At 50.9% G+C, this 60,420-nt stretch overlaps 3 protein-coding genes and 1 long non-coding RNA gene across 8 annotated transcripts; 3 read left to right on the top strand and 1 right to left on the bottom strand.

The window, feature by feature from the left end:
- Positions 1–3,558: 3,558 nt before the first annotated feature.
- On the bottom strand, positions 3,559–17,044 carry LOC122187498 (protein argonaute-4). Of its 2 annotated transcripts, none has more exons than XM_042885043.1 (18): positions 16,962–17,044; positions 12,855–13,020; positions 12,267–12,387; positions 11,904–12,085; positions 11,394–11,530; positions 11,180–11,314; positions 10,922–11,009; positions 10,391–10,538; positions 10,193–10,312; positions 9,847–9,975; positions 9,549–9,682; positions 8,957–9,141; positions 8,216–8,375; positions 7,476–7,791; positions 7,139–7,273; positions 6,259–6,360; positions 5,833–6,032; positions 3,559–5,734 (listed from the first exon to the last, which is right to left on the bottom strand). In XM_042885043.1, exons 3-18 carry the CDS (start codon positions 12,369–12,371, stop codon positions 5,626–5,628), a joined length of 2,385 nt encoding a protein of 794 aa, XP_042740977.1. In that variant the 5' UTR covers positions 12,372–12,387; positions 12,855–13,020; positions 16,962–17,044; the 3' UTR covers positions 3,559–5,625. The 2 variants fall into 2 exon arrangements, with proteins under 2 accessions (XP_042740977.1, XP_042740976.1); XM_042885042.1 differs by lacking the exon at positions 16,962–17,044 and adding an exon at positions 16,005–16,067.
- LOC122187499 lies at positions 16,470–16,988 on the top strand. The gene is made up of 3 exons (XR_006181337.1): positions 16,470–16,498; positions 16,621–16,763; positions 16,874–16,988. It is a non-coding gene; the product is annotated as an uncharacterized LOC122187499 (long non-coding RNA).
- A 316-nt stretch (positions 17,045–17,360) lies between the features above and the next one.
- Positions 17,361–30,512, top strand: CLSPN (claspin). 4 transcript variants are annotated; one of them, XM_042885056.1, is made up of 25 exons: positions 17,361–17,383; positions 17,991–18,132; positions 18,596–19,044; positions 19,415–19,588; positions 19,937–20,026; positions 20,253–20,325; positions 20,546–20,654; positions 21,110–21,645; positions 22,166–22,357; positions 23,075–23,253; positions 23,788–23,990; positions 24,168–24,232; positions 24,651–24,823; positions 25,194–25,354; positions 25,451–25,677; positions 25,906–26,020; positions 26,093–26,171; positions 26,482–26,573; positions 27,047–27,211; positions 27,308–27,429; positions 27,506–27,633; positions 27,816–27,927; positions 28,580–28,662; positions 28,887–29,048; positions 29,256–30,512. In XM_042885056.1, the coding sequence occupies exons 1-25, from the start codon at positions 17,363–17,365 to the stop codon at positions 29,367–29,369; spliced, it is 3,966 nt and encodes a 1,321-aa protein (XP_042740990.1). In that variant the 5' UTR covers positions 17,361–17,362; the 3' UTR covers positions 29,370–30,512. The 4 variants fall into 4 exon arrangements, with proteins under 4 accessions (XP_042740990.1, XP_042740989.1, XP_042740987.1 ...); XM_042885055.1 differs by having other exon boundaries at positions 24,621–24,823; XM_042885053.1 differs by having other exon boundaries at positions 24,618–24,823; positions 25,909–26,020.
- An 8,373-nt stretch (positions 30,513–38,885) lies between these two features.
- On the top strand, positions 38,886–41,287 carry CUNH1orf216 (chromosome unknown C1orf216 homolog). Its single transcript, XM_042885162.1, has 2 exons — positions 38,886–38,967; positions 39,840–41,287. The coding sequence occupies exon 2, from the start codon at positions 39,854–39,856 to the stop codon at positions 40,565–40,567; it is 714 nt and encodes a 237-aa protein (XP_042741096.1). The 5' UTR covers positions 38,886–38,967; positions 39,840–39,853; the 3' UTR covers positions 40,568–41,287.
- Positions 41,288–60,420: the final 19,133 nt, after the last annotated feature.

Genomic DNA, 60,420 nt, shown 5'->3' with positions numbered 1-60,420 from the left:
CGCGCCCAACAAAGGCGGCGCCCCGCAGCCCCGCCGCCGCCGCCATCTTGGATCGGCCGCCGCGCCGTGACAGGCGGGAGGCGCGGAGCAGCCGGTGGCGGTGTGAGGGGCGAAGGGAACCGCGGGCGGAACCGCCGCGGGCCGAACGGCGCCTTGGCTCCGCGCCGTCCCCGCGTGGGGTTGAGGAGCGACGGCGCGGCACGGCTTGAGTAAAGCGGCGACCCCGGGAGCATTGGGTCAAACGCAACGCAAAATCGGGTTTTTAACCTTCGTTGTTACCGTGTGAGGTCGTGGAAGGAGGCCGCAAAAATGGAAGCGTTTGCTTCACGGAACGACACGGCCGAGGCGGCTCACGGCTCTGTGCGCGAGTCAGTGCTGCTGGAGCAGCCGGGGCTGCTGAGCGATGGGCGCAGGAGGCACGGAGTGCAGCGCTGTGCTGTGCAGTGCAATGCAGTGCTGTGCAATGTGGTGCAATGCAATGCAGTGCTGTATGGCCATGCTGCAGCCTGCCCACCTGCCAGGCCCACGCCTGGGTCCCACAGCAGTGTCAGCACCCTGCAGGCTCTGCACCCCTGCAGCAGTCGGCAGCGCTGCACGCGCTGTGGATGCTCAGGCTGCGCCTCACCTGCACTGCCGGCACCCTGCAGAGCGCAGTGAAAGCTGAACTCAAAGCAGAGCTGTTCCTGCTGCAGCTGTCAGACTCTGAGCTCACAAACCCCGCGCTGGGAACACAGTGAGCCTGCAGTGAGGAGCACGAGGTGGGATTTGCACGCTGCTTCACCCCCAAACTTAAAGAATTGCCACCAACGCGTGGCATCATCAAACCGGGAGCTGCAGCGCCTCCCTGAGCAGCAGGGGCAGCTGACGAGGCCAGGCTGGATGTGGCTCTGCTGCTTGGTGACCCTGCCCACAGCAGGGCGTTGAAACCAGATGGTCTTCGAGGTCTGTTTCAACCCAGGCCGTTCTGTGGCTCTATGAAGGAGAATGCGATGAAGGGAGAGGAGGTCTCTGCCCATCTGAACCCTCACTAACCACAGGCTGCAGCCCAGTGCCTCCTCAGCTTCTTCACTGTCCCTCGGCTGTTGGACGTTTCCATTTCCTTCCCAGCTCCACCTTAAAGGCATTCTGTAGCTGCAGCCCCGCTCTTAACCTGCGACTCATCTTGGAAAGGCAGTAGGGATGAAGCTGTCCCCTGTTTCTGAACTGCTTGGGTTTGCCTGAAGGTGAACAATCTCAGTGCTGAAATTCAACCCTGCTGCGAGAAAAGGAAATAAATGGAGGGGGAAGTGCAGATTTGCTGCAGATGAAGGTTATTTTAAGCGCTGACGTGGCCCCGCTTCATTTAGAGCTGTCATTTCATCCTCAGCCAAAAGCCTTCTTTGTCCTCACCGAAACAGTTGTGAGCTTTCTGAAGAAACAACAAACCCTCACCTGAAATAGAAAAGATGAAGAAGCGAGCAGCTCTTTCCTTTGCTCGTCTGGGACTCTGGACGTGGCATAATTCCTCCAGGTACATGGACTCTTCTGACACTGCATTTTCTCCAGACATCATTATAGCATTCCTGCAGCCACTCAAAACTTCATCCACTCTGAACATCTCCTCTCTGATCAGCACAGCCTCAGGAAACAGAATTCAGATCCTCCTTTCGTGCAGCTGCAGGTGTGACCCATGTCTGCTTCTACTGCTTGCCACATCCCAGCACATCACAAGTAAGATTTGTGTGTGCACAACACGCATGAGTTGGAATTCCAAGCTAAATAATGTCAGACATTTGCTTACAGGCACCACTATGGGTTGCTCACTGAACACTGCAGTTATTGAACGTGAAGGAAAAACAACACTTGGCACAGGAATGCCCATTTCTTTTTTCTTTTTATTTTTCATTTTATTATGGGACACATGAACACAAAATATCCCTGCAGGCTAAAAAATAATAATAATAATAATAATAATACATTGCAAATTGTACACAACCAGCATCTCATCGCAACATGGGGCCGCTATCCCACCCAGAACAGCTTCAAAGGAGTACCTCGTATTGCTATAGACAAACACCCAGCCCAAAGTTAATAAAATACCAGTTTGAACATTACGAGTCTAACAATATAGAAACGAAAAGTACATCGTAGGTCAAAAGGAACAAATGCAAACATTTTACACTGAAGTTTCAGCCTCTAGACATAGAAATATGAAAACGCCAATAGCAAGGTATAAGAAAACCTGTAAGTGATATCACAAGATCTTTCCTCAAATGCACAAGGAAAAAACCTTGCAGTTGAAACAGTATTGATACAATGCCCTCCAAAGCCCGCCTTCTTAAAATGAAAGCAGAGCTTACTCCCTTGCTATTGAGCAAGAAAAATCCTACAGCACATCCACAAAGGTAGTTTGGGGGGTAGGTTCTGTTGAACGCCATCTGAACAAATGTGCCTTCACCAAGTGAAGAGCAAAGCTGTTGGTACAGGGCAAACAACTCTGACACTGCGCCTGGACAAGGGAAGCGCTGCAGGAAGCAACGTGCCTGATGTCAGCACCTCTGAATGCCCTCTGGATGCAGCTCACAGCAACGAGAGATAAGCCAGGCTGTTGGAATGGTGCAGACAGGCTAACGAGCGACTGCCAGAGCTTGTTCAGAATTCAGCTGTTCACAAAGCAAGCAGAACTGGTTTGAATATGGGATTTCTGCCTCCCCCCCCCCCCCCCCTTTTTTTTTTTTTTTTTTGTATTAAATATCAACCATCCCCTTCCCCAACTCTTTAAACTTTGCTACATTTAAAATCCTCCACAGCACATAGCTAAACAGTGGCCAACAGGCTTTATTTATAAAAAGAACAAAAACGAAACAAAAACACCTTAAAACTACACCTACAGAATGCACATCTTCCCATTGATTGACACATGCATCACAACTCAGATCACCAAGCCCAACCTCCAGACTCAGCTTTCAGACCTGCATAGGACAGTATTGCCAAAACTTGGATCTCATCACCAAGCAGCAGTCCTGAACTTCAGCGCTCCCTGCTCCAAGTGACAGCACTGCACCCTTAGCAGAATCCTTTTGTCTTTTCCTTTTCTTTGCAGGGGTGTTTTTAACACCAGGCTGAGTTTGGCTTCTCGCTGTGCTTCCCAAGGCCAGCTGAGATCTGACACAGCATCACAGAACGGTTGGGTTGGATGGGGCCTTCGGGCCCCCCAGCCCCCACCCCTGCCACGGGCCGCTGCCCCCAGCTCAGGCTGCCCAGGGCCCCCATCCACAGCACCTCCAGGGATGGGAATCCCCAGCAACCTGCACTGCCTGAGCTCAAACACTCAGTGCAGTCACAGGCAAACAGAAGAGAGGCTCTCGCTTGGCTCCATCCAAACTGGGAGCGCTTGGCACTGGACAACAAACCACCTGGTGATAAAACTCCATACATCTCACGCACCCTGGATGAAACCAGCCCCCTTCCTGCCTAGTGCACAAACCCAAACAGCCGTCTTTGATCCTAGAACTCAAAAAGGGTGCTCAGCTTCTTTCCAAGGTGCCAAAGTTCTCCACGTGTGTTGGGTCAGTCAGAGTTCATTCCAAAAAAGGGGTTTTTTTTTGGTATTCTCCCTGAACGAGTACTGAGAAAGCAGCCATCTAGCTGGAGCAGCGGTCAGTCTCCCACCCACATGTCCTGATTTTATTACACAAGTGAGGTATTCTTTAAAAATAAAAGCAAAAAGCAAACCAAAAAATGCATCTTTTTCCAACCTAAACTCATTGACTACACGTGCCAGGAGCAGAGTTTGCTTCAGTCCCATCTGAACAGAAAAAAAGTTTAAACTTAATTGAATGAGACATCCTATCTGAAAGAAGGTCACAGAACCGTTTGAAGACTACGTTCAGTGTACTGTGGTACAACTGAAGAACAACCAGCATTTAGAAATGTAAACTTCCATTTATTTACAAGCTTAAAGACCGAAGGAAACAGCATTTCCTATTGCTGATCTGAGGGGCCGGTTCCTCAGCTTTGGAACAGCAGACAACTTAGCAGCAAACCCCACGCAAGCATCAGAGACCACAGTGCAACGGCTGGGCTTCTCACACTGCGATCCAAGGAGTGGCGCCAGCTCTACTCAGCTTAGGAGCACGCTGTTAATCTGTGCTAATTAACGCTAATTAACGCTGAAGAGGAACCTATTCTTCACGCTCCACCTTTACGGATCCCAAAGGCAAAACCAAGCCCCTCTTCTTCACGACACACTGCAGCTGAGCAAAGCCAAGCAGATTTTCCAACCCTAATTTCTACAGGCTGGGACGGAAGCGGAATAACGAGACTTAGGGTGATTAATTGTGCTGCTGAACGCAGTTGTGTGTGCAACCTAGAATCCCAGGGGAAGAAGTTTAAAATGCTGGTACAAGTCCTCAGGTTGGCTGTCACACAACACGGCGCACTGCCCAGCTTGGCAAGCCTTTCCTACACGTAACGCCCAGCTCCAAACCTACACAAAAAGCTGCGGACAGGACACCAACAGTGGATATAAAGCAGTTCAAAAGAACTCTTCAAGGAAAACAAAAGCATGGAAGTGCGTCTTTTCTCATCAGTTTTTCAGAATCTGCCAAATTGTGTGCTCAGAAAACGACATGAGAACGTGGGGTCACTCATGCACAACCCTCAGCTAGAAAATTACACCGGTGGGGGGGGGGCCCCCTTAGAAAACAAATATTTATTGCCAAAGTTCAACCTCCTACGAGAAAAAAGTGTTAAAATCACTTTGATTTATCAAACCACACAGCAGCATAAAGTGGGCACTTTTGTAAAAGTCTGCAAAATATCTAAAAGCTAATTTTTTTTTTTTTTTCCTTTTTTTTTTTTTATTCTTTTTTTTTTTTTTTTTTTTTTTTTTTTTAGAGGGGGGAGAAAACGATGGTTCAGTGTTTGTTATGAGACCAGGGCAGTGTTACTGGTAGCCGTTACAATGAAAACCTGCTGACAGGCATCACCACCTGGGCACCACACATTCACAGAGCAGGAACCACCGGTCTGGACTGGCAGAATAGTGCAATTGCTTTGCAGCCCGAGTCTGCAGGTTAAAAAGGTCATTAGTAAAACCGACGAAAACTGCAAGACCTGTGAAAGTTACGTCTGTTAAAAGGCATTTACAGTAGTGAAGTCTAAAATCTCCATTAAAAAAATCTATGGCCCCACACAAGAGAACAATGACATCGAACTGGAGGAGTTTTGCCATACTACGCAGTCACTAAGCAGCGCGTGAGGACGGAGAATCAGTCGTCACCATCAACGCATGGGGTGAGAAGGGAACCTAAAGACCATCGCTAGCAAAATATTCCATAGAAACCTTTCGTGCCAAGTCCTTGAAAAACGTCGGGGTGATCGGCCTTTTGCGCTTTGAGGTAAAAATTCAGTCCAATGCATCAGAAAAGACAGTCTATGAATTTCTATTACGTAAAAGAACGGAACGAATGGCTCAATTGTGTCGGTGCATCAGACATTGTTTGCAGTCCAGATTCAGTGCGACCGTTCAGAGCTGCTGGTAGTGGGCAGTCTGAAAGAAAGGGCCCTAGCTAGAGCAGTAGGCATTGAAAACACGTCAGGACTGAACGAGTTGTTGGCTTTGCCTCATCTTCCCAAACACTCTCAAGCAAAATACATGGTATGTTGAGTATCGTGGTGGATCTGCACTGCCTTTGCCAGAGCCTGAGGATCACGGCCATTGCTCTGTCCTGACACGTGGCTGCCTTCAGCACTGTAAAAATGCAGACACATACAGAGAACCATGAGCAGCTGAGCCTGTGATTCAGGTCCACCGTCTGGCTACCGAGATGGCGAGGTGCAGCCCCTTACCTGTCGTGATCCTTGTCCACAAGATGGTACCTAGCCCTAAATGCCACCAGTCTGGCATAGTATGCAGGTGCTGGAATAGAGACTGATCGCGTACAGCGCACGTACGTGTGACACAGCTGATAGGTCAGCAGCTGTAGCTCATCTGCAGTGAAACAGTTGTCATCCCACAGGACCTGGTAGTGCGAGGGCCGGCTGGTTCCCTGCGGGGAAGAGATGACAGCTCAGCCAGAGAGCATCAGCAAAATCACAGGAGGTATCTGAACGCTGCTCCTTCTAGCAGTACTTAAGTGCAAGCGCCAAGCAGGCACTCACCAAACTGCTGCAACTGTAAATGTGCCAAACTAGAAATGAAAGCAACATCAATTCATCAGGACAGCGGTCAGGATTCAGCCCCACAGCCTGAGCACGGCAGAGCTGCAGCATTACCTGAATTCCCGCGTGGCTGCAGAGGTAAAAGTCAAATTCAGAGGGATGCGTGATGGTGCTGTCCACAGTGGTGCCCGCTGGTACGTTGCCACTCTTACCCACCTAATGTGGAAAGTTTATTATTAGCCCGTGGGTTTTTTGGTTGGTTGTTTTTTTCCTTCCTTTAGAAGTGATCCAAAAATACCTCCTCAGGTAGGCGCTACTCACAGCTGGCTGAGAATTTATAGCTGAAAGACGTGGGGAAATTTAGGTAACTTACATAGGAGGAATGAAAATGTTCTCTGTGGGTTCATTGTTAGGAACTTCGCCAAATCCAGTTGGTGCACGACCAGAGAAAAATGAAATTCTTGCCAGCACCATTAAAATTGCAGAGTGGAATAAAGTATTTTAGAATATGAAAAGATGCAGGCTTTCTGAAACAGGCTTCATGCCCTTGTTTGCAATCACACCCCACAGATGCATCTTCTTCTAGCAAACACAAGATGAAGACATTTCCAAAAAAGGTTCCTTAGTTGGCTCATGGATTTGTGACACAGGCAAACCTTACAGATGCATCTAAAACAGGACAGACAACTGACTGAGCAATGAGCTCGTGTTGGGAATCAAAAGACTACAAAAATCAGGTTACAGCTCCAGAGATACTGAGTGTGCTCACTCCAAAAGGGGCTGGGAACAAACTGTCTGATGTAGAGCAGTAAAAAGCAGGAGGAACCAGCTATTTTGGTCTCACAGAAAAGCCTGCTCCAGCACAGAACTGCTTCTGTTTGCACAAATCAGTTCACTGCCAGTGGGTGAGATGGATTCCACCCCATCAGCCAAACACCTACGTTCCCATTCACATCCCCATCACCTCCTTACTGAAGAACCCAACAATACTTGCCCTTTCAGTTTTGTCAGCACAGAACAGCCTGGTGTGATGCCTTTTCTGCACAACAATGTAGGTTATTCCTGGTCTGTAGTCTTCTTCCAAACTAATACAGGCCTTTCGGATTGCTATAAGTTCTGGCCAAGCTACCTGGACACAGAAGATGTAACAATTAGTACATGCAGTATTTTTCCTTCCAAATATAAATGCCACTTCACAAGGAGCACAATCAGCCAGGATAACTTTACCTTCTGTCTAGGCAGGAAAACAAAACGTAACTGCAAATTGCATCCCACACGTGCAGCATCAAGGCCAACCCCTTCACAGGCACCAAGAAATCATCAGACAGTACCTGCTTCATCTGCCCTTCTGACACTCCTCCTCTGTAGTAAATGATTCTCGTCGGCTTGAAACGCGTGGACTTGTAGAACTGTATCAGCAGCTCCCGCACCATGTTTGTCAGGTCCTGGATCACCTCCTGGCTGTACAGCAGCTCCTGTGAGGTCTCCTGACGGGAGGTCTGCACCCGCACCGTGGCGCAGTACCGGCTGGGATGGCCGTCCATGCTGCCCACCACAGCAGCTATGGAAGGCTTCTTTCCATCCCCAGCAGGAGGGTGAGTGACATCTGCTCCCAGAAAGATCACGGGCTGCTGGAACACTGAGGGCCTGTTTGATACGAGTGAGGTTTATTTAATAATAACGTAAAGAAGGGGGATGAGGAAGGAGAAAAAGACAACCAAGGAAGGCATATCCAAGAACCATTCCAGGCCTTTAAAGATGAAGGTGTCTGCCTCAATCTATTCCAGACAAAACAGAAAGCGAAAGCAAAAAAAGAAGGATCAAAGGCAGACAAACTCACAAGAGTTTACCACACCTCAACGTCTCCTCTTCCAGTTTGGAAGGAAATACAGTATGGCCATGGAAGTGGTGAGAGAAAAAGGCAGACTGAAGGTAGGAAAAGGCAAGAAAATGCCCTCTTCAGTCTGCAGGTATTTCTAATGTACTCATTATTTTGAAAGGCAGCAAAACAGACTGCCAGAATTTTGTTTGATAATTCAGACTTCGAGGAAAGCACTCAATCTCATCTTACCTTTGATGAGGTACGAGCACATTGTTGATTCCTCCGAGCTTTGCATTTATTTTCAGACACAGGTTGGACAGCGTTTGTGGTGAGGTTTTCACCACGTTCTTTACCTGAACGCACTGAGTGGCCATGCCAAGAAGAGTGTCACCAACCCGCTTTACTTCAGCTGTGACAGAAAACAGGACAGTGGATCCAGTTACACAAAGCCATCAGTTCCACCATCTCCCTCTTATTTTTCCCCAGGTGTCACACTGGGTCAAACCCTTAAGGGCTCGCTGACAAAGTCTCAGCCTGCTCTTCAGGAATGCACAAGCACTTTGTACCTTTCCAAAGGGCGTGTGGTGAGAGGACAAGGGAAAACGGTTTCAGATTTAAAGAGGGGAGATTTGGGTTGGATACGAGGAAGGTTCTTCTATGCTGAGTGTGGTGAGGCACTGGAGCACGCTGCCCAGAGGTGTGGTGGACACCCTGCCCCTGGGGACGTTCAGGGCCATGGTCTGAGCAACCTGACTGAACTATGGATGCTGCTGCTCACTGCAGGGGAGCTGGACCTTCAAAGGTCTCTTCCAACTCTAAACTACGATTCTACCCCACTGAGGACTGATAATCCAATCTCCAAAATACAATTAGAGCATTGTATATACAATACAAAAGGCACTGCCTGCTTTGTCTCCCTCCTACCAATGAATGCATGATGAGATGCCCGCTTGCCACGCAACTCCTTGACACTTCACAGCTTCTACATACCATACACGGGTGTCTTGCCAGGTAGAATCACCACGATCAGCTGCAGGCCAACATAAGTCAATTTTAGATGTTTAAACATGGGCTCCACACTGTCTGCACCCTGGGCATATTTACAGAAACAGGGCTGGCCCTGGATTGGCATCCCTGCGTCCTTGGAGATCTTACGCAGCTGGTCTGTAAAACTCCTGTGAATAAAACACAGATGGATGCAGCCTGGTCTTTTCACCACCTTCCACTTTCCTGTTAATTCTACTTATCACATTCTATCAATTATAAGTAGTTCAGATTTCAGAATAAAAGATCACCATCAGTTCTCTGTAAAAACAGCATCAGACAGAATCTGAATGCAGTCTCCACAACCTGAAATGTAACCTCAGTGGTAAGGGAATTGCTGCTCTCCTAGCCAGCCAATTCAGTTATGAACTTTGTTTAAGCCTCCTCCCAAGCAGCACACATTTAAGGCACTGCAGAACTATCATCTCCTCTTTTTACTGTTAGATGCATCATTAACTTACACTGCATATCATCTTTCAAAAATATGAGGAAAATAAACCCTGAAACAGGTATCCTGAATAAAGAGGAAAATACTTACTTTAGTAAGTCTTCCCTGCATTGTTTTTGAGGAGCAAAACAGGCAACAGCCCAAACTTTAATCTCAATGCCAGCATAGAACTGTTTCCCTCTCATGTCCCACACACCTTGGTTTGGTGTGGCCACAGTCTTGTTCTAGGTAAAAACCAAAGGCAAATTAAAAATAAAATGCTGCCTGGTTTTGTCTACAGCCAACCAGAGTTCACACAAAAGCAATCCTTGTGAGAAGATAACATGGAACCTTTAATGAATTTCAGCACCCTCAGAACAAGGTATTTCACAAGACCTGGAAGACTCACCCTGCCTCCATATTGCAGCATTGGCGCTGGCAAAACTCTGCCTGTCAACTCAGTCATTTCATTATGGACAACAATACCAAACTCCTTCAGATATGGATCAGGTCCACCAACCATACTGTTACTTTTCACCTGGTGACAAGAGAAGTATCTGTGTAACTGCACCTAGCGTTTCAGCTGGCTCTGTCTTCTTTGCAACAGCTTTTCTGTTTAAAAGGATTTACTTTACAGAAGTCAGAGTTTTTGATCTTCTGCAATTCTTGGCTCATCTGGTTATCATTACATATGCACCAGTGCTTCTCAAAGTCACGCTCACAGATGCAGGCTGTCAGCTCAAAGCTGCACTTACGAGTCTGCTGATTTCTTCCTGCCGGTCCGGCGCCGATCTCGCAGTCGCTTTTATCATGGTTGATGTCTGATTGTCTGTGAGCTTCTTGATGCACCTCTGGCCTGCCACGATGTTACACACCTGCACAGGGACAGTGAACAGTGGCACCACAGCATTTAACAAAGGACAACACAATGCAAGAGCAAGTCAGGTCCTCACCTCAAGCGGTAGGTACGTGTGTTTCTGCTCCTGTCCTACTTGCAGACAGGGAAGATGAGGATATTTTAGCTGCAGACTGTACTTCTGCTTAAAATACTGAGCTACTGTGCACTCCATAGCCTGCCCGTTTTCCAACTGCAGGGGAAACCTACGAAGGATATTTGCTCTGGTTAGTTTGTTGTTGTTGTTGTTTCAGATCTTGAAAGGGGAAAAGAAGAGCGGGAAATTAATCCAGAGTAGAAATGCTTAAAACAATTATTTACTTAGCTTCTGGATTTCTCCTTAATGATAGCATTTCAATCCATCAGAGCTATTTATAAAGTTATAGCCTTTGATAACTCTTCTGTTTTCTTGTTCTGATGGAAATAAAGCAGGTGCCTAAATCCACATTACTTCTCTGTCCTGTTAAGGCTGAATGCAATTTCATATCCACACAGCTCTTTCCCCTTCAGAATCAACTTTTCTTTTTCAAATAACAAATCAAAACGATCCAAGATCTTAAAACTGATCACAAAGTGCTGGCATACGTACGTCTGATGACTGGCTGGTCGACGAGTAACATTGCAAACTCGGTATTTTCTCTTCATCTGGCCACAGTGAGTAACCTCTACTTTCAGACCTGGAAACCCAAAATAAAAATCACCTACATAGAATCAGACATGGGAATCACCTTTGGGAAAGATGAGAGCAAACAGGAAAGGTCAACTTCCCAAGTGCCTCGTAAATTCTCACTACAACAACAATAAATTGACAGCATTTCAATGCAGTGGCTTTAGAACAAGCCTTTACCTCTGATTTCTTTGGTAAACTTGACACGCTGGGAGTCTGTCAGAGGCTTGGTTTGTTCATTGATGTTCTGAATGTCCAAGACCTCACACATGAACTCAATGATAGGCTGAGCACGATAGAAAGCAGTTGCTGATACTACAATAAAAGAAGAGGATATTTAATTCAGAAGCAGAACAAACTCCATTACATTAATGAGACTCAACTGCCTACATACCATCAATGTTGAGCATCATGTTCCACATGGCAGGTCTGACAGACTGGTGGAAACCAAACCAGACCTCCCTGCCACCCCCCAGAGGGTGGTAATAGCCTTCAGGGGGGGAGAAGAAGGAGCGACCCACAGGAGTATACCTGAAAAAGGAAATAATTCATTTGAGCATCGCTTTCCAACAGACTTTCCTCAAGTTGGGTGCTTGAAACATGCTTCTGTGGCACACCAGAACTTTAGAGCTAACTCGTGGCAAGCATATAAAACCCGAGCAGAGCAGTTGGAAAGCCTATAGCAGATTCCAGTTGGAAACACGACCAGCAGATACAAGTCTTGAGTTCAGATCAAATATCCCTATTCCAGTGCAGATTTGTAATGCAGGCGTTGAATTACACAACAGCTTCCCTCAACCCTTCTGCAATACGAAGGGGCAACAGCAGAGCAGCAGCTGGTAACTAACAGAAATGTAAGACAGAGACAAGACTGACCAGTTCTGCAGACACCTCAAGTACCCACCTCATGGAGGGAAGGTGCCGGGTAATTACATCCAGGGCCTGCACAGAATCCTCAGGAACTTCGTTCAAATGCCCTGCCAGAGCTTCCAACAGCATCTGAAGGCTGACGACTGACACCCACTGAATGGACACTTTAAAAGTCTGGTCCTTCCCCTCTCCTGGAAGCGTCACCTCCATATCCACCTTCCAGATAAAGCCAAGCAGAAGCTTTTGTTAAGGACTGCAGCAGACTTCCATAACATTACGTTACACTGCTAAGCAACGTTATAACAACACCACCACCACCCACTGCCAATAAAAACACTTCCAATGGCACCCTGGCAGTTTCCTGCACAAGGTTTGAGCTGCTCACAGTAACACTCACTCTGTCCCTGCCGATGGGTAACGGGTGTGCAGTGTACATGTTCCTCTTCCCATCGTATCCAGGCTGCCGGTCACCAAATATCTGCATCTTGAAGTGCCTCACCATAGTATCCACCACCTCCCTGCAGAGGGATGTAGCAAGTTAGGTCGGAGAACAGGAAAATCAGCAATGGTCTGATGTGGTTTCAAATGCCTTTTCTACGTTTTCATAACGGATCAAGGTAGGAGAAGTTACAATGCACCAAAACACACTGTTAGTCTCTGCTGCTGACTGTTGTAAGTCACCTCCAGGTTCAGACACTGAAGTGTCAGTATAAATATGCAAGGCACTTGTCCAAACTCTCTGATGTCAGAAGAGATGCACTCAGTACAGGCAGTGCCATCCGAAGAACTGTTCACCTACAGGAGCAAATACAAGCATCTGCCCTGGGGTGAGCTGGGGTGCTCTTCATTGGGGCTCTACTGACAGGCACCAACACCTAAAACACTCCTATCAATGCACAAGCAGAACTCCCTCACCTCAGCTGCTAACAGACATCTTTGTGTAACAGATGACACAACTGTGTCATGACCATGAAGCAGATCCTACCTGTTGACTCTTCGGGGTCGTTTTTCTGGTTTGATATCCACGTCATAGTGATAAACGTCGATCTTAGGGATCTGCACCTGGAAATGGTTGGCCAGGAGGCGGATGGGCTTCCCAACAGTTCCCAGGCCTGGGCGACGGGGGGGCTGGAAAAGGCTTGTTGGGGGCCCTGCAAAGTCAAACAAATACAGAAGAGAACTATCACTCAGTGCAGCATCTTTTCAGGTGTATTCAGCTGGAACGTCCTTCTGGCATGGCAGAAAGGAACCTTAAAGGGCTCCTCACACCTGCACATGGAGCATCCCAAGCAGCCCACGGCCTCCCAGCAGCTCTCAACTTCCAAGTGAAAAACGTGCTCCCTAAAGCACGTGTGTGTAGGTTAATGCCACAATTCACTCTCTGAACTGTAGTGACATTTATCCAAAACTGTGGTTTATGAACTCGACAGAGTCCCCAGATGGAACGTACACATTTATATATTATCTATTCTTATATAAGGAAAGATAACTGTACTACTAACATCATTTCTAGAACCAGCCAAAAGCCACACCTTTTCATTATGGGCTTAAACTTCAGATGAAATACATTCCCAATTTCTACCTGAAAGTTGCTGTAATCTAGAAATGAGTAAGGTAGATCTTTCACTCTAATCCAAACTTAAGACATATCTCCACATTGGATCCAGGCTAAAAAACCAGTCGGGTTGTTTCCCTCACATCATGAACACATTGCTTCTATTAACAATGAAACACTTCTCCCCTGGAGCAGAATTCCACCCGATTGCAAGTTCTAACACAATGAAAGGAATGAGGCATGGCTTAGGCTTTCTTCTGAAGAGCAATGGAGCAAGCATACAGACAGGCACAGACTCCTAACACGTGTGGAGAAGGTAATTTATTTGGGCAAAGGTAATTTGGGCTGCAGAAGGAGTTCAAAGTAATAAATCAGGAGAGGCTTAAAAAGGCACTCCCTGCAAGCTGGTCACTGGGTAAATCTTCAGGTAAATTCCTGGAAGTGCTAAGATCTGAGATACCATATTAACAAGATTAAACACTTTCTGTTGTTGTTCAATCTATCACAACCCACACTGCATTTAAAGCAGAGTTGATCTTTTCATGGCTTTTGTCTGTACCTGCCAGCACGCAGTGTGATCAGTGTTTCTTCCCTCTGTTCTTGAGCAGCAAAGCAGAGTAAAAGAGTAGCAATGAAGTAACAATAAAACTAAGGGCAAGTTCAGTATCAAAAGTGTCAACCTGCCAGTATCCATTTAAATCAAGGGCTCAGAGCTTATACCAGAAGAGAAGAGAAGAGAAGCAGATAAGCTGTAGGAGGATGAAGCTCATATTTGGGTACACCTCAGTGTGCAACAATAAGCTTAACACAATCCTGCACTAAAGCTAAGACCAAATGAAAGGAGCCTTCTGCACTCGGGTTTATAAGCCAAGCGATGGCCATCACACTGAAATTCCACCCGAGGGCACCGACCTCAGAACGGCTGGCAGCAGAATGGCTCAGAGCAGCTGGAGCCCACTGACACATCCGTGCCAAAGCTGCTGCAGCACTGTGGCTGTTTGGGTGCAGACGTCCCACACGATGCATTGCTGGCTCTGCACCTGCATAAGTAATTGCCACCAGGCCAGGAGCACAGTTGAACTGCTCGTAGGGAGCAGTCAGCACCTCAAAAAGCTACAGCTATCTCCACAAGTGTGAATCATCAAGGGCAATCAAAGTTTGCAGTGCTTATTTGGATACGGGAGAGATGATCCATTAATCCTGCGCTAATTAGCCTGAAGTAAGTGCAAGCACTGACCTCCCACAAGAGATTAAATGACAACTATATTTACCCATTTTCCTGCCTCGTATTGACAAGTTCTGTGGGCAGACATGGCTGTCAGGAGGTCAGCACTGACGAAAGGAAGTGCAACCTTCTCCTTTCTAGAGTTACTTCTCAAAGGATTCTGGAGAATAAGCTAAAAGCCTCCTTGCAGACCACCCTGATTTTATTGGGATTTCTGCCCCATCAGCCTGATGAGGTTCATACGCACTATTTCTCTTCATTTCTTCCACTGTGTGACATTTACAGGCTCTGACACCTCAAGATGTTACTTCAGACAGGAAGTACTCTACAGAGCCAAAAGAGGATCCTGCAGAGCAGGCAGCTGGTGTGGACACACTGCATGGTGCAGCTGCAGAGCAGACTGTCAGAAACCTCCGCTATCTTAACAGCAGAGTTCAGAGCGGCAGGGCTCTGCTTTGCAGGGGGTTGGACTCGATGGTCTCTGGAGGTCCTTCCTAACCCCTACAATTATCATAGAATGGCCTGGGTTGCAAAGGAGCACAATGCTCATCCAAATCCAACCCTCTGCTGTGTGCAGGGTCACCAACCAGCAGCCCAGGCTGCCCAGAGTCACATCCAGCCTGGCATTGAATGCCTGCAGGGATGGGGCATCCACAGCCTCCTTGGGCAACCTGTTCCAGTGCCTCACCACCCTCTGGGTGAAAAACTTCCTCCTAATATCCAACCTAAACCTCCTCTGTCTCAGTTTAAAGCCATTCCCCCTTGTCCTATCACCATCCACCCTTACAAACAGCCCTTCCCCTCCCGTTTATCTGCTCCCTTCAAGTACTGGATGGCCACCACGAGGTCTCCCCGGAGCCTTCTCAGCTCTACGCTAAACAAGCCCAGTTCCCTCGGTGTCAATAAACGTTTCATATTTCAACGAAATTAACAATTACCCCAATAACTGCACCAAGATAAGGCACACGTCAGTAAAGAAACACAAGCGGGAAAACACCCCATGCAGAACAGCACCAGCGTTCAGCCAAAGGCTGCGGACCGACACAACACCCGGCACGGCCCACGTCAGCCTCACAGCCGCCCACCCCCAAGGACGCGCCGCGCCCCACTGACAGCTCAGCCCCGCAAACTTCCCGCGGACTTGGCGGCTCGTTCCACGCCGATCCTTTCCGTTCGCAGCGCTCCCTGCGCTCCCCGCGGCCCAGCGGCCTGCAGCGGCTCCCGGGCCCGGCCGCGCCGGCGCAGCCACCGTCCTAGCGGCACCGTGCCGCGGCCTCCGCTTCCTTCTCCTCATCCCCGCGCTCGCACGGCCCCACCGGGCCTCGTCCAACCCCCGCCCCGCCCGCGTCTCTCACCGGGTCCCAGTGCTTCCATGGCGGCGGCGGCAGCGGCCTCGCTGCGGTCTCCCCCGGCCCCGCCGGCCGCCCCGGGCCCCGCCGCCGCCGCCGCCGCCGCGTAACGCTTGATCTCGGGAATATTGGCTCCGGGGCGGGGACCCGACACGGAAACCGGGGGAGCGGCGGCGGTGGGGGGAGCGGCGGCGGCCGGGGGGGGGTTGCGGCGGGGCGCGCTGCCGGAGCTCCGCTTCCCCGAGCGGCGGCGCAAACGATCCCCACGATCCCCCCGCTGCGCCGCCGAGCCCGAGCGCGCCCCCGCCGCCGCCGCCAGCACGCGCCGCCTCCCGCCGTGCGCGCCCCCCGCCGCCGGCCCAGCAGCAGGAGGAGGAGGAGGAAGAAGCGCCCCCTCCACGCCGCTCGGCGCCGCCGGCTCGCGCACGCGCAACGCCCCCTGCCGGCGGGGGCGCGCACGTCGCTACGCACTCTTCGGGCGCCGGCGCGGCCTTCAACAGGTGAGCGCGCGGCCCCGCTCCGCCCCGCCTCTCTCACGGCGCCGCCTCACAGCGCGGCTCCGCTTCCGTTCGCCGCACCTTTTTCTTTTTTTTTTTTAAATTTTCTTAATTCCCCTCCTCAGAACGCCGCCTCCGTTCACGATTAGGGGACGGGGACCCAAGGGCCGGTTCTGTTCGGAGGCAGCCGTGAGGTAACAGAGGCGCCGGGCCGCCCCGCAGCCTCTCTGCAGGTCGCGTTTGCTTTTCTCGCTCCCTCCGTTCTAAGGTGCGTTGGGGATACGGGAACCACCACAAAGATCCGTATCTCCCACAGATCCGTGACCAAACGCCTCTGAAGTTTTGTTTTGTTTTGTTTTTCCTTTCCTTCCCCCTCAGGACAGGCAGCACCTGACTGTTATTTGACTTCAACGAAAAAAAAAAATACAAATCATTTTATGTTCTACAACGTACAGACCCGTCATACCTATTTGTGAGCCGGATCCCACACCGCGCGGGTTCGGGTTACGGTGTGGCTGCGACCTCCGCAGGCCCAGCACCGGGGTTCCCACACGCGCCCCACGGCTGAGGACAGCCGAAGGACCTCACGCAGCTCCGCACACCGGGCGCCTTGCTCCGCCCTGACCGGGAGAGCGCCGCCACGGGGAGAGCGGGAGGGCGCCCGCTGCGCGAGCGGTGATTGGGCGAGCTGGAGAGGGCGGGGCGAGGCGGAAAAAATCTCCCAATCAAATACGGGGGAGGTGGGACTTAAAGGGACGTCCTGAACGAGGATTGGCTGTTCCGGAAGCAGGGCGGGGCTAGGGCAGCGCGCGAAGACTTGAAGAGGTTTCTTACGCGGCAGCGCTGCGACTGCGTCCGATCCGGGCCATGGCGGCTGCTCCCTCTGAGGTGAGTTCGTACCGTTCCGCACGTTCGGCTGGCGGCTACCGGGGGCCTCGCAGCTCCCGTGACCGCGACGCGGTGGAGGGTTGGGATGAGCACCGAGCGAGACGGCGGCGCCTCCTCAGCTGCCTGTGAGCTGACTCAGACCGCCGACTCCCCGCCTCGCTTCAGAACTGCACTTCCCAGCATGCCCAGCGGCGGCGCTCTCTTCCGCCTCGCGATGCACTCTGGGAAGCTCATAGCGGCCTATCTCCGCGCGCGCAGGAGGGAGGGGCGGGGTCTGGCCTGGCAGCGCAGTGCACGAAGGGAGGGCGCGCGGGCGGTGCCGCCGTTCGGATGGCGCCTTGTGCCTTCTTTGAGGCGCGTCCCTCACAGGGGGGATCGGCCTGAGCGCCGTTTGCCTTGTTTTGTCTGTGTGCGAGGTCACCTGAAGCATATTTAGATACCAATAAAGATTGACGGAGTGTATCAATAAGTGTATAAATAAATGAGTGCCAATAACGCGTGTGTGATCCTATGGAAGAGCTCAGCCAAGGCCTCGGGGTGGATTTAGGCCCCAAGAGCCGTTCGTGTATAAACGCGGTGCTCAGGAAAGCTGTCCTTTGCTTTGTAGCTGCAACCAGAAGAGCTGGATGTGGCTGTGCTGAAGGCCCACGGCAGCGACTCAGGCAGTGACTCAGACAGCGGGCAGGGCAGCGCTGAGCCCCTTTCACCGGGCCGGCCGTCCACTGGCACCGTGTGCCCCCAGGATGCAGGTCTGTAATGGGGCTGCCAGACTTCACACAGGGCTGCCTGGGTGGTGGGGATCTGCTGGGCTGCTGTACAAGGCTAAAGTGCTGCTTTTGTTGCTTAGGATGTGGCCAGAGAGCTGCAGAAAAGGGGGTTTCGAGGTATGGAAAGGGAAGTGGTAAACAGGCTCATTTCCTTCCTTTTTATGGTTTGCTTTACCAACTATGGTTTTATTATTTCAAATTACTGATTTATCAGTGAAGGATTTTCAGTTTTGCCTTTTTTTCCAGCCTTTTGAAGAGGCTGGAGAGGTGGATTTTGAATATTTGATTTCATGCTGATACAACCGATGTCAACGGTTACAGTCATTGACATCTATAAAATTTAACATTTGTAGCTTTATACGTAACCAATTGCTTGTTAATTAACCAGTGGAATGTACTTTTCCATAGCACACATCGCTTCTTTTCTTTTAATATAATTTGTCAGATTCAGAAGAAGAGATTTTTGTAAGCAGAAAAGCAAAAGGCAAGAAGGTGCTTCAGGACAGCGAAAGTGAAGATGGAGAGGATGGTGACTGTTCTGTGCAGAATGACACTCTGGGTGGAGACACAGAAAATGGAGAGGAAAAAGAGGTCATTGCCCAGAAAAACAAGAAATCTCGGATTCGCCAGGCTCTGCTGGACAGCGATGACAGTGACACTGGTGACAATTTGCAAATTGAGAATCTTGACACGAGCAGGAAGTCTGTCTTGTCTGAGAATGAGCTGAGAGAGGAGAGACCACTGAAATCTGGGAAAAAATCCAGAAAGCATAAACACAGTCTTGAAGACGAGGCAGCTGAAAAATCTGTAGGAAAACCTAGAAGAAGAAAGGAGAGGGAGAGAAGAGCCGAGTCCATCAAACAGCTTATAAAAGAGAAGAAGCCAAGCTCGGAGGTACATGCTTTGGGCAGAAAATCTCAGATGCTTTCTGCATTAAATTACATGTTTAACAGTATTATTATTTTGTTTCAATGCTTCTGCATCCTTTGTGTCCTCATTACTACAACAGATAGGGTATGGTATCCACAAGGACTATTGAGAGTCCTGTGTATTTTAGGGAACGCTGCTCCATGAATTTAGTTCATCCGTTCTGCAGTGCTCTGAAGTGAACATGCCTGGCTTACAGGGCACGGCAGATTCTTGGCTAAGTTTGGCATACACTTTTTCTAAGTTTCCTTGAGATCTGTTGACAGTAATCTTAAATGCAAGTCAAAGAACTGAAGAGGAAATCCTGGAACAAATAATTCAAATATTTTCTTTTTAGGGCCAGCAGGTGGATGGTGGTGAGAGGTTTCCTTTTAATGACAGTGGGTGTCTTCTTGATGACAAAGAACTTTTCGATAATGGCTTAGAAGAGGAAAACGATTCCTTCCCAGGGGATGAAGAGTCAATAGAGTCAATACGAGCAGCAGTGAAAGAGAAAATAAAGAAATACAAGGTATAGCAACATAACATTGTTGGATACTAGCAGGAAGCATTTTATTTGAGCATACGTGAAACTGTTTGACGATTGTACTTTTTACAGTTGTTTATAACAGGGTAAAATAGTCCTCAGGTTTTTGTTCTTTAAGGTAGAGGAAAGTGGTATTGGAAAGTTATAAGGCTACAGTAGAAGCTTTGGAAATCTGCCATAGTGTTACACAGGATTTGTGCTCGTTGGTGAGAATGTGTGCAGATCCTGTTTTGGTGACAAGTTATGATTCTGTGATCATGTATTTTCACCTGTTTGTCTTCGCTGTGCCTATCTATCTATCAAACAAATGGATCTCTCCTTTATGCACTGCAGAACAAAGAAGGGCTTTCTGAGGACCAAGGCTACAAACATGTCTTTGATGATGATAATGAGGAACGTGCATTAAAAGAACCAAAAAGGAAGGTGAAGTATTCTTCTGTTGTTTGTTGCAGTTACTCAAACCATTGGGAGCTTTTTGTGTCTTATCTTTTCAATGCTATCTGATGTTTTTGTTGGTTTGCTGTTTTGCTATTTCATTTAGTTGTTTTGTGCTGCCTCCTTGTAACTTGAAAGAGGAAAAACAGCTATTCAGAGAATAGAGAATCCCAAATTTTCCATTCTGACTTCAGATTTCTTTTCTTTTCTTAAGGAGCGGAAAGCAGCAAGGTTGAGTAAGGAAGCCATTAAACAGCTACATAGTGAGACCCAGCGGCTTATTAGAGGTACAGCTGAATTTTTTTTTTAGTATGTAGTGGGATTTAAACTAGTAAGAAATTCAGGGGAGAAACAGAAAGGATTTGTCTGAAAGAACAGATCTTTCTTTTACCTGGCATTAGTTATTAAGGGTTGAAGAGTAAAAGACTGTTTTTAATCAAGGACCTTTTTAAAGGTATAAATGCCTGAGATGACTTCGATTTTTCTTGCACCTTGTTTCTCTGGTAGAATCATCTGTGTCTCTCCCATACCATATGCCTGAGGCCAAAAGTGTTCACGAATTCTTCAAGCGTAGATCTCGACCAGTGTATGAAGGAAATGCCATGGCATTGCTGAAGTAAGGACTCAAACCTTCCTCATGTATTTTCATAAACATTTAGGATATCCCAACTTAGCTTCTGGGGGATGAGCAGACTTTCTTGTGGGCTACAGGGCTGTCTCACGTGCACGCCTGCTTTTTGTGCAGTCACTGTTGCTGGTGAGCCTTAAAAAGAAACTACTGCTTTTTTCTTAGAGTCTTCTGATGCAATAAACATCTGGAAATACCTTGTTTTGAATAACATGTAGTAAAATACTCAGGTAGGTGTAAAATCTGTTAGGAATTTGTTTATATAGAACAGTGTAGAGAAATTGTACTATGCTTTTCTCAAAATGAAGTTTTCCAGACTTTTATCCTTCACCTTTTCTTACGCATCAATGAGAGGAAATTATTTTCTTCTCTCAATTTGTTCTCAGCCTTTCCTCTCCTTTCCTGATAGCCATAGATGATGTATTTCTTCCTGCCTTTGTTAGGTCCACTAAATATCAGTTCACCCTAAATGAAGAGGCTGCAGGCATGAAGACCTCAAGCACAGATTGCAAAGATGGGCCAACAGAAGGTGATCAATCAGCAGCTAACGAGCCAGAAGCAAACCTTGGTGGAGACATGGATACTGCTGCCAGAGATCCTCTCCTTGGTGTGGGGGAGAACTTGACAGGAGACTGTGCTGAAAAGTCTGGAAAGAACAATGATGATTCTCATAGTGCTGTAACAACTGCCAGGGAAAGAGAGGAACAAAAATCAGTCCTAAGCACCAACTGCAGTGAACAGAAAGAGAGTGAAATTCCTCTACCAGTTGGAGGCAGTGCTGTTGAGCAAAGAGATGAAACAGCACCAGGCCTGGGAAACAACCAACAGGTGGGGCCTGGGTTGGCAGCACTGCCTGAAAAAGTGAAGAAGTCCAAATTGGAGAAACTCCGTGAGCTGGGAATCGATTTGACCATCAAGCCAAGAATCTGCTCTGGCAATGAATCTTTTATAAACCTCGATGAATCTGAGTTGAATAAAGGTATCACTTTTATTTTTGTAATACTGTCAGATCTTCTGAAGTATGCAGAGCGAAGCTGAATTTAAAAGGAAAACTTCTTGAGAAATGTTCAGGTTCAGAGCAGAGTCAGGCATGTTTTCTTACCAGTATAGATGTGTTTCCTTTAACTGATGCTGGAAAGGGAAATTCTGATTCCTTAATATTCACATGCTTGAAGGAATGCTTACCCCAGCTCTTTGTTGATGAGCCATTAGTCTTAAATATATTTGTTATCAGAAACTTAGAGATTCCTGGTGGCTGGAAGTGTAGAGTTGAGTTCTTGTGAGTACATCATACTCAGTGGGAATGTCATTTAGTACTACTTCTGCAAAAATATTCTGTCATGATTGATTATTAGTCAAATTGTTTTACAATTACCAAAATGTCTGAGGTTTACAGTTTTTAATTAATGCCTTCTGAAAAAATTTCAAGACCTGCTCTCGATACAAATTTAATACTATCAAATTCATTTAATTTGCATGCAATCAACATGTATTTAAAGATTTAGAAGCCTTGAAGGCACGTTTCTTGAAGCACACTCTTCAAACTTCGAAACCCAAAGTAGAAAGGACCATAAACATGAACATTATTCGTAAGGAAACCACAGCTGAAGGAAAGGAGGAACTAAAAGCAGACGTGGTGCCAGCAGTTTTAGCTGCAGAGAGCCTGGATGAAGCAGTGCACACAAAGCCAGGTCAGTTTGGGGGTTGTGATGATTGATTGGAAATCACTCTCTATTTTTTTTTTTCCCATGTTTCCCCTTCTTCTAATGCTGCCCACAAAAAAGAGATGAAGGAATGTTTTTCTAATGTGTGTCCTGTTGGTTTGGTTTGGTTTGGTTTTGAAGAATCTTAATAGGCCTCATAAATAGCACTGGTCAGTGTTGATCAGGTTGTCACAGTCAGATTTTTGTGACTGCTCTGAATTTCTCCCCATCTTTACCAAACTTTTACATAGCCATGTGTGCATGCTGTTCTCCCTTCTAAATGTAACTCTCAGGCTCCTTGTGAGCTATTCTTACTTCATAGATCTCTTGTGCTTCCTTAATTCTGTATTGCAGCTCCTAAATATATATATTTGCAAAGAAAAATATATGTGGAATGTGACTCTCCCAGTATCTATGAAAAGAAAAATAAATTGTTTGGGCAGTCCTATGGGCATGCACTATTTTTAGCTGCTCACAGTTATTTCATGTGCTATCTGCCCATGGAAGGCATTGTCTCTCTACATTGAATTTGTGGAAGCTAACTCTCCATCTCTTCCAGCTGACAAATCAATGAGAACATTTGCAAATGAGTCGGTTTTAAATAGCCTTGATATGTGTGTAGTGGCACTGGATGGGATGCTTGGAAGTGGCCAAGTAAAGGATTCAGTGTAGTGCATCTGATGTATGGATTCATTCATTGTCCAGGTGAAAAGCTGCAAGTGCTGAAAGCAAAACTGCAGGAGGCCATGAAGCTCCGCAGGACTGAGGAGCGCCAGAAACGGCAAGCGTTGTTCAAACTGGATAATGAGGAGCTGCTGGAGGAGGAGGAGGAGGAGGAAGAGATGACAGATGAGTCTGAGGAAGAGGAGGAAGGCGATCATGAGGTCTGTGTGCAACATATCCACGTAACCCACTCTTATTCTCAGTTCTGATTCTCCTCAGTGAAAGTAGGATCTTGTATACTACTACTGTTGGGTGATTGCCACTAAATCTCCTTAGAAAACACCAAAAAAACCCTATGGTTATCTTGTACAGATTTCTTAGTATTTTAAACTGAATTTACTAGTATTTATTTGCCTAAAAAGCATTAAAAGCTAACATGTACAACAATTTTTGGTGTCACTCATATAAATGTCTGGCCTTGTTCCTAGCAGTGGACAATTTCTATGGAATGTATGCATACCTGTCTGACCTGGGGTGGAGTTTGCCACAGATTTTAGTTTTTAGAGAGGGTCAGAATAATGTGCCCATTTTGAGCACTTCTGGACTGTCTCAGAGTCCAATGGGGTATGGAAGAACTGGGTGTCGCTCAGTGTTCTCCTCCATGTGTTAGAACACTGTCTCAAAAAACTTGCAGGAAGGGTGACAGCTCCAAGAATAACCACAGTGTATCTGCTGTATTTGGGGATGTTCTTTAGGCTGTGGAATCTCTGCTTGATGAGGCAGAGGAAGACAATGAAGATTTGGAAGAGAAACAAGTTGAAGACGGTGACAAAGAAACTGACAGAGAGTCAATTGATGGAGAAAAGGTGGAGCAATCTGCAGACTGTGCTTCTGTTCCCAAACTGCCTTCAACTGAGTCTACGTTGATGCTCTTCAAGGACAGCTCCTCCAAAATGGGGTAAGATGACAAAACTTGGAAAATTGTTCTTGAGCAATAGATATTTTAGATGTCATAGATATCATTATGATTATCTAATAGATCTTCTGATACCTCATTCCTTGCAATTAGGTGTGATAGCTAATGGCACTTAATCTCGTGTATGTTAACAAATACCTTTCATGTAATTAATTACAGGTACTCCCTTGCTGATGAGAAACACGAAAGTGAAGAAGCTGCAGACAAAGATCCTGCTAAGTTAGGTAAAGCAGAAGTGCTGTGTTAGCTTCATTTTTACTTTTTTCACGTGGCACATGCAGATATTTCTGTGTGGTGTTTGTTTCTGGCACTGCTCTGCTCTCATCAGCTGCGTGTTCGCATGGCGTCGCCATGGAAGTTAGGAATTAAGACTTAGGAGAGCATGGAAAAACAAAGAGGAAAGTAAAGTTCAAAGTAACGCTGGGGAAAAAAAATGTGAACAATCAAAATTCAGTCAGATTAAATTCAGTTTCCAAAAGTGCAGGAAAAAAATCCAAACTAAGCATAAAATCATGAACTCTTTGCAAGGTGTCAGTGCTGTGAAGTAGTACCTGGGGATTACTGGACCACAGAAGAGAAAATAAGCATTATGTTAAACTTTCTTTTCAGAAGATGATGATTCATTTTCTCTACCAACACCAGCAAAAGAGAATAGCCACAACAGCAGCTTTGAGCTGATTGGCTCCATGATTCCATCCTACCAGCCCTGTAACAAACAGACGTCGCGTGGAGGGAACTTTTTACCTGCAGCAGGAGGTTTCAGGTCACCTTCCCCAGGTTTTTTCAAAACAAGTTTTATCAGCTCTGCTTCCAAGGTGAGGCTCCTCCTCCTGGCTGTGTCTCATATGAACATGATGAATAAATGCATTTTATCCTGCCATGTTTTTGGAAAAAATAACACAAGGAGAAGGCATCTAGCCAAATGCAGTTGTATGAGTAAGATTTCAGGCAAGCAAACATCCCTGGAGTTTAAAATGTCTCTAAAGCCTCAAAGAGAAGATGCTGTAATCTGATTTTTGATCTCTGCTTTAAATATATTTGCACAGCATTTGACTTCAGCGCAACTTGGAAATCCTTAACTTCTTTTTATCCCTAAAAATATTGTAAATGTTTTATCTGGTTCTTGCTTTTGATTTCCAGGATTGCAAAGTAATTAATTTGTTTACTTTACCTTCTTTTGCCTAGAGCTCGGGAAAGATGTCTGAGCCATCTCTTCCCATAGAAGATTCCCAGGACCTGTATAATGCCTCTCCTGAACCAAAGAGTTTGTTTCCAGGGGCTGGAGAATCCCAGTTTCAGTTTTCTCTGGAAGATGACACCCAGAGCCAGCTGCTGGATGCAGATGGGTAGGTTACAGATGTAAAGGATGATATTTGGTGCCCTTTCACAGAGGTAGAACGTACAGGACAGCAAGATTTTGCTAACTGCAGGCTTTCTTTCAGGTTCTTGAATGTTGGACAACACAGAACTAAATACCAGTCCTCAAAGCACAGGCTGACTCTAGCCAGTATGGATGAGAATGCAATGGATGCCAACATGGATGAATTATTGGACTTGTGTTCTGGGCAGTTTAGCAGTCAAGCCGAGCACGTGCCGAGTACCAGCAGCAGCAAGAAACAAAACATGGAAGAACTGCTCCATCTTTGCTCTGGGAAATTTGTGACTCAGAGTATGTCCTGAATTCTGTCCCCAGCTCTGCTGCTGGCTGGGTTTCTGAGCTTTACACTAACACACGTTCCAGTTCTGGGCAATAACGCAGAACGTGGAACTTGAGAGACTTCTCAGAGCTGTGATAATTTGTTGGTGCATGCTGGCTGTCATTTCTAAGATGTTCTCCAACGTTCTAAAAGTTAAAGTGTATCTGTCTAGTAAGTCGTCACCTCACTGTTTTTTGTAGCAGATTCTCCAACGTGGGCATCATCAGTTTCTTCCAAGGCAGAAAAGGACAGCGACTTAGAGGACCCAATGGCAGAAGCACTGGCACTTTGTTCAGGCTCCTTTCCCACAGACAGGTTAGCATTATTCTTCAGGGATTTACAGAAGCTTGTGGTGGCAGTTGTCTCATTTCACTCATTTTCCCCTAGGGAAGAGGAAGATGAGGAGCACGAGGAGCTTGGTGACTTTCAGCTTGTAACAGATGACAATGCTTTTGAGAGTGAAGAGGTATGAAATGATAAAGCGAAGCAGAATGATGTGGCATTCTGACTCAGAACTCAGCTTATCATTTTTTAAATATATTTATCAATGCAAAATACAATGGCATCCAGAACAAGTTAATGGGAAAAAAAGAGAGAGCAATTTAGACCATTTAAAATGTCAACTTAAGATCCAGAATAGCATAATATTAACAAAGTAAATCTTTTTTAAGTTCCCTGCTGTTTTATTCTGTGTTTATGGACTGAAGGACAGAAGAAGCTGTCATTATAAAGCAATCCACTTTTAGATAAAACTTCATTTCCATAAACTCTCACAGGATGAAAAGAGTGGAGATGATGATGGTGAAGAAGCAGAAGTAAGTGACGAAGAAGAACTACTGAGACGTAGAGAGGGCTCGAAGAAAAAGCTGTAAGTGCCAGGGGTTGTTTTTGCACTGATGCTGCCAAACTGCACGGGTTAACAGTGCTGCTGGTTGGCTGGAGAGAATTTCCATTATAATTTCCATTACAGAGGGAAATGGAAAGGTCAGGATGAAAGCAGTGCAGGAATTTCTTCACCAAAATGGGGTCGCAGTGCATCGCTGTCATTTTCTAAGTCTTGAGGTCTTTATTCATTCTAGCAGGCAACACATCTTGGTGACAGTTATCATCTCACATTTGGCGAGCAATTGACAAGCAGTCTAGAGCATGACAATAATCTGGAGGTGTTGTGTGTTGGCAGGCTCGATATGTAAATGTGCAAGAACTTTCAGGTCTTATGAGTCATGATTTCTCTTTGAGAATATGTGCTGATCTTCCATCCAAAGATAGAGCTGACTTTCAGAAGACTTATGTGATAATAATTGATCTACCAAACTAAACTCTTCTACCATTCTTTGACAGCAAACTGGAGGATTTCATGGAAGATGAGGCAGAGCTGTCAGGAAGTGACGTGGGAAGTGAGGATGAGTATGATGGAGAAGACCTGAATGAATATGAAGAAGAGGTTATTGACGAGGACCTCCCTAACGAAGCGGAGTTAGAAAGTCAAGTACAGAAATTACACATGTCAGTGGCCACACTGGTGTTCGTTTGTGTGCGTGGCTGAGGTGATGGCTTAGAAGTGATGTGCACTGAGCCTCTGCCTTTTGTTTGCCCTGATAGGAAGGCAGTGCTTGATGCTGACAAGCGTGAGTTACGCCTGTACCAAGAGAGGTACCTCATTGATGGCGACCTGCACAGCGATGGGCCTGGCAGGATGAGGAGGTTCAGATGGAAAAACATAGGTGCCTTTCTGATCCGTAGATGGGAGATGGGATGGAAGCTTAGAGAGAAGATGTATGGGTTTTTTTCTTTTTCTAGATGATGCTTCCCAGATGGACTTGTTTCAGAGGGATTCTGATAACGAAGATGAAAATGAACAGTTTGATGAAACAGAAGTAAAATGGAGGAAAGAGAGATTTGAACGAGAGCAGTGGCTTCGTGAGCAGGTACCAGCAGGGCACCTCGTTCAGTTCTTTGTAGCATTACCAGATGTGGCATTCTGGAAAAAACCCCAGTCATAGATTGATCTTTACAGTGGAAAGACATGGCCTACTGAAATTACTGAATGAAGTGCTCATTCCTAATAAGAGCTCTTTCAATTTCACAAAATATCTTCTCTCTGCTACAGAAGGAAAAAAATAAAGAGCAGGAGGAGGAGGAGGAGGAGGAGGACATTGGTGAGGACAGTCAGTTCATGAAACTAGCCAAAAAAGTGACTGCAAAGTCCCTACAGAAGAGAGGTGGGCTTATCTTTTTTTTCTTTTTTTTACTGAAGTGACAACCAAAGAAGAGAGCTTAACTTCCAGTCATGGTTAGCTGGTCTCTAGGGAACCAGGCTGGGGATCAGCAAGCCCCAGTACCTTGTTTTCTTACACCAGCCCAAGGTTTTGTCATTTGAGCTTCAAAAAGATGAAGCATCAATCTGCAAGCTTGTTAGTAGTTGTGTGTACTTAAGAAGTACTTTGTTACCTCTGGAAAACAAGTGCTATGGAGTGAAAGTCAATTCCTCTGCATCTTTTAGTCTCATTCTTTGTCATCCTTTAAATCACAGATCTAAGTGACCTGTTTCCTAGCAGCTTCTCCAAATATCTGTGACTTAAGGAAAAACTGTAAGGTCCTGAAAATGCATTCAGGTTTTCCCCGATTGGAGTAAAAGCACGACTCTTTCAAGTGTGCAAAATTGTCTCAAAACCAAATTTTCCCTTCTAAATGTCAATACTGATTGCCAGAGCAATCTTACCAGCTGTGCAGCTCGTAGTGTAGCTCAGTGCAGCTTGTTGGGGTTTTTCTGTCTGCAGTATGTTGTCAATTCTAAATTCCTCCTTTTGATATCAAGTTGTATTCTTGCAAAGTAAGTTCATAAGCTGATGTTCTCCTGTTTGTGTCTGCTAGCAAGCCCTGCAGTAGTGGTACAAGATGCAAAGCTATTGCCCACGAACCCATTTGAAGCATTCAGACCTGCCAGTGACATCCAGGTTGGTATTGGTTCTGGAAGATGGCATTTCCAAACTGCATCTGTAGGACACTGGAGTCAGCTGAGCCTAGATTCCAGCTATGACTGGTTTGTAAGATAGAGAGGAAATAGTGGTAGCAATAACATTTTGGTACACAATATTCTTCTCTATTGAGGGTAATCTGCTGCTAAAAAGAGCTATCTTGTTCATGGGAGTGGTTAATGCAACATTTCTTTGTTCTTCAGATTAAAAATGGGTCTCTCTTGAACAGACCCAAAGATATCCTTCAGAAACTAGCAGCAATGTCAGATCTTAACCCAAATGCACCTCGGAACTCCAGGAACTTTGTGTTTCACACACTTTCCCCAGACAAGAATGAAGAGGCAAAGGAGAAATCAAAGCATCAGGTAAAGATTTGTGTACGATTGTGCTCCAGTTCTGCAGCTTATTTGAACATACAGACACCAAACACTGCCAGGCAGTTGGGAGCACCGCTGTTGGAAATATTCTCTGTGATTTCCTGCAGTGCAGCAATGTGATCTCACACCAAATAATTCTGTTGTAGTTAAGAATTTAATCTTGGAGTGCTTCACGTGTGCTCTCTTCCTCTGCAGGTGACAAAAAGAGGTCCTTCTGCAGCTATAACTTCTCTTGCCAAACGGCCCAGGGTTGACAGCACAGAGCAAACGAGTCGAAGCCGAAGCATATTCCAGTACTTGGAGAGCTGAATGTTTTTGTGTAGGGCCAGAAGTTACATCTTGTCTCTCTGTCAGTTGCAGGCTGATCTGCAAATCTCTGCCAGCAATCATCAGGAAGGTAAACAAACTGCTGTACGTTGTTCTCTCTGCTCCTGCTTTCTTCTTCCCAGTGCTTTCCAAGCAGTGGTCAGGTTTGTTCCCATTTCACTCAGCACTCCATGGCAATTGGGAGCACAAAATCCATGCTTGGTTCGGAATGAATGCAAACTTGGTCTAAGCATTAAGGGAACTTACACAGCTGTGAGGATGCTGTTCGTGTTTCAGTGTTACATTTTCATCTGGAAATGTGTGGTAGGTGTGATGCAGAAATGCTGCAGTTAGCTGGAGGCACAGATGAAGTATTTCTGCAGTGTTAGGTAAGAAGACAGCAGCGTTAATTACATTGGGATGCACAGAGTTGTTTGCACTTAGAGCACTAAGGAGCCATGGCTTCCTTCAGTGTGTTATTTTCTGTTAAGCATTTATTAGCTTCATAAGTTCAGAAGCTCTAATTTACATTTGTAATTTATGTATTTAAAAAAAAGGGCCCAGCCTTTCATGAGGCAGCGTGACAGGAATGTCTTCCACATTTCCTTTTCATATTCATACGCATGCATGTGAGTAACAGATGTGGGAGAGGAAAAGGAGATGTGGAGCTTTACTTCTTCATTTTTGCTTTTTTTGCCCAACTGAAAAGTGGTGGAAATAATCTCAGCCCTGATTTTCACCCACCCTGTGCTCTTCCTCACAAATAATCTGTTTCTGAACAGTGAGAATTGAAGAGCCCTCTCTGCAAGGAGGGGGTTGGAATAAAGATCCATTACTCACAGCCATTCTAAACAGTGTGAAAGAAACTTGAGGTGGAATATACAGCATTTCTGGCCTTTCTGAGGAAATGCTGAGCGTGTTGAAATTAGCTGCCATGTTATGGTAGCACAGTGGCCTGCTCTGTAGAACTAAAGGCAGCCTCACATCCTGAGGTTGCTTGCTGTCAGAGAATTGTGTGCATTTTGTAACTGAAGCATATGCCCAGCGTGTGTCGTGTAAAATATTTTACTGTATATTGTGTTTATAAAGAACTTTGGTACCAATTGCAGTGCAATTTCACAATAAAACAGGTTTTTAATGTACAGGATTTTACTTGGCTGTGTGCATGGGTTTGGTTTGTTTGTTTTTTTTCCCCAAAAAAATGTTAACCTCTGTTTTCTTCTGTGGTTGTTTTGTTTTTCTCCATTGCTTCTCATGTATCTCATGTATCCACAGCTGAGGCCATGGCAAGGAACAGCTGCAGTGCCACTGGAATACAACAGAACAACCCCCTGGTGTTTACTGGGGCATAAATTCTCAGATCCTCAAGTCTTTGACTTAGGTTGTCTTCTTAGGGCTAAGAACTCCATGCAAATACGTTTCTTTTTGCTGCTTCAGTGGTTTTGGTTTTGTTCCTGGATAAAACTAACTTCACCAGAGGCTCGAGGCCTGCCTGCACTGCTCAGACTTTGGCCTAAGTGTGGCATCTCTGTCCAGCCTGTCAGAATAGCTGGGTTTGGTTTTGTTTTCCTCAAATATCCCTTGAGGTTGCATGTAGAGCAAGGCTGGAATTCATTCCAGCTGGGCAGGCTGCTCCTGGCGATGCACATGCAGTCACTTGGCTTCTGTAGAGCTCTGTGTGAGCAGAAGCTGCTTTTCAATGGAAAACAACTCAGTGCTTTGTTTCCAGCTGCAATGGTAGCCTTGTGCCAGCTGAAAGCCCTCATACTGGGGCCAGAAGTGAGAGTGCAAAGGATGAGAGCAGTGCTGCACACAGGGGCCTGAGCTGCTGAGTGCCTCGAAGTCAGGAAATGAGGAACTGAAGGTGAGTTCAGAGGGGCAGCACAAACGTTTTGTGTCAGATGTCCTCTGAAGGACGGCGTGACTGAAAGGTTTCCTAATGTACAGTTAATTCTCTACAACAGTCGTTTGCACTGGTTTCTACGCTGTGCAAATTCAGCAGGTTTGCTGGACAGAAACGTTGAAAGCTGCAAAATTCAGCATCTTCTATTAATGTTGTCAATCTGCCCACCACTAGGGAGCAGCAAGAGAATGCTCTTCCCCGAGCAGAAGAGAAAGGGCTTACAATTAAAGCTCAAACTACACTCTGACTCAAAGGGGAATTGTTGCAGTTTTCCACGCTCTGTGATGTTGCGAAGAATTCAATTAGCCTCTTCCCTAATTAGACTTGTAATTGCTGCATTTTTGCATTAGAGGGATTTAAAAGCCCAGCTGAGGAAGAGCACCTTCAGAGGCTGTGCCACGGGGCTCTCGGTGTCCTGCTCAGCCTGCAGCAGCCGCAGAGCTGTTTGCTTTGCTGGCCCTTCTGGGGAGAGCTGACCTCCAGGAAGATTTTTTGCTTGGGTCAGAGCTGAGCAAAATACTATGAGGCCCAAAGAGCTCCAACATTGGCCCATATTCCATTGGAAGGCTTCTGGTGATGGCTGCTCAGAATAAATATTTCCCCCACCGTGGTGTTTCAGGAGGTTGGGGTTTGTGCAGTCCTGCTGTTCCCTGCTGTGTGATGCTTGAGCAGCTCCTGGTGTGGGAGGAATCCTGCACTGGGTGCAGTGCTGGAGGAGGCAGCAGTGAGGGGCTGCTCTGCATCCATCCTGCACCCAACCCCAGCTGTCTGGCACCACGTTGGCTCCGCTTTGCCTTCTCATTTTCAAGAATCGATTCTGCTCAGCCCTCCTGGCACTGACTGCACTGCTGTTAACAGGGAGAGAAATCTCCCTCTGTTGCTGCAGGGAGCGCCGAGAGCCGTCCAGGCTGGGGGAGGAAGAGCTGGATGCTGGGCCGAGCAGAGAGCAGCAAAAGGGTGGGAATGAAGGGCAGAGGGGTGGGAAGGAGAAGCCCACAGCCATAGGCAGGGCAGCCAGGGGCAGACCATCTCTCAGGAGCACCCTGAGCCTGCAGGAATTGCTCCTGCCGCTCGGTTCCTTGCTTTTCCCATCTGATTGTATCTTGGGCTCGTTCCTAGCAGTCGTGGCTGAGATTTGAGATGTGTTTTTGTCTTTGTGTGAGAGCCAGCTCTTGCTGGCATGCATGGCTTTCATCCTCAATAAGGAGCTGTGTGAGCTGTGCCTTCCAGTGCAACCCCTGCACTGGGTGCTGGGCACAGCACTGCCTGCTGGGGCTGTGAGGAACCTGAACAGAGGGAAAGAAACTAAAACAGAACTTAAGATCAAGGGGAAGGAACACAGCCCTGCACTAAAGGTTAACATTGCAGACACGTTTGTAATCACTGCCTTTGTTGCTGTGCAGCTCCGTGGGGCTCCAGGCACTCACTGCATCATGTCTTCTTTTCCTGTTTTAGCCAAGAGACCAAAAGGAAGAGAGTGAAAAAACTGTTTGTCTTGTCTAATTTAATTTATGTTATTTATCAAACAGACAGGTTATTTGGGAAGCCAGATGGACCCGGGCTAAAATCATCTGTATTTCCAACGTGTGAAAAATGATGTCAGAGTGGACACCTGAAGAGAGGCTGTGTGTGTGGTGGGTGCTGAGCACACAAGCTGAACCTCAGCTGCCCCAGATCCCCCATCAGCTGTCCCAGAGCCAGTGTGAGGATTAAAGGGCAGGAAGAGCAGAAAGAGCCCCAGGCACCACTCACATGTGGACGGGGATGGCTTTGGAGCAGCCCTTGCTGGCTTTTAACCCTTGTTAGGGGCTGCACCCGTTCTCCAGGAGAGATGAATGGAGCACAGCTCTGGGCCCAGGGAAATGCCTTTTGCTTGTGTTTGGTTTTGGAACAGGCAGGTGATGTGTTCTGTGTTCAGCATCCCTCTCTTTTCCTTCAGGTTTTCCCCCTTAGAAAAGGAGGCACGGAAAACAGAGCCGCAGAAATAGGAAGAGGGCAACACTGGCTCTAGTCTGACGTGGAGTCAGGATTGAAGACGTTGGGGAATGCAGTGTGCTGGGGTGAGAGGAAAAACAGGGGCTGAAGGGCAGCAGAACTGGGGGTTGTGGGGCTCCCTGTGAAACACCCCCAAGCCTTGGGGAGCAGGGCTGCCTTTATTGGGTGAGCTGCAGAGCAAAACTTGTCCTCTGCCAACTGTCGGTCATTAGCACTAATGCTAACATGGTGTGTGCTCAGCCTGGACAGATGTTCAGTCCTGGCACTTTGTTATTTGCTCTTGTATCATCCAGAAGCACAGCTTATGGCCACCTCTAGCAATGCTCCTCCATACAGCAGAAATCTGAGCCAGCTGTACTGAAAGAAAACGACGTACAGGATTGCTTTGCGTGGCACAGGGGCGAGAAGCAAACCGTGCAGCTTTGCAAGTGATTAACTTCAGTTTTAAGCTCATATTTTTCCCCTGCTCCTCAAGGCTGTTTTCATGCAACTCTCTGCACTGCTCCCCCTGCAGTGCCCCATTGATTCCCAATAGCTGATGGTGTTTGTGTGGGTGGTGATGGAGGAGCAGCCCCAGGTCCCCTTGCAGGGCGATGTCCTCCTGCCCCAAACCCGCAGTGCCCATGAGGTGCTGGAGCCCTTTGGCTATTCCAGGTGGTAATTAATGGGGAGAAGCCCCTGAGGAAGGTTCCCTGATGCCTGGAGCCTTGCTGTGTCCCTAATTTCCAGCCCCTCAGGTCACTAGAGACAGATTTCCGTGCAGAAAGTGTAATTAATGGCTGATATTAATAGTAGTATTTCTATTTTACATTGAGGCTGAAGGAGGGCTTTGAACACCCCCCCTCCCCTTCACAATGAAATACCAGCTTAGAAAAGCAGTTTTCCTTTCCTTCCTTCGCTCCTGCTGCCCGGCCCCATGCTGTGGGGCGCTGCCCAGCTGCAGGATACTCGGGGGGGGGCACACGGGGTCCCTACACCCCCATTCCCTGGGCAGGCACAGAGCAGGCGCTGCTTTGGCACTCCCCCACATCCCCCCCTTCCCCGAGTCGCTATGAATAAATCATTGTTTTATTAAAGAGAAGCAGCTGCTTTTTTCCTTCCTATTTTTTTTTTCCCCCTTCTCTTGGACCCTCCATCCCCATCCACGCAAACCCCCTTGGCACATGCTCGAACGCCAAAAGCCCCATTGACGGCCCCCGGAGCATAGCAATTGATACACAGAGATCCCCAAATCCTATTCAGGGCCCGCTTTTCTGCACGAGCAGCCTCCAAACAGCTCATTCACTGCTCTTTTTGTCGCCGGGGTTAAGTGGTTAAGTGTGTGGGGATCCCATAAAAGGCCTTTACTCCATGAAAAGCTATATTTACATTGTAATCACCAAAGAACTGTTTAGGCGGTCAATAGCGGGGATAAACGGGGCAGCGGGCGGCGATCCGACCCCCCTCCCCCCCCCCCCCGGGTACCTCTTTGTGTCAGACACCGAGTCGAAACGGTATCACTTTAACGAGATTAATTGAGCACAGCGACGAGCGGCACAAGCTCAATTAATTCACCCAGAGCAGAGAAGGGGCTTCCCTTCCCACCAGGAGCCATTGCCACGTAATCAATTAGACGGTGCTCCGATGGAAATCCCCGCTGGGGAACGCTCTCACTCGTCCCATGCAGGTGTGAATATTCATCGTGAGTGCGTGGTGAGAGCAAATACAGCGCTGTCAGCCCTGTGGGGTTCACTGGCCGGGATCAGCACGAGGTGGAGGGGGTCAGCATCCCTGGAGGGAACGCGGGGATGTGGCCCTGGGGGACGCGTGGGCACGGTGGGGTGGGCTGGGGTTGGACCTGGGGGTCTGAGAGGGCTTTTCTGACCTCAGTGACCCCGTGATGCTGGGCTGCTGGAGCTCTCAGCGGCGCACTGCCACTTCTGGTGCTCCGTGGTACGGGCTGGAAGGTGATGGGTGCTCCTCCAGCCACGTGGGGATGGCAGCCCCAAGCAGGAAAGGTCATCTCCCCATCAGCAAAGCGCTCACACCTGCAGACAGAGCTCTTCTCCAGCACAGCCCCAGCATGGGGCTGAGATGTGAACGTCCCCGTGCCACCCCTGTGCCACACAGCACTCATCTGTCCCTGCCCTGGAACGGCTCGCACCACTGCTTGCACCCCACGGCCGAGGGCTTCCCAGCACCCAGCCCAGCTCTCTGCAGTGCTGCAGGGTTTTATTTCCCCTCTCCCTTTGGCTCCCGCTCGAGTTTTCCAAAGGCTCCCAAGCTGTTTGCCCTTCCTCCCCCGGCCGGCACAGATTGTTCAAATTAGTGTCTCAACGAGAGGATATTGTTGGTTCCTGTACGAGGATGATAACCTCTGGTAGCAGAAGGAGTTTCACCCACGTGGAGCGCTTCCAGCCAGGAGATCCATTTTGCTGTGACCCAAAATGGGAACCGACCCCACTGGGCAGTGGGAGCACTGTGCGGGATGCAGCCCTACAGGGGATCCTGGTGCACTTGTGACTTTCTTCTTCCCATCTGTGTGCCTCTGGTCATTCCTGTGCAGGAAAAGGACAGGGAGAGGAAGGGATGCGAACTGAGCACTTGCAGGTGGAGGAGGAGCTGAGAAAAAAAAACCCTTCTGATTGGGATTTGTTCAAAGCTCTCCGCCAGCCCGGTTTGCGCATCAGAAAGCTCTGATCATGTGCAATCAAACCTTTTAATTTCCACCAACACAACCTGGTGCAGCTCCTGCAGCTTAGAATTGGTTACGGTGATTAATCAAAACGGGGCGGCCGGATCCAAACCCTTTATTGAATGTTGTGACAAAGGGATAAATTAAAGCATTTATGGAATGTATCAGATTGGCTTCCAAGAGCGAAATTTCCAAATCCTGAAGTTTTCTGCATGATGAGGTCCAAATGTGGAACCTTTCTATTTCGGGAAGCAGCCCGGGGGTCACGAAGGACTGTCGGGAACATCCTGGGGATGGATGGTGATCAAAGGGGAAAAGAAGGGCAGGGTGATTGCTGTCCCCACATCGGCATGGATGGATCCAATGCTGCTGGGCAGCCAGCATCGCCCCGGCACAGGCAGCAGGCTGTTTTCTGGGCCTGTGGGATAACAGCTCCTGGGTCGGGGCTGCAGCCATCCCTGTGTGCTGCCCTTTGGGGACCAGGATGTGCCCACAGCACACAGAGGTGACAGCGGAGCTGCAGCGGCCGCCCGTCCCTCCCACTTCCCTTCAATTTCCCAACCAATTTCCTCATCGGAGCTTTCTGTCTGGAACGTATTAGTGATTCACAGACCCAGAGGAAATGGTGACTTTTGGGTCCTGCTCTGATGGGAAGGGTGGAGCCGGGGCCCTCGAGTTCCCCTTCTGTAGCCGAGGAGCGGACAGAGCTGCCACAGAAACCCCGCTGCTGTCCTGGCAGCGTCCCCACAAACCCAACCTGTGTGCCTTATGAAAGCAGAGACAGAGGAGAGCACAGGGACCCCCCCGTCCCCCAGGAGCCACCCCCACCCCCCCCAACCCCCGGTGCCATTGGGGCAGTGCGAGCTGGAGGTCAGCACGCTGTTTACTTTAATTTCTTGGAGAGCTTTGAGGGAGATTTCCCCCCTCTGTTATTAAACTCAGATGAGCCGCTGGGGAGGTTGGGTCGCATGTGGTTCAGGGCCCTTTTTTTTTTTCTTCTTCTGTATTTTCTTTTGTTGTTGTTGCTGTTGTAACAGTTTGCTTTTAACTCTTTCAGGATGGGTTCCCCAGGGCCGTCTCCATCCGGGGGTCCCCGAGGTGGGTGGTGACCCCACAAAGGCCCTGGTTGTCCCCAGCCACGCTCACCTCACCCCTGAGGCACAGCATGTCCTCCCATGGCCATCGCCGCAGGAGATGGGAATCAATGGGAAGAATATGGAGATCTCCCCCAAACCACATTTCATTTCCTTCTGGTGCTGCAGATTCCAGCCCACACCTCCCCCTGCTCCCTGTGCACCACCGCCTGCTGCTCTCCTGGCCCAGGAGATCAGGGGAGAGCATGCAGTGCACACCAGGCACACAGACATGCAGCGATCACACACTGCAGGCGGCAGCCCGGTCCTGCGTGGGGCAATGCATGGAGCCAGGAGCCAGGGGTTGGGTGAAATCTGCTTTAGGGACTTCTGGAGCCACTCTGGGGTTCACCCCGTGCCCTTCTCCCCCTGCACCCTGCCGTGCACAGCCTACATCTCATCCAGGACATCCCATCCCGAAATCCCAGCCCATCAGATCCTGCGCTTGGTCTTTTTCAATAGTTTTTAATTTCCTGAAGGGAGAGCTTTTAATTTATTTCTGGAACAACGTGGGGGAAGAGGAGGGGAAGATGGATCTGAAATCCACCACTAAGCTCCCCCTGCCCCGAGCCCTCGCTTCTCTCCTGCCCCCTCCAGCAGTGTCCCCACTCCCCAGGTCCCTGTGCCAGGAGCTCCAGGTGACACCATGGCCATGGCACGGGGGTCCCACCGCTGCCCCCCAGCACTGCTCAGCACCTCTCCCAGTGGTTTTGCTGCCGGGCCATGGGGTTGGCTGTGGCACACAGTGAGGCTCTGGGAGGTCACCACCGAATGCAGTGCACAGTTGGCTCTGTGCAGCTGGGGTGGAATCCAGGCAGAGGGGAGGGTTGAGCGCTCAGTGCGTGTGTGTTGTTTTCATTGCAAACAGCAAATCTGCTCTGGTCTCAATCAGATGCAGATAATCCGGGGCTGGGGGAGCTGCACTGATGCAAACCCAAACCAAACGAGACAGAAAATGGTGATTTTCCTTTGGGATTCCAGCACCGATCCCAGCTGCATGGGTGCCAGCATTGGGGAAAGGCCCCGAGTGGAGCAGGCACCCACTGACCCCAGAACCCAAATCTGGGATGGAACAGCTTCAGCTCAGCCTCCTTCAACCCCATTGCAGGAGAAGGTCCCTAGGCCAGGCCCAATTTCCTCCTTGAGAATATTCCGCTTTGCTTTGACTTTGATTCCCCTAAATGTCTGCTGACACAAATGTGGCTCACAGCACAGTGCAGCCCACTGCCTGCCCCACTTCTTCCCTTCCAGCCCCACTTCTTCCTTTCCTGCTCATCAGCAGAAGCTCTGGGCCGGTTTCTGCTTTTCCTTTGGGATGGGAATGTCGGGTTTTTCACCTCGTGCTGTGCAGGGAGGAACCCCACAGCCCATCTCAGTCCTTATGTGGTTTCTTTGCGGCCGGAGCAGCGCAGATCTATCGGCCTTCTGGGAGTCAGCAGATCAGATTTAACCCACAGCAGCGCAATTCCCCCACTCCCAACCTTCTCAATACCACGGCAGAACGTCTGCCCGCAGCACCCCAACCCCACAGAGCCTCATTATCCACAGACCGCCCGCGGGGCTCCGTGTGACTCCCCCGTGCTCCCCCGTTTGATGCCGCAGACTGACGGCTCCCTGCAGGGGGTGGGGGAGGACCGCGAAGGTCCCGTTAGGATCCCACGGACGCCTCGACCCGCGTCCCGACGGCCCCAACCCCAACCCCGTCCCTTCCCGGGTGATGCTGCTGCTGCTGCCCGCCGCGCACCGCCGCCCTCGCGGGTCCCTCCCCGCAGCCGCCGCCCTCTCTCTGCCCACGGCGGCGGGGACCGCGGCTTCGCTCGGAAGTGCGGCTCCGTGGCACCTCCCCGCGTGGGAACGCTTCCGCTCCCACCGGCGGCGAAGCTGCGAACGGCCCCGGTGAGTGCGGGCGGCGTTGCTGAGCGGGGCGGGGCTCCATCCCGGAGGAAGGGGAGAAATGAGGGGGGGGCTCAGCGCCGGTTCCCGCAGCCCCGATCCGTGCGCGCATCCTCAACCCCGCGGCGCGCATCCCCGAGCTCGGCCCCGCATATCGCCGGGAATGGGCAGCGGAACGCGCGGCCTTCGGGAGCCCCCGGCTGCGGGTCGGCCCCGCACTGCCCGTCTCCGTGCGTCGGTGCGCGATACGGTGCAGCGCTGAGGCGGTGGGACGGGGTCATCCCGCACCGGCACGGAGCTGCGGGGGCTCGGGGAGCGCTTCCAGACGCGGGGTTGGGAGGTGCCGCGTAGGGCCGGGAATTGGGCTCGGGGTTTCTTTGGGCCCTCCGCAGCTCCGGCTGTTCTGTAATTGCAGCGCTCTGTGCCACAGCGCTGCCTTAAGGGACCCCCGGCCCACCTCCGTGCCGCCCCCCGGGCCGATCCGTGCGCTCACAGCGCGGCGCTCCGCGGGCGATCACGGGGATCCTTCACGTGATTCTTGTGAGTGCTGGGAGCGCTCTCCGTGCTGATGCTCCGGAGAGAAGCACGTTGTTCTCCTTCCCCTCTCTGTCCCATCCGCTCCCGGTGCCGTTGGGCGCCCCTTCGGGCACCAGCAGACAGCAGGGAAGAGCCTTTAGGGCAAGGAGAGCCCTTCTGCCTCCATCTGCCGGGGCAAGTGAGGGAGGAGGATGCTGCAGCCGCTCCCGTGCTGCCCCATGTGCCCACCCCAGGGATACCCATATCTCAGCACCCCAAACCCCCTTGTCCCTGCAAACCCGGCTCCCCCCTTTGATGCAGTGCCGCAGTGTGCGCTCAGCCCCACGTCTCCCTTGCAGGCAGCACCGCCGAGATGTTCGCCCTCTGCCCCCCCGACGCCCCGTTCCCGGGGGGCCCCGCATTGGGCACAGCTTTTTCGGGGTCCCTGCAGCGCAACCCCGACTCCAACTGCAACTTCGCGGGGGACGATGTGTGCGACAGCAACCAGAACTGGAGCCGGGCTGGCGGGGGGAGTGAAAACCCTGCAAATCCCTCCGATAATCTGCTGCTGTTAGCACAGAGACAGATGGCTCAAGGCGGGATGGGGGACGTCGCTTCGAGCGCGGCGTGCGACCCCCAGCAGGGCGAGCGCAGCCCCCCTGAGGGAGCGGAGGTCGGCGAGGGGGAGGCGGGCAGATCCCCGGCGGAGGATATCGGCTACACCAGCAGCTCGCTCAGCATCGACAGCCCCGACAGCGCCTGCGGCGGCGCCTGGGATCCCCCCGGGGACCCGCCGGAGGTGCCCGAGCCCCCGCCGGAGCCCCTGTTCCCGGCGCTGGCGGAGGCGGTGCAGCAGCTGCAGGAGAAGGAGCGCTTCAAGGAGCGGGAGAAGGAGAAGCACCACGTGCAGCTGGTGATGTACCGCCGCCTGGCCTTGCTGCGTTGGATCCACGGCCTGCAGCAGAAGGTGCTGGAGCAGCAGGACCGCCTGCAGGAGAGCTTCGACACCATCCTGGACAACCGCAAGGAGCTGATCCGCTGCATGCAGCACGGAGCGCCGTGCCCCGCTGCTGCCCCCAGCCCCTGAGCTGCGCTCCTTCCCGTCAGCGTTCTGCGCTCGGAGTCCCGTTATGCTTCCCCCCAGCTCTCCACCCCCATCGGGGCTGAGCCCTGACTGTGATGGTGATGTTGGTGCACCGGCTCTGTGGCAGCCCCAGCCCCACGTGGTGCTCACCTATCCCAATAACCACAGAGCTTTAATGCCTTCCTCCTCCTCCTCCTCGCCCTCGCTGCTCCCACACCCGATGTGTGCAGCATCGCCCTGCAGTGACCTGCAGCTCCCAGCGCCGTCCTGCTGTGCATTGTGGCACAGTGCCCTGGGTTGTTCCCAGTGCTGGGCCCAGCTGTGGCACAGCCCATAGGAGCTGTGCATGCACTAAGTCCAGTGAGAGAGAATCACTCTGAAAAGTGACCTCAGAATGCTCAGAAATGTGCATAAACATCATCAGCCCCAAACCCAGCACGCTTATTTCACAGTTCAGTGTTAGAGGAGAGTTGATTTAGATTTATTGCTATGTTTTATCGACCAGGTCATGTAGATGCACATCTGCATGCTGGGGGAGCCGTGTTAGAACCATGCATGGCCGCAGAGCTGCTTGCAAAGCTGTGCTCTTTGCATCATTTTGTTGTCTTAAAGCAAAGAGACTGGTTGTTTTTTTTTCCCCTAATGTCTGTTTTATCCAGTGGGGGCTGCGTGGAAAGTGTGAAGGACGGCCCTTCTTAAATAGAGATTAAAAAGGAGACGCTGTGTTTGCGTGCTGTGCTTTCTGCAGTGATCATTGAAGCTGCTGCTGTGATGGAGCAGTGGGCAGCGGGCTGTGCCCCATCCCCCCAGGAAGCCACGCAGCGATTCCCTTCCTGCCACGGGCAGTGATGGAGCCTGGAGGTGCTGTCCTGAGAGCAGCAGAGCACCACTGGGTTCTTCCTTTATTCCCTATGCCCTCCTGCAGCCACCGTGGGCTGCAGCCCCCATCACCCAGCTCCGTGCTGCTTGCTGATGGGATGGAGATAGGAGCACCTGAGCGCTGACCCCGGGGTGACCGCGCCTCGGGCCTCGCGGAGATCAAGCAGAAATGAGAAAAAGCCCTTTGAACCTTCCTTCACCCTTCTCCCCCTTCCTGCAGAGCTGTGGGAACTCGAGGAGCAGAGCCCCTTCCACGGCACAGGGCTGGAGGGAGCAGCAGGGAAGGGCACAGCAGGGCTGGTGGAGGCCCTTCCATCCAGAGCAGCACAAGGAGCAGCGGAAGCCCCTCGCTGTGCCTGGGGGTGCGTTGATGTCCCTGCAGGGGGATGGATGGATGCAGCCACGGTGCTGCCAGAGCCCCTTCCCCCGCCCGGCTCCTCTGTTTGTCTTGGTCGGAAGCATGACACAAATCTTTACATCCAAGGTAAATATTGTGAAAATCCTGATTATTTGCTCAAGAAATGAAAGAATAACTGTGGGCGCGGATCAAAGCGGTGGCTGCGCTCTGCTGGCACAGAGGCTTCTCCCAGCCCGGTGCCCCCGGCGCTGCTCTTGGAGCCCTCCCCATCCCGAGCTGCCCATCCCCAGCCCCGAGATTTGGGAAAACAAAGGCACAGAAACCCGTTGGCGTCCAGTGGGGAGCCATGTCCCAGCTCTGCATCCTGTGGGACCGCAGCTCCGTGTGGCTCCGGTGTCGGGATGGGGATCTCGTGGGTATTCCTGCATTCCCAGGGATTCCCATCCCTCCATACATCACGGGCTGCAGATGGATGTGGGGGCTCTCGGGGTCTCTCTGGAGCTGCTCCAGGTTTGGAACTACTGAGGATGGAGTGATGCCATTGGGATGTGGGGCAGTGAAGGGCAGCTGGGCTCACATACAGCCACATCCCCAAAATGATCTGCAAAGCCCAGGATGTGAGAGCACAGATTGCCACGTGCAGCAGACAGGGCCCTGTTTTGAAGGTCCCCTCTGCCTGTTTACTTTATCTCCACATTAAATCCCTGTAGCTGGGGCTGACCTGATGGCATAAAGTGAGCTCTGGCAATAGTTGTCTTTTTTTACATTAAAATAACAGCATTACAGAAACGTCAGGTGTGTAGGGAGGAAGGTGTTTCACCTCACCATTGGAACCCTTCAGAACAAAGCAGCGGCGATGCTGATTGCTCCACATGCAAGCAAATTTGGGAAGGATTGGGGTTTTCTCCTCCCTGCGTTGCCCAACCAGCAGGAGCTGCAAAACCCCTCCATGCATCCTCCAAACCCCCACAGTGCGTTGAGGACGGCGAAGTCGTGGTGCTGCTGGGTGGGTTCACACGATGGCTGCAGCTCCCACGTGCAGCACGCTGCACAACACGTGCGGTGCAGCACTGCAGCAAAGCAGCTGGGGCCACCCCTGCCCTCCATGCCCCTCTGCAGGGGTGCAGTCCAACAGGACGGGCTCCCATCCCGGCCCATATCTGATGGGGACCCAGCCTGAGCTGCCTTCTTTAATGATTCCCTTTGAAATGTTGTTGCTTCCGCACATCCCCCTTCAGGGTAGAATATTAAGCAAGAGCAACTCGGCTGGAAATTCAGATTGTTTTCGTGTCTGTTTTCATTTACATTTTAATGATAGAGAAATCTTATAAATCAGGCTATTTGCAGCAAGGCTCCTCGAAAGAAAAGGGGGGAGAGAAATCAACTGCACCAACCCAACCTGTGCCCTCTGCAAAGCGTGCCGGGAGGTGGGGGGGTCACCAAGGGCTTCTGCATGGCAGCACTTCTCCTGCCCCTTTTTCCTACTTCTTTTGCCCTGTTTCTGCAGACCGGAGCTTTGAGCAGGCAGAAATCCACTTTCAGGCACTGCAGAGTGCTGGGGTGCTGGGAGCTGTGCGTTCTGTCCAACCTGGGGTGCAGGGAAGGGGTGAGGAGGTGGCTCAGATGGGGAACGGAACCAGGCCCTCCCCAGGAAAACAGCTGGGAGTAAAGATCACTGGGAGAGAAGCAATAAACTCTCGGTTATTCTTCTGCCATCGAGGCCAATCAAGCTGCAAAGAGTGCCTCAAGGCCAGTTGTACATCATTATTTCATAGCGCGTTCCCTCTGTGATGCAGCGGCTGTCTGGCTGCAGGGAACACCTTCGTGGTTTTAAGCATCAGCGCTGAAATATCCTGAGCCCTGAAAGCACGGGGCTGAGTCCCAGCAGCCTCCGTTCTGCACTTCATTCCTCGGAGGGGAAAATAACCCCATTGCCACGACTCCGGCTGTCTGTGAGCATTTGATTGAGGGCTTGGAAACGAGGGTTCCGCACAGACAGCCCCCAACTCCCGCAGCCCTGGTGTTGGTGCTCATGCAGAGCTCTGCAGTTCCTTTGGTGGGGAGGGGGGGCATCCCCAGGGCTGCGTGCCCAATGCAAAGGGCTGATCTGCTCCCGGGATGGGGCAGGTGGAAGGGAAGGCTCTGGCTGGGCCGGGTGGAGGTGGATTCCCAGCTGTCTGTGCTCAGCTCCAAACCGAAGCGGTCACCCTGAGCTCATGGGCTGCATCTGTGTTTCCTCTTTGGGCTCCGTCACCCCTTCACCCCATCCTGCCTCCTTTTCCCTGTGCTTTGGGCAAGGTGAAGGCAGCCGCCAGCTCCTGCCAAGGATGGAGCAAAGAAGAGATGAATGCATTTATTGAGTCTATTGATGGCTCTGCTCACTTCATTCCATTCCCCATCCCCACCATCCAGCACGGTGGCTTTTTACACTCCATGGATGCTCATTTTCACATCCCACACATCGGGGCTGCGCTCGGCGAACCCCACACAAACCCAACCCACCAGAGCCTGGCAGAAAGAGCTGGAAACTTTGTAAAAATTCATGGGGGAAAAAAAAACAAAAACCAAAAAAAAACCAACTGCAGAATACAAAGACGAATTAAGAGAAGCCGACAGCATCGGGGCTGAGTCTGTTTGGTGGTGATACTGCTTGGAATTAAGGCACGATGGTCTTTCTTGTGGCCAGAGGGGAAGAAGAGGGCTCCCAGTGGAGAGGACCCAGCCTGGCGCTGGCGATGCTGAGCAGGGATTGATAACCCAGCACGGGGGGGGGGACGTGGTGCTGCTCTGGGCCGAAAAGCTGCATTTATCCCAGCGATAGCAGCGAGCCAGAGCTGCGGGCCTTGGGGGTAAAAAAGGCTTAAAAACCCATCCTTCATTCAGCAGGCAGCTGAGGAGGCAGGGGGAGGGGGAGGAGAAGAAATGGAGGGGGAATTCAGAGCTGGGGGAGGAAGAGGGGGGGGCTGGGGTTGGGTGAAGGGTTCAAGTTGCCCAAAAAGCACTGAAACATCCCAAAATGTGGTGGGGATGATGAGGAGGGAGGTGCTGACCACAAGGGTTGGGAAATGACTTGGAAATCCAGCTGGGATTTTGCTTCCCCCCTCCCCTCACACCGCCTCTTCCTGTGGCTGAGCCACTCTGAGTGACCCGCACTGAGCTCGGCGTCCCCACACTCACATCCCCCTCCTGCACCCAGTGCTGCCTGCAGGATGTCTGCAGAATTTGGGCAGGTCCACAGGTGGAGCAAACAACGTGATGTGACAGCAAGAGCCGCCGGGCACAGCCAGGAGGGGCTGCAAAGTCAGGGAGGAAGCTGAAGGCATTGGGGTGGTCCTGCGTGAGGCTGATGGGTGGCACTGGAGCACTGAGCACAGGATGGGTGGCACCCGGGGACACGGCTCTCCGTGGAAGTGAACCCAGAGGGCACCGCATGGATGTGGCCTGGAAGGAACCCAAATTTTGAAACGTTGAATGTTTGATGAAACTGTTGTTGTTTCCCAGCCAACCCCACTTCTGAGCTCATCGATCGCGGGGCCAGAAGGGAGCGTTGTGATAATCCCATCTGACATCTCGCACGGCGCGGGCCAGAGAACCTCACTCCATGTGTTCTCCACCAGCCCTCCGTTCCTGAGTGCTGCGTCTGTCAGGAAAGCACTCATCAGCTCTGTGGCTCTTAGCTGGGGCCTCGGGCACAGCAATGGGCTTCCCTCACCCTCCCGGCTTTAGACACAGGGATGACTGCTGTGAGCCCAAGAACAGATTGAGGAATCCCCTTCCCTATTCTTCTCCATGGGGTCAAACCCCTGAGAGCTTGCTGAACCCTGGGGACGGGCTGTTGGCACCTTGTGGTGATCACCGATGGCCATCTCTGCTCACCCAACCAAAGAGAAATGCCACTACCCAACGTCTCCCCATTGACAAGATGGCCATTGGTTGCCATGCCCTGGTCACCCAACCAAGAAGTGCCACCACCCACCATCTCCCTGTTGATGGGGACTTTGCCTGCCACGCTGCTGAGCAGGGTGCAGAGCGCTAGGATTGCGCTCCGGAAAGAATTCAAATTAGGCATGCGTGTAATTACAGATATCTTATCCAAACAGGAGGAGCCTGAACACCAGTGGGGATCTGGGGAGAGATCTCACTGATGCAAAGCGGGATGCGACGCAGTGAGCGGGGCGGCCCCAGTGCAGGTTGTGTTCCTGGTGATGGGGAAACGCTGGGAAGAGATGCAGTGAGATACACGGATGTGATGCCAGAGGGGACCTGGGCAGTGCCTGCAGCTCTTGGGGGCAGGAATGGGGCTCCTCCCCAGGGACCACTCATGGGGTTCAGCCCCCTGAGCCATGCAGCATTGCCTGGAGCCCGCTGAGCCCCAGAGTTGCACCATGACAGCTTACATCAGGGCAGCTTTCATGCTCCATGATAGCTCACAACAGGGCAGGCTTCAAGCTCCATGATGGCTCACATCAGGGCAGCTTTCATGCTCCATGATGGCTCACATCAGGGCAGGCTTCAAGCTCCATGATGGCTCACATCAGGGCAGCTTTCATGCTGTCTGTTGTTTGTTTTTTTTAATTAGATCCAAACCACAAAGCTCTGCTGCAGCTCAGAGCTGCGTCCCATGGTTTTGGTGGCCATGGGGATGAGATGGGGATGGAGGCATCCTGCAGTGGGGCAGGTTCCATGTGATAGGTGAAAGGTGTGGGGAGCTGCTCACGAACGGAAGGCAGCCCCTGCAGCAAACTTTCCTTTGAAATTACCCTGTTGATGAATCTCTCCTCGAGTGACTGGTGATAAATGAAGCGATTATGGGACTGACCTGCCACGGGGCTGAGATTGTGGGAGGGGGGTGAGAGATGGGAGCTCAGAGCTTGGGGCCCCCCAGCACCGCTGCCTTTGGGCTCTTTGCAGCCCCTTTCCCAGCTCCTGCAGCTCAGGATGCGACGGCAGCGCCTGTCCCACCCCGGGGTCGTGCATGGACACGAGGCTGCAGGAGGTGACTCTCAGCTGTGCGTGGTGGTCCCTGCCCATAGCGGGGCCCGATGCGTGCGAAAAGCAGATTTATTTCTGCCTACGTTTCATATTCTTCACGCTCCGCGGCGTGAGACAAAGGATCAGCTCTTCAATAGAGTCCGAAGAATAAACCTTAAACCTCATCAAATCCAATCCGCCAATAAAAATTGCCTGAACAAAAGGCCGGGGACGGAGGGCGGCGGCGGGGGCCTTTTAGCCACGATAACAAGTTTTCACAAGACTGTTTATCCGCACAATTTGGAACGACACTTAAAATCTCTAATCCCAATAGGCATGAAAGTGCCCGTCCCAGCAGGCAGGTGGGCTGTCCCCAGCCCGGTCCCTGCGCTGCTCGGTGGCCGTCGCATCCGTGGGGGTCACTGGGAACGCGCTGAGACGGGGCAGCTGCAGCCTGAATGCTGCCTCAAAGCCCCCTCCCCACCCTTCTCCCCATCCCACCCCCTATTCAGCCCGATTTTAAAAGGCAGCAAAATGGTTACAAGGTTTAAAGCAGAGGCGAGCAAAATGCTCCACAATAGGGAGGACAAAGGAGGGCTCGGGGCTCTGCTCCCTAATCCACAGCCCACGGCGGTGCAGCCACCAGGATTAGGGCCGCTGCCAGGGGCTGCCCCACCGCTGGGTTTTGGGGTGAGCCCTTCCCAGTGCTGAGCATCCGTCCCTCGGTGTGGGGCGATGGGACGGGACAAAGCGCTGTGCCCTGGAGCTGCTGCTCAGTGTGGGGTGGTTTTGTGGGGTGGGTTTGTGGGGTGGTTTTGTGGGGTGGGTGGCTGCCCCTGGGATGCAGCTGGCACGTGGAGCTCTGATGGACATCTTCCTCCAGCCACGATGTGCTTTGCCAACACCCAACCAGTCAGATTGCCTTCTTCAGAGTGGGATCCTGGAAGGGGTGGGGGTTTGGTGGGGATGCAGGCTGCGGTGATGGCCTGGCAACGGCACGTATGGCATCGGTGCCATGCCTGGCACTCTGTGCAGCGTCAGCACATCTGTCTGCACCCAAAGGCACTGCTGTGAGTGCAGGATGCCATCGTCCTCACGTGCTGGGATTGGCTCCTGCAGGGTGCTGGAGCAAAGGGACACACAGTGTGACATTGGGGACAGATCACAGCATGGCTGGGATGCACTGCGCTCCTGCTCTGGGATGCTCCGATAGGAGAAGCATTTAATTACTGTCATGTGAACATCAGGGGTGCTGCTCCCTCCTTTCCCAGCATGGTGAGGTGCTTTTCGGGCACAGCTTTGGTGGCAAAAAGGAACTGGAAGCAGTGAAGATCTCAGGGCCTGTGCTGCTGCACCCCCAGCCGTGCTGTGCCATCCTCACCGCAGTGACTCTGCTCAGGGCCGTCCCCATGCAACCAAAGAAAGCAGCATCGCGTTTGGCCACGCCGGACACTTTTTCATCCCCAAAACAAAAGCTCTCCAATAAACCAAACAGCAGCGTGGTGCTTTAAATTAGCATTAATTGACAAAGCTCGGGCAGAGCTGCTGAGCAAATCGGAGCCTTAATGTATGAACGACAGATTATTTTTTTTGCCCCTTTGGGTCTGGGCTTTGATTGAGGGCTTTTTCTCCCTCAGCGATGGCGTTGGGCTGCTGTGAGGTGGTGGGGCGACCTCAATACGGGGTGACCACGGCACCTCTAATCCCCTCTTTTAATTGATTACTCTCACCCATCCCCTGCGGCGATGGGAACGGGGACCCACCCTCTATAGATTAGCACCCTTTAGTTTACAGCTCAGCCACTTTTTCAGTCCTTTGCCCCGCAGCAATGCATGAAAATAACGCTAATCTCATTAAGGACAGAAGGGAGCCCTTCAAAGTTTATTAATAATGGGAGCAGACAGGGAGCGAGCTGGGCGCTGGGTCGGGTTTCAAAGCCGGGAGGCGGCGGAGGGTTTTTGCTTTGAGCAGAGCTGATGGGCAGCAGGGGCAGATCGGGATGGGGACGGTGGCACCTGGGCGTCCCCTCCTGGAAAAATGACCTCCACAAGTCCTGCCAACGAGGCCTTCCTTCGGCTTCAAATGCCAGAACAAAGGGGCCCTGATTAAAGGAAAAAAAATAAGGTTTTTCCAAGGGTGGCAGCCCTATTTTTGGTGGTTTTATCCCCTTCGGGTTGAACTGCAGAATCCTTCCTGCTCCTGCATGCATCAATAAGGGCAGCAGCGTGTCAGCCCCAGCTCAGCATCCCTGACCTCAGGGACCTCAAGGACCCTAAAGGGACAAGACCCCAAGGGGAGAAGAGCTCAAAGGGACAAGATCCCATAGGGAGAAGAGCCGAAAAGGAGAAGTACCCAAAGGAAGAAGCCCCCAGAAGAATCAGCCCCAGCCCAGCGCACCTCCCGCCCTCTCTGCGCCCCCGTTCCTGCTCCCTCCCTCCCCCCGCTGCCCAATTAGCACCGTTACACCGCACAGCTGCCTTTCCTTCCAGGCGCACGCCCTGCAGGTTGCGCCCTCACCTCACACCACTGCTGTGAGCCTCAGCGCCCGCCCCGACCCCTCCGCTCCATCTGGAGGAGCTTCCATCGCTGCTAATTAGCAGGGAGCATCCCAAGGACGCCCGGAATTCAAGGAAGCGGAGCATCCCATAACGGGACACGGGGTGATGCGCGGCACGGCGGGGCCCGGCGCCCTCCTACCAACACCCCGACCCCGCTGTGGCTTTGGGGTGCAGCGCTGCGGGTCGGGGGGCTGCAGGGGGGGGGGTTGGGGTCCCGGGCTGCGATCCCTCCAGGCCCCACCTAATCACCACCGCTCTGCATTATTACCCTGCCTAACGCGGCATGCTTTTAAATAAAATATGCAAAGATTTCTCAAATTATTTCCCCGGGGCAAAAGCGTTTTCTATCTCTGCTCGTGCATGTTAATCTGAAAAATGCAAATTCCGCACACACCCCCATCTGTTGGGGCTCGGCCATTTATTAACTTTTTTTTTCTTTTTTAATTGTGAAATGTTTCTTTTGTAAAAGCCGTAGGTTTCGTTATCTCGGCTTCTGTTTTATTTCATTTAGGAGAAAACAGGTTGGAATGGATAAAATAAAATCAAGCAACTGTGGAGTGTGTGTGTGGGGGGGGGGGGCTTAGGGCTCACTCAGCACCAGTTTCAGTCGAGGTTGCAGCCATGGGGAGGATCTACGTGGGGAGGGATGGGGGCTGTGCAAAGGATGCGATGCAGTGATTTGTGATGCAGGATGGGCTGAGAGCCTCAGGTCCCCACTGCAGCATTTTGGGCTCCTGTGCAAAATCATTAAAAAAATATCAAGAAAAACGCAACCGTGTGCACAAGAAAATAAAAAGGGGGGGGGGGGGGAATGAAAGAGCCGTCGGTGCCGTTCCTGATGAGAAGGAGATGTGACAGAGCTCAGAGCACTGAGAGTAATTGGAGGCCCATGGACAAAGTTGCTCACGGACAACATTGGGTCCCATCCCCAGGGCTGCAGGCTGCGGCTGTGGGATCCCAGAGCTCTGCAACGCTCTGTGTGAGGAGTCAGAGAGCCTGCAGGGCACGGGGATGGGAGGGGAAACCTCTGTGGAAGAGGAACCAAGTCCTTCCTTCTAGAATAGAGTCCTAAAATAGAAACCCAGAGAGCTGCAGTTTGGGCTGAGTCCTTGTGTCCTCGATAGCAGGGACACCGAGCTCTGGAATGATGACACAAATAGGAAGGCATACACAGCATCTCTGCTTTGTCCCAGGAAAAGCAAAACGTGGGGGGAAAAAAAAGAGGAAGGAATGATGCAGGGCATAACAAAGGGGAGGCTGGGAACTGCTTTCTGTTGGAAGCCAAATCTGAGCCCTGTTTGGGAGACCTGGCAGTCACTCCGGACTGCCTTCCTCAGCTTCAGAGCTCCGGGGTTGGGGTCCCAGTTCTGCTGGGGCCGCAGAGCTTCGGGTTCCAACCTCCCCGTCCCGCTGTCTGGGTGGGAATCGGGTCCCGTCCCACCCGGAGGGCTCAGCGCTATGGGGCCGCGGGAGCTGCAGTCCAACCCACCGCAGCCCGACCCCAAAGCCGCGGTGCGGGGAAGCAGCGGCTCTGTCCCTTTAAAGCTGCGCCGGAGTCCCTTTTTTTTTCCTCTCTTGTTAAAAGATGTCTGGGAGGGGAGCTGCCAATCTGAAAAATGATCCTTTCTTTTTTCCATTTTCTTCCTTCTCTCCTTCTAGCTCGTGCTCATCTGTTCAGGTGAACCGCAGGCACATTCATTAAATCTCTGTCTTTGACACCTCAGCTGCTTCGGAGCCCTGGGCTGCTCTTTCCCTTCCCTCTCTGCGCTGTTTTTCTCTTTCCCCATCCCCGAGCCCGCCTGATCAGCACACCAAAGCGGCGAGAGCGAGCAGCAGAATTGTTAACTAAGCACAACGCGGGCGATGGGTGCAAGGGGCCGGTGGGTCAGGATGGAGCAAAACCCACAGCGAGCATCCCAAGCACGCTCCGACCGCGGGGGCACGGACCTCTGAATGCAGAGGGGTCCCCCGGGCTGTCCTTGTCCCCAGCCTCGTGCCCGTTGTGGGACAGAGGTATGCAAAGGATGGCCATGGGATGGCAGCGGTTCCCGTCGCCATGGGAGAGGCAGAGCCCTAGCAAAGAGGATCTGGGTACGGATCTTGGGAAAGCGCCACGCTGCAGCCGGTCCCTTCCCATGGGACAAATCCCCCGTGTCCCCAAATGGGGAAACCCCACTGAGTCCTGACTGAAATCTCATTGAAACCACGCTGAAACCCCATTGAAACCCCATCGTAACCCCAGCTGGGGACATTGAGGGACCTGGGGACCCAGTGCCATGGGAAGGGGCCGTCCCCAGAGCCGAGCCCTGCAAAGCTGTGAATTCCTGCAGAGTTTTGTTAGCGGGATCAGCGCAGCCTGGTGTCCTGCTCCAAATTAATTATCCGCTGACACGATTTCGCTTCTTTCCCTTTGTGTTATTTTAATTAACAGAGATCTCCTCCAAGCAAGCCAGCTGTCATGTAAATTGTAAAACTGTCAGCATGTACAGGAACTTAACAGGGATTTTTAAAAAGCACTGCACAAAGGGATGTGCTACTTCCCCTATCTGTGGGTTGGTTGCTTTTTTCCCCTTTTTTTCCCTTAAAATCTGGCACATTTGTAAAGTCGAAAAAATAAAGTGTGAAGGGCTGTGATGGGGACGCAGACAGAGAGAGCTCTGAGCTCAGATCATTCACTGCACCCAATGAGCACGGGGTGTGATGCTGCGATGGGGACAGAGATGCCCAAGGAGGCTGTGGATTCCCCATTCCTGCAGGCATTCAGGCTGGATGTGGCTCTGGGCAGCCTGGGCTGCAGGTTGGCGACCTGCACACAGCAGCAGGTTGGAGCTGGATGAGCATTGTGGTCCTTTTCAACCCAGGCCATTCTACAGCTCTGTGATTCTGTGACTCCACACTGATCCGTCTCTCCCGTTCACCCAGTGCTGCTCTGACTGGTGCCCACTCATCCCCGTCTCCAAACAGTGTAAATGCACCCAGGAATGGCCGCAGCGTGAAGCTTCTAAAAGAAAAACCCATTGCTGAGCATTGCCCACAGAGCTCTGGTGCTTTCAGTTGGGATCATCCCCAGTGTGGGTGGATGCTCCACCGGCCCCACGTGCTGCTCCTGCAGGCACCATTTTTCCATCTCGAGCCTCTTTTACCCAAGGAAGGACTCATCCTAAAGGGCGTGAGGTCCAGAGGGATGCTGGAGGGCTTCAGTGGGTTTCAATGGGGCTTCAACAAGATTTCAATGGGGTTTCAATGGGATTTCAGTGGAGCATCAATGGGGTTTCCATGGTGCTCCCTGGGGTTGGGATGTGCCCATCACACGGACATTCCCCCCATCCATGCTGCTGCTTCCATCCAAACAAACGACCTTCAGCAGCGCTGTGGGTCAATAAAAAACAATTTGTGAATGGATCCATCTTCTGTGGCAAACAGATGAAGCAGCCTGGGCTCCCTGGGCTGTTTTATGCACGGATGGGAGAGCCGTGAAGTCACAGCAACGTGTGTGCACACATCCATGCGGTAGAATGATGAGTGAATAGATCTGCGTGTTCCAAAGGTGGAACAAAAAAGTGTCTCTGCAGTTTTGGAGCCTGGGAGGGGTCTCATGCCCTCCTGCCCATCTTTCTGCCATTCTGCCTCCAGGCTCCTGCAAATCCCGTTCGACCCGAGCCAGGCAGGACCACAGGGGCTCATCCTTGGCCATGCGGTGGTTTGTGAATTAATGACCACTCCCAGGTGCTTTCTCACCACTTTTTACCACCTTCACTTTTGGGCTGGTGCAGGGAAAGCAGTGCCCAGGAGCAGGGGCAGCCCGCTGTGCTTTGCTGCTCACCTGTTTGTGCTGCCAAGCCCCACAGGAGCTGCTGTCCATGGGCTGCAATAGATGGGCGCTGCTTCATCCTGTGGGGCGCAGCTTTGTGCTCCTCTTCTTCAGCAGAGCTGCAGCGGGCGCAGTGCATTCTGCTGCAGGGCATTTCCTGAGAGCCACTAAAGCAAGGTGGGTAATTAATACCTTCCATGCATGAGGAACACCACGAGGCAGGGGAGGAGGAGGGCAGGCGGTGAGGCAGGGGGGCCCACAGCCCTTGGTGCCATTTGGAGTCCCAGCACCTCGTGGCCACGCTGTGAGCAGCCAATTCCCACACCTGAGCCCCCCAACCCACCCCAATGCTGCTCCTGAAACCATATCTGTATCTATTGTACAGACATTCTAGGTCTATTTTATTTTCTGTCAGCACAGCATTGTGAGAACCTAGCAAGAGCCAGGATGTGGCCATTAGGAAGGCTTCAGGACTTGGGTTTATTTGCATTTTCCTCTTTAACTTGTGTTCTCTGCAGGCTGGAAAGTAACTGATGGAGTGCAAACGTTCAGCACTGCCCTACTGAAAGCCTTCAGACACGGCTTGGCTGAGATCATCCAGCAAGGAGAAGTGCCTTACTGTCAGCACTTGCTGTCAAAAGCCCTTTGATAATTTGCTGAGCAGCAGCAATTCCCACTTTCAGGAGCTGCAGAGCTCCGAGAACCCCTGAGATCCTTGGGAATGCAAAAGGGGACTCTGAGAGCAGGCAGTGCTGGCAGTGCGGATGGTTCTGCTCCCAGCTGTGCCCCGGAGCTGAGCTACCCCGCAGTGGGGCTCACATCCTGACCTTTGCACTGGACCAAAGCAGTCCTTCACATTACCAACAACGGCACTTGAAGGGATGAGGAAGCTCAGGCTGCTCCATCATTGCAAACCACCACTGCAGTCATGGTTTTCTCCCCCATTGAGCATCATTTTGTCCAGCACATCAGCTTGCTGCACCTCCAAAGCCAGCCCACAGCTCTCCTCCCTGCTCAGCACCACTCAGCACAGCAGCAGATGCAGTCGGTGGCTGCAGCACATCCTGGCAATCACATCTGCACGCCTGCATCCCCGTCTCGCTGACTTTATCTCCTCATCTCTGCCCCGCGCACCAGGCAGGCTCCAACCCGGAGTGAAGGTCACGAGTTACTGAGCCAAAAGGAATTCCAGGAGAGCAGATTGCGATTGTTTTAATTAAAGGAGAGGGGGGAGGGGGGAGGAAACCCTCCGACAATTCCCCGCGTGAAGATGGGGGTCCAGAGAAAGCTGAAATCGACTTTATAAAGGAATGTGAAAATGCGAATGTGGAATGATTGACAAATAAAGGGCACTCTCCTTTGATTTAAATATGCTCCTCGTTTGTGCAGAATATGCTAATTTATACATTGCCTAAATAGCCAGTAGCTATTGTCTGTAAAACCACATCAGATCAGGGCAGCAGGGCAGTTAATGTACTGGCTGGATGTTCCGGCTGGTCAGTGAAGCGATCCCAGCTTCCTTCCACTGCCTCTGAAACCCTAAATGGAATAGCTGAGCTGTAAAAAAACCGCCGGGGGCATCAACTGAAGCTCCCTCTGCCCGCCTGCAATGGCACAGGGCTCTGCTCCCCACCAGGACCCCCAGCGCCAGCCACCCCAGGGCTTCATCCCCCCACAGGGCCCTGCAGCAGCTCAGTTGGGCTCTGGGCCCCCCGTGCCTGGATGCAGAGCCAACACACAGCGAAACGCAATGATCCCAAACCCACACAATCCATCCTCTGCCATTTGTAGCAGCCCTGGCTCGGGCTGGTCACCGGAACAATTTGTAATGCGAGAGGCTTCTAATTAACGAGATTCTGAAGTTAATTAAGGCAATCTTTCTCATCTCGTTTAGATGTTTCCCTACCCAGAGCCCACGGCCGGGTTGCAGCCCTCCTTCCCTGCGCCATTCGTTTCTCACGTGCCGTCCCAGCAGGTGACACCCGTGTGACATCCCCCCTGCCTTTGGGTCAGCCCAGTCAATGGGCACAGCCGTGGGCTCCTCCTGCTTCAGAAAGCCTGTCCTGTGATCCCACAGATCACTCCGGATTAAGTTGAGAGTGATGTGATAAGTGGTAATAATACTGCTGCCTTGCCCCTCATTATTTTCCGTATAATTATGTACCCTCAAGAAAGCTTTTAAGTAGCACTCTCTCATCAGCTCTGGTCCAAGGGATTCGTTTGTTCCAGGAAAGGATCTTCTCAAGTCCACGGCCCTTGTTAGCCTCTACCAGCGAGGGGTGGGCAGGGTGTGCAGCTCAGCCCCAATGCGGTCCGATGGCACAGGAAGCATCTGGCTAGGAAAGAAGCCTGGCAATCCACTGGGCAGTGAAAGGCTTTGAGCTGCAGCGTGTTGTCAGATGGTGGCACTCTGCGGTGTTTTAATCCCATGGAAGTGCTCTGGTTGTGATGGGTGGAAGGAAAGGGTTCAGACTTTGCCTCGGTGGTCATTTCAGGGGCAGCCCTATGGGGTTTCCCATCAAACCAAGCCAGCCTTGGCTGCATTTCCCATAACCCAACCACACTGCCCTCTCATCCCACCACTGCAGTTCCTTGCGTGCCCACAGCCAAATCCATCCTGCTGCGGCCCCCCCCCCCCCCTCCTGCAGCATCCTCAGAGCAAAATTCATGGAGTCACAAACCATCAAATTAGCCGAGTTGGAAGGGGCCCATAAGGACTATCGAGTCCAATTCGGTTTGTGGGTTTTAAGCAATTTGTGGTCTTTTGAGAACCTGTATAAATGGACACCTCCCCAGGATCCTTGGGCACACATTCGGAAGTCTACGTGCATGGTGATGCTTCAAAGACTCTCCTGTGTCTGATGGGATATCAGGGAATCACGTCTGGTGAGGACAAACCAACATCACTTGAGCCCTCAGGCAGGGAGCAGTGCAGTGCGTGGCCATGGCTGGCTCCCAAAATCCTTTTGGGAAAGGCAGGGCTCCATTGGAAGTCAGCACCCAGCCCTCTCCATGCATCCCATCGCCCTCTGCAGCCCTGCAAGCCAAAGGTGAGCTTCCAAGGAAAGTTGCCTCGCTGAAATAGTTAATGGGAAGCGATTCCATCCCCCAGCTCACCACCCCTTGGAAAAAAAAATCAGAATAATAATTAAAAGATGCCTAGAAACGCTCTTGGAAGAGCATAAATTCTGAAGATGAAAGTAAATGATTAAAATAATTAAATGCTTCAAGTTGACAAGCAGAAGCAGAATCTTGCCAACGGACATTTGTCGGTAATTAGTTAATTAATCCTAACACAAATTATAAGCCATAACAAACCAGTCAGGCTGAACGCAGCCGGCTGTTCAGAATTAAACTTAGAAAAATAGGGAGTGAGGGAAAGAAGAAAGAAAAGTTTCCAGGTCCTTGTGGGCTCTGGGCAGATGCTGCGTCCCTTGGGATGAGTGGCTGGGATGGCGCAGGGTTCATGGCCCCCCACAGCCCCCCAGGGCTTCTGATGGATGGTGGGGAATAGGGGTGTACAGGGCTGTGCTCCCCCAGCAAGAGCATGGAGGATGGGAAGCTGGAGCAGTGTGGGTCAGGACTTGGTTCTTCCACCCTTTATCCATAAGGGCAGAGCAAAGGCTCCTGAGCTCTGCATCCAGCTTTGGTGCTGATGCTGCACTCTGGTTTGGGATTTGTTTGCAATATGAGCTGGGAAGGCGGGGAGGGACAGCAGTGCAGATGTCCTCACACCACGCACACAGCCAGCAGGGACCAAACTGCCGGCAGGGATGCCAAAAGGTTAATGAGCTGCAGGCTGATTTCTCACCTCTGGCCACCTTGGCTCAAGACCAATTTTCAGCCCTAGATTGAGTGAGCCTGAGGACCCACAGCAAGGCACAGTGAATGACAGCTGATGTGCAGGAGTGAGGCTGGGGGGCACGAAGGGGCCGGGCTGAGCCTCTCCCACAGCACAGAAAGGCACCTGAGCAGGGATGGAGCTGGTGCTCCCACAGAAGGGAGCAGCCACGGCACACACGGATCCTCCAACCTGCCAGAAGGTGAACCTACAGAGAGAGCATGCCCTGCACGCGTTACCCATTGACCAGGCAAGGCAAACTTCAAACTGCAGCCATGCCAGCCTCAGCCTCTCTGTCCCCAATCCCCTCCACCACACGTGCAGCAGGCGCCTGCTTGCCCTAACATCCATCCACAGCCCCACTGCAAAGAAACTGCTCTAAGTGTTCTGCATTATGTGAGCTCTGACCTTCAGAGGGGAACAGAAGGAATATTTTCCCCCCGCAGGCTAGAGTTGTCAGTGAAATGTCTGTCTTCCTTAATAATTTCAATCCGGGTGACAGGGGACAGGGCATTTTGCTCTGAACGAACGTACTGTAAAAACTGTCAGATGGAATTTGTCTCAAGAAGCAACATTTCTATCTATTCGGGGTCATAATTGCAGGCAGCTTCTGACCTGTGGAGCAGCACATTTTTCTCAGCTGAAGAAAGGATCCTAAAATAGGTGGTTTGAGCTTCTGCAGAGCTTTGGATGGATGCTAAATGGATTCTAACAAGCAACAGAGATCTCCAGCAGCAGGCTTTCTTCTTTTGCTTTGTGTTTGTTGGGTTAGTTATTTAGCTGCTGTTTTCTTTTTAATCCAGAACAAATCATGCACAGAAGTGATGCAGCAATAAAGAAGGGACACAAACTGCCATTCTTTGAGCTGGAGTAATGGCCTATTTCAGCCCACATCCTGTCCCCTCACTGCCCACCTCTCTGCATTTCCTCCTAACTGACCCTGTCTTTTAATTAACTCAATAAGTAACCAAAAGGGCAATTAACCAAATGAGTATTATGATAATTTGATTATGCTTTACCCACTTATAAAGCAGGGGAAACAGTAAGAAAAGTAATAAGTCAGTGACCAGCAAGAATTCAAGCAGAAGGACAGAACAGGGGGAGGCTTCTCTGGATGCTACTGCCTATAAATCTCTCCCAATACCAAAGAAATCTCTGTTTGTTTTGTTAAACATTCTGATTCCTTGATTTGTGCCTCCTCAGTGGGGGACAAAAGCCCATGGAATAACTTGAAGCAGATTTTCTTCTTACGGTTTAATTTTCCAATTAGCAATGGTTATGAAGAGGATGATGGGATGATGCTGCTGGACCCCGCAGAGCCATTCAGGGATGGGTCACCCCATTCAGGACCGGACGTCTTGTTGGCATTGCCAGCCTGGCTCTGCAGAGCTGAGCTTTTGCAATATCAGCCTGCAAGTGCCAGGACTGTGAGCAGCCACTGTGACAGCGCAACGGGCTGATAAGGAGGCTCCAGGAATAGGAAAAGTGGAGAAAAACCACTGCTGGTGTCCTGGCTGCGAAGCAGTGAGCAGACTGAGCCAGCGGTGAGAGATGGAGACTGCAGGGCCTCAGCTGCTCTCCAAATGCTCTCACCTGCAAGATCAGTCCTGGCAGAGACACACGCCAGTGCTAATCAGCTCTGTTAGTGCAGCGGGCAGCAGGTCGCAATCCATTTTCACCTGCATGCTGCAATCGATGCCCCGCTCTTCCCATCACAGGCAGAGGGCAAACACAGCCTGGAGCAGGGGCTGCAGGTTTGGTAGGAGCCAGGAGGAAGGAAGTTTTGCTCCCCGCAAGCTGGCCTTGGTCCCAAAACTGCTTGGGAACCGCAGGAGGCGAATCATGCAGGGTTTGTCTGAAAGCAGAATCTGCTTACATGTTCATGTTTGGGCCCACAGGAAGATGGCTCAAGGAGATCCGTGGAGCCCAGACAGAGAGATTAATAACAAAGCTCAACGTAATCCTGGCAGGGTTCACTGCGGGGTTGTGGGATCCAGCAGCATGCTTCAGCAGTAGAGAGGAGCTCAGTGAATCAGGGCAGCCCTATTTCCATCCATAGCCCGCCCTGTGATCACCACTAAATCACTTCTTTCTGCACTTCATTTCCTGCACCTGACATAGCAGGGACACGAGGTTCCCTTTCTTCTCTGGCAAGCTCTGAGCTCAAAGCAGGAAACCTAATCTAGGTGGCACAGCAATTGCAGCATCGTTTACTAATGCTGTATTGAGACAGATGACAGCAAAGGGTAACAACCAGTGCAAAAAAAAACCCCACCAAACAATCTGAGAATGCAAAAACCCTTTCTGTGCTGCAGTCACACGTCACATCACAGCCCAAAGCTGGAAGAAACAGGGATACCAGCAGCCAGGCAAATAGCAGTGGTCTGGGAGCTCAGAGAGCAGTGTGTGCTCCTGGCCGAGTGACCGTAGATTATCACAACTCTGCACCCTGGGCACATGCAGACCAAGGACAGACCCTGCAGGGAAGCTCAGGAAAGCACTCCACTGTTGGCAAATGTCAGGAGCATGCCGAGTTTGCCAAGCATCACAATGAGAACCAGACACCGTTAAGAGCAATTGCAGGCAGGGTAGCAGACGCCGGCAGGGCAGAGCATGAAGCCCGATCAGGTAGAAGTGAGCTTGTTGTGCAGAGGTAGGAATAACAACAGCATCATCTCATGGACAGTGTGCAGAGGGGTAAAAAAACAGGTGTGGGAAAGAAAATGAGCTGCTGAAAAGTTTGCAGAGCTGACTTACACAGGCACTGCCTTTTTCCAGCTGTTGATGCAATGACTTGCTTGCATTTTCTGCCCAGCTCCAGGCTCTCTGCTGGAGCAATCAGCACCTGGTAAAAAGACTGATTTCCTCTGTGCATATCACCTCACATTAGGGAGCACTGGTCAGCCGTGTCACTGCAGGAGATGAGCAGTGGCTGCCCAGCCCACAGCTGCTGTCAGCTGCAGCACTCAGCGCCACAGCACAGCGTGTGCACAGCCAGCGTGGGCTGGGCTGAGGACTTTGGTAATACCTTCATTGCTTTATAGGCTTTCCCATATGGCTAACTTCTTCGTGTAGAAATCATGACAGCTGTTCATCCTTACCAGCTTTTCTATCTACCTTCCGGCCATCCCATTTGTCCTGGTCTTAGCTAGCCTGTCCCTCTTGACTTCTCACAACATGCATCTCTGCACTGGTTTGCTGGTATGGCAAGTTACACGAGGGACTCAGGCTGCTTCCTCTTTGCTGGGCGATCCTTCTCACCAAGGACATGGAGCACACACACATACAAATACACTACAATTAAAAAGGCAGAAGCAGATTCAATTTTAAGATCTACTACAGGTTGGAGAAATTCCTTTTAATAGCGGAAAATATTCCCCAAATTCTGCTAGCAGAGATGTCTTGCTTCCCTCCTTACACCCACGTCATGATGTCAGG

The sequence above is a fragment of the Lagopus leucura genome, unplaced genomic scaffold (assembly GCF_019238085.1).
Source record: "Lagopus leucura isolate 7727_CA_CO unplaced genomic scaffold, USGS_WTPT01 Super-Scaffold_100048, whole genome shotgun sequence".
Classification (NCBI taxonomy): Eukaryota; Metazoa; Chordata; class Aves; order Galliformes; family Phasianidae; genus Lagopus; species Lagopus leucura.
The sequence above is the reverse complement of the archived record's forward strand: the minus strand, read 5'-3'. Positions and strand labels throughout refer to the sequence as shown.

Excerpts from the sequence above, each read along its gene's own strand:
- CLSPN (XM_042885052.1), top strand. The coding sequence starts at position 17,363 with ATGGCGGCTGCTCCCTCTGAG. Across the intron at positions 24,824-25,193 it reads TTATCAGCTCTGCTTCCAAG|AGCTCGGGAAAGATGTCTGA; the intron begins GTGAGGCTCCTC and ends TCTTTTGCCTAG. Across the intron at positions 28,663-28,886 it reads GACCTGCCAGTGACATCCAG|ATTAAAAATGGGTCTCTCTT; the intron begins GTTGGTATTGGT and ends TTTGTTCTTCAG.
- LOC122187498 (XM_042885042.1), bottom strand. Across the intron at positions 12,086-12,266 it reads TACCCATCGGCAGGGACAGA|GTGGATATGGAGGTGACGCT; the intron begins GTGAGTGTTACT and ends TTTATCTGGAAG. Across the intron at positions 8,376-8,956 it reads TGGCAAGACACCCGTGTATG|CTGAAGTAAAGCGGGTTGGT; the intron begins GTATGTAGAAGC and ends TTTCTGTCACAG.
- CUNH1orf216 (XM_042885162.1), top strand. The coding sequence starts at position 39,854 with ATGTTCGCCCTCTGCCCCCCCGACGCCCCGTTCCCGGGGGGCCCCGCA.